At 45.4% G+C, this 57,158-nt stretch overlaps 1 protein-coding gene across 1 annotated transcript; it reads right to left on the bottom strand.

Moving 5' to 3' along the window:
- Positions 1-2,475: 2,475 nt before the first annotated feature.
- USP22 (ubiquitin specific peptidase 22) lies at positions 2,476-56,745 on the bottom strand. Its single transcript, XM_087825729.1, has 13 exons — positions 56,559-56,745; positions 39,024-39,156; positions 32,101-32,214; positions 26,749-26,850; positions 25,637-25,806; positions 24,220-24,367; positions 21,857-21,962; positions 19,970-20,128; positions 10,313-10,439; positions 9,514-9,605; positions 7,882-7,944; positions 7,074-7,223; positions 2,476-6,279 (listed from the first exon to the last, which is right to left on the bottom strand). Exons 1-13 carry the CDS (start codon positions 56,694-56,696, stop codon positions 6,237-6,239), a joined length of 1,545 nt encoding a protein of 514 aa, XP_087681855.1. The 5' UTR covers positions 56,697-56,745; the 3' UTR covers positions 2,476-6,236.
- Between the last annotated feature and the right edge of the window lie 413 nt (positions 56,746-57,158).

Raw genomic sequence — 57,158 nt, 5'->3', positions numbered from 1 at the left:
TTACCGTCATGGCGTAGCCTTTAGCCTTAGAGCTAAATTCATTAACTCTGCTGTAATAAAATCTAGAGAAATATCGACCATCTTGATATTTCATAAAATATTACTCTGGCTCACAATAATGACATTTTGCTGACTGGAGCTGATAAGCAAGAAGTAGCATATTCTATAGATGCTTTAATAAGTGAACTAAAGCGTGAGAAATAAACTCCCCAAAACTCAGGGGTTCCCAAACTGAATGAAGTTTCTGGGGGGTTCAGTGGTTCGAAGCATATCAAGATATCCTCTCAAAGTGGAAGCAGCTACACCTGCACCACCTGCTACGGCGCAGAGACAACGCTGCGCAGGACCTGCTGGGGTTCGGGGCAGCCCACGCAGTGTGTTCATTCGACCCACCTGCCCAGGCAGAGCGCGGCTCCGTGTCAGCGAGACCCAAGACACCCAGTTCAGGCTGTCCATGCTGCACCACCACTCGAACCTCACGGTTCCGAGAGACCCACTGGTCCTCAGGACCCAGGGCAAACAAGGAGGCCTTACGGAGACTCTAGCAAGGACTGGAGGGAACAGCAGACCTCCAGGGCTTCAGGGCAGAGCAAACCTGCACCCTCTTCTGCGACATTTATTCCTTTTAGAAACAGCTTCTTTGCTGCTCTTGGACTTAGCAGAGACTGAACACCTAACCACAGGGCAGCAGTTGGCCACGCAGCCTGAGCAGCCCATAAGAGTCTGGGTGTTGTCCAACTTGCTGAGCCTTGAGGCTGGGTGGAAATAGCATGTAAGAGACCGAGTCTGGGCATGTCCAGAAGTTAGTTTAACTGCACGAGCAGGTGGCTCACTCTGTCAACAGCCCCACGCTGCATGGCCTCCTTAGTATTCCTCTGACCAGATGACTGAGGAGAACCCCGCAGGACAGTGAAGGAAACCCCGTAAGCAGAACCTGGGGCTGGACACCTGGTTACCAGCTTTGTCTCGAAAGATAGGACCGAAAGTACTGATCTACACGGATTTATGGGATATTGCTAATAGCTTGGATGGATGGTCAAGGACTTGGGATAGGATTTAAAGATGAGTGACAAGACCTGGATGGGGACAGATCACCCAAAAGGGGCAGACTGTGAGGGTATCCAGCCAATCGCACCCATGAGAATTCAGAGGATGCTCTTCATGCCCCGGGGCACAAAGCAGCATGCCTGTGCACGCAGGAGCTTCCTTCCCCAGACACCACGCTTGCCTGGCATGAAGTGAGTGGCCATCCAGAGGTGGAGGCTGGAACAGGGTCAATGGAGGAGGCAGCAATTTCTCTTCACTAGAATATTCTAGATATGAATTTGCCTACCCTGCTTGTCAGCACCTCCATCTCTCGTTTCAACATTCCATGCAGCACTGCTTCTGATCAGGGAAACCAATTCACAGCAAAGGAAACGCAGCCCTGGGCTCAGTCTATGAGCTGCTGTGAGTACACTGCCCACCACAGAGAAGCAGCCGAGCTCACGGAAGCCCGTTGTGGTGAGCATTATGGCTCTGAGGCTTTTCTCTTCTGGGATGACTTGTATGCTTTTAACCAGAGACCATTATATGGTGCTGACTCCCCCACAGCCAAAACATACTGGTCCAAGGGGTGGGAGCAGGACTGGCACTTTTCAGCATTATGTTAATAATCTAATCACACATTTTTCTTATTCCTGTCCTGGAAGACTTGGGCTCTGCTGGTTTGAAGGTCTTGGCCCCCGAAAGTGGAGCTCCCCTGGGAGAGACAACCCTGGTTCTATTTAACTTGAAGAGACTGCTGCACAATGGGGACAGGAGGCCTAAGGCTGAACCCCAAGAGATTCTCTAGCACCTCTTGGTATTTCTGTGTAAGGGAACTAAAAGAACTTGCAAGAAAGGCATTCGAAAAAGGAGACTTTGGAAACAAAGGTTCGGGTCTCTCAGGCAGGGACAGTGTGGGCAGTGGGCGAGGCGAAGGACTCACAGGTCCACGACAGCCCGGGGAGCAGCTGCAGAACCAAGGGCGGCACCAACTGCGCCGGTCTCCTCTGCTTCTCCACTTACACATGCTCCTTTCTGACCACTTGGGGAGCTGCCTGTAAATGTATATTCCTACACCACATCCTGGTGTAGTCATCACACTCTGGCAAGGAGTCCATATTTTAAGGCCTCAGGTGACTTATGCAGATCAGTCGGAAGGCTGGCGGTGGTCCTGAATCCAGGATACGTCACCCTCCTGCCCACAAGAGGAGAGGGTTGAAGCAACAGCGGGCGACACATAGACAACGGGGAAACGGAGGCTGCGCAGACTTTCCGACATCCAGAGCAGTCTTGCGGTCGGCGCAAACCAAGGCTGCAGCTCTGGCCACTGACCTCAGCAGGTCCTACACTGGCAGGCCTGCCTGCCCTGGTGGTTGTCCACACCCTGGGCACTCCCCTCCTCTGCCCCTCTCTTTGGCTGCTGGTGTGAGGAAGGGGAGAGCCAGCCAATTTTCAGAATAAAATGTAGCTTTATTATGACATAGGAAAGACTACAAGCCATCGGGGAGGGAAGAGCCACAGCTCCTCAGAACAATAGGTAAAAGCATGTCATCATCCTGGCAGTTACATCACAACACGATCATAGGAATCTTTTTCTTACAATTTCTGTTTTGATTATAACAGTCACTTCAATGATCAAAAACAACCAACCCCCCCCCCCAAAAAAAATACCCAACCCCAGCAATTTTACACAATGAAAGCATACACTCTAAGCCAAACCACAGAAGCTTGGGTATGCTGGGTGCAGGGGCTGCTGCAAGGAGAGTCCTAGGACATTCTAGCACCTGACAGGAGAGGGTGACAAGGGCTGGAGGAAGGTCTGGCCACCCAATCCCCAGGCTGCCCACTCGGCTCTGGCCCTGCGAGCACTATCCCGCACTCTACACAGCTCGGAACTCACTCCACACATCTGAAGAGGGAAAGGCCCTGTTTCAATGTGGAGCAAGGGAGTGGCAGCCAATATTTCCGAAATTCAGGTTATTTTAAACACACTGATGGGAGTGAGGGGGTCACCTAATGATTCCTTAGTGGTCAAATACACTCAGTAACAACAGGAACAGCTACACAAGGGTAGTTGTTAGGAAACGACCATTTTCCTGAATTTAATAGCTAGATTGGGCCCGGCCGGGCGTGGCTCAGCGGTTGAGTGTCAACGTAGGATCCAGGCGATCAGGGTTCGATTCCCGGTCAGGGCACATGCCCGGGTTGTGGGCTTGATCAATGACTCATTGATGTTTCTATCTCTCTCTCCCTCCCTCTCCTTTCCTCTGTCTGAAATCAATAAAGATATATTAAAAAAAAAAAAAAAAAAAAAAAAGCTAGATTGGGAGCTTTTAAAAAAGAAAATTTCCAGAACCATCATGTAATATTTTGTTCCTAACAAGGTAAATTCAAATAAGCAGGTCGACCACAGGATCTCGGCGGGGGGCAAGCACCAGGGCAGCAGCCCCTTCCCCCAGTTGTCCTCCCAGTGGCAGCAGATTTCTCAGCAGCAGAGAGGCAAGCGCTTAGAACACCAATGCCAAAGTGAAGAAAGAGAACTCTCTTAATGCGAATATGAAAGTTTAAAATGATGTCCTCACTGTCTTTCCCAAGTCCTTGAGTTCTCAGAGCAGCTGAGCCTCTGAATACCAACAAAGACAGGAAGAGGTGCAGGGGAGCAGCAGAGGCGCCCAAACCACAGGTAATCTTCCAGAAACTCCAAGGTCAACACAGCTGCTTCGTCCCCACTCTGCATTTATAACACTCCAATGAAGCGATGACACAGACTGTAAACGCAGGAAGCCTTCACAGCTCAGAAGCCCTCACGCCAACCTCAGCCAGCTCTCCTTTCCATTAGATTTGCGCATTATTAAACCACCACACCGCTCCCCAAAAGAAACTTCCTAGCAGCCTCTCTCTCTCTCTCTCACACACACACACACACACCTTGAACACGTGGCCATTTCTAAAAATCTGCACCCATCTATACTTCTCTGAAAACACTTGCTATTTTTAAAACATGCTTTAAAAACCGTGTTCCATAAACGCAGAAACATAACTGAGAACTGGCTGAGCAAATGGCTCAAAAACCAGGCCCCTACGCTCACTGCAGCATCGTTTCCAGTAGCCAAGATCTGGAAGCAGCCCAAGTGCCCTTTAGTTGGTGAGCAGGTAAAACAGCTGTGGCCATGCACACCACGGAATACAACGCAGTCATTAAAAGGAAGGAACTCTCATCCTTTGCGGCAGCAGGGAGGGACCTGGAGAACATCATGCGAAGTGAAATAAGCCAGTCAGAGAAAGACACGTACCACAGGATCTCACTCATATGTGGAATCTAATCAACAAACAAGCACAGAGACAGACTCATGGACAGAAAGCAGGCTGGCTGCTGTGGGGGGGCTGGAGGGATTGAGAAACAGAGAGAACAAAACTCATGGACATGGACAACAGTGTGGGGACTGCCGGGGGAGGGGGAGTGAGTAGAGCTGGAGGAGGGCACAGGGGGATGAAAGGTAATGGAAAAGATAAAATAAAGAAAAAGAAAACCTCTCACTAGGAATTTTGCCATATATGATGATTCTGCAGGATTGCTGCTTTGCATATTCTAGCACTTTACTCAACTGAAGTGACCAGTCCCCTAACTTAACCAGCTAATGAGCTAGATCTGGTCCACTGCCTGCTTCTGTATGACTGTCAGCTAAGAATAGTTAACACATTTTAAACAGTGAAAAAATTTTTATGATGTAAAAATTACATGAAATTCAAACTTGTGTCCATAAAGTTTTACTGGAACAAAGCTAGGCTCATTTGTTTACATATTACCTGTGGCAAGAGACTCACAAAGCCTAAGATGTTTACCAGCCGGCTCTTTATGAAAGGTTTGCTGCCCTGAAATAAGAGGACTGTCCTCTTCTCGGAGAGTGAGCACACCTCGGCCCAGATGCAGACGGCTCGCACGACGAGACAGCTTGCTTCACAAATGACACTGCGGGAACTCTTCCTGTCCTACATCTCTGGGTCCAGTATCTCAGAAATGGACCAAAATATCTAAGTTGGGATTTGGACAGATAGATGCATGCAACATACCTCACAAGGACAAGGCATTCCTCTACCAGCTCTTTCCACAGGTCAATCACAAAGTCACTTCTTCCACAATTTAAACTACACTGAAGGGAAAGCAGAGGCCCTCAGCGATGCAACGCCGTCCGTCTCCACTGGTCTCGAGACCACTCCAGCTTCCTCTCAACACACCAGCCACCAGACACATCAGTGACAGGGACAGCCAACAGGACAGGCAGCCGAGAAAACGTGAAGGAAAACAATGACTCCACTGAAAAACGCTTCATTTACTCCAGAGTCCCCGGAGGGGGCAGCTGTACCTGCACCTGACTCGCACCCGCAGCTTCACCCAGGACACAGGTGCTTCCGAAGGATGGGGGTGGGCGCAGCAACGAACAGCACCCAAAGCAAGCTTCCCTCTCAGGAACGAAAAAACTATCTAAATTTCAGGATAAACTTGACTCATTCACATTACTAAGATTACACTTACGAAATTCACCACCCTGGAAGGCGGCGGGGGGGTGGCAGGGGTGGGGGAGGAGATAAGAAAATGTTGTTCCTGGAACACGGAGGGAGGGGCGAGCCCAGGCTGGCGCCTCCACATGCGTCTGCCATGTCACCGCACAGGTGTACTGACAATCCCAGGCAGCGTCTTCCACTCCGCAGGCTCTGCTGGCAGAATCTGAGTTTGCCACTACACAGACTTCACACTAAAACTCACACTGACACTTGCAGAGTCCTGACCTGCACGATACCTTTGTCTTTTCTACTGCTTCACTGAGCCATGATTTTAAAATAGGCTGGCGCCTTTTAACACTCTGTGCCGTCACGTGGTAGAACTGAAGCACCAGGGTGAGACTGCTTGGTGCTGCGGGGACACCACCCCAGTCACCCACACAGTTTGAGGAGCAGGACATACACTAGTGACACACCCACTCTGCCCCTCCCTTTAGTTTGCTTGTGCTGTGCAGTTCCTGGAGCCTCTCCCACAGTGCTGTCCACTCGATCCCCACAGCCCTGAGCCCAGGCTGTGGAGGCAGAGGGTTCGATGCTTGTGTCACAGGGGATTTGGGGTGGATGGTGGTGTCGTGATGCTGGGTGGCTGGAGTCATTTTGTGGGGCTTGCAATTCATGGCCTTCTCTTTTCTGACCAGCGGATGATAAGGCTACTCATACTCCAGGAACTGTTTGTGGTAGAACAGCAGGTATCTGAAGAGCAAAGACAGAAGTAGCTTAGTTCTAGTTCACAAGAGGTCTAGGCAAGACCGACCCTCCCCAACCGGACCTGCCCTGGGGCCTCAGCACAATCAGCAGTCTGATTTCTTGGTTGGATGGTTTTTTGGTTCTTAGTCCGCAAGGAGGTAGGTCCTTGGCTAGGTAGTGACAGTGCCCCCACCTAATGCGCAAGCCCCCTAAGTCCATCCGCCCGCCCGCCCGCCCGCCCATCCAGCAGGCAGCCATGTGCCCTGTCGGTCCTGCCCCCACAGCCCCAAACCTGGCCTCTCCTGTCCCTGACGCCAGGGCCTGTGTCAGTGCTACCTGTGGTGAAACTCCTGCAGTGGGTGCAGCCTACACCCCTCGCTCTGGCCTCCTCACTGCAACAAGGCTGCCTCTCCAACACAAATTCTTCCATGCAGACTCTCCCAGGGGGCTTCCCCACAGCTTGGAAAAATACGGACGCACCTCGCAGTCACAGGAGCTCACCCCTGGGGCTAGGGGTCTAATGATGGTCTCGAGGCCAAGGCCTGAGCGAAGCTGAAGGTGGACAAGGATGTGCCAGGAGGAACGAAACGGGGGGAGAGCTGTGAAAAACGTGCCCGAGCTCCTGCCGCAACTGATCAGAGCATTAATGCTCAGGGATATCGCCCCCTACCCAGTGGCCAGCAATCCAGCGAGGCTGGCATTCGTCCAGAACAAGCACCAAAAGTGAGCATCCTTGAATGGCACTAAAAACAGCCGTGCTTGGGTTCAGGTGTACACGCAGAGACATGCCCCCGACGTACCCCTCGCTGTCCAGCACGTCCTCGATGCTGGCCTTCGTGATGATGGCGTCGTCACACTTGAACCACTGGTCCTTGTGCTGCCGGATGAAGCTGGTGTAGTGACCGCTCTCCAGGGTCCCCTGGTGGTTGACGACTGCAAATAAGGAGTACCTGGATTGTGAGGAAAGGAGAGGAGAGGCACAGCAGTTACCTCGACTTCACCATCATTAGACGTCCTTCAGTACCGACAACTGGAAGCCTGCACAGGGAGGGGTAGCTCACCAACCCCAAGGAGCAACGGCCAAGGAATCAGAGCTGGCGGGTGCGCAGAGGTGCCTGCGTGGCCCCCCTCGGCTCAAGCGTCTTCAGTGGAGCTATGCCCAGTGCAAGTGGTGAGAGTAACTGGTGCTAGGTGATACTGTAACCACTCTCCTCTCATTCTCCTGCCACACTGTGGTGAAAGGACGGCAGGGAAAAGAGCAGAGGCCTCGCTGCAATGCCGGTGAAGGAGGAGAACACGGGGCTCAGAGTTCAGACACTGAGCTTGCCCTCTGGGCCCGCAATGGCCAGGAGAAAAGGGGTCAGGCTCTATGGCAGGAGGGAGCTGTATGATCAAGGTGTGAAGAGCCCTCTTCTGATAGAGGCTGAAGTATTTTCATAACAGATCAACGGGCAACACGGCAGGAAGAAGGCTAGTGCCCCAGGAAACGAGCTTGGCCGTCACTGCTCATAAATGCAGCGTCTCCCTGGGAAACGCCACAAGCTCTGCCCAAGGACCAGGCTCCCGCCCCGCCTGAGACATCCAAGGCCCACCCAGGGCACCACTTACTTGTTGTCATTACTGAGACTATCTGATGGCTGCTGGTACTGTCCATTCATCCTGCTCTCTTTGCTGCAACAAACAACAGCAAAACTCAGCACCATTTAAACTGATTAACTAAAACAGTACTTTTCAGCCTTTATTATCTCATGGCACATAAGCCTGCATGTGCACACGCACGCACACACATTCTGCCGATCTAACAAAAAAATAGGTATAATTTTGATTCACTCACACTGCAGGGCTACTGCTGTTGTCACTTTTTTATTCGACAATCTAAGGGAAACGAGGTTAGTGCTCTGACTAGTCAGATACTGCGTGTTTTAAAAATGCTTGAGGCACACGGGTTGAAAATAACTGAACTAAAGAGACTTTAGTTGATAATACTAGACACTGTGCTGGATCCTTTATAAAAATGTTTTTACTGATTTCAGAGAGAGGAAGGGAGAAGGAGAGAGAGAGAAACATCAATGATGAAAGAGTCATTGATTGGCTGCCTCCTGCACGCCCCCTATTGGGGGTTGAGCCCAAATCCGGGCATGTGCCCTGACCAGGAATCAAACCCTGACCTCTTGGTTCATAGGTCAATGCTCAACCACTGAGCCACACCAGGCTGGGTCAGTTTTATATACACTTTCTAATTCTTCTACAGAGACCCAGGCTGGCGAAATGAATGCGGAGAGCACACCTGCCCTGAGGTGTGGACCTGCCTGGGTCTACCTGGTTGGAACACCTCCTGGCAAGGAATGAAATCTTCCCTGGGCCCTTCCAGGGAACCACAGAACTGCCAACCTCCTTTCAGCCACCAAGTTTGTAATTTTTTACAGTGGCCCCAGGAAACCAACATGTAGCTGATATATTAGTAAGTGCTGCATTTTCTGGAGGGTAAATTTTAAGTAGTCTATAATATCAAGATTTGAAAACAAGAAAAATGGAATCTACAACTGCAAAATCAACTGTTTATCTGTATTCCAAAATCCATTCCTTCAGCTAAGATGCTGCCTTCTAACTGTGATCCCACCTTGACAAAGGATTACTTGGGAAAACTCAAATCAACAACACATCTTAGAAAAAATAACTCATTAAACTAAAATGTGTCTTGGGGCCTTGGCTGGGTAGCTCGTTTGGGTAGAATGTCGTCCCAATTCGCCAAGGTTATGGGTTTGGTCCCTGGTCAGGGCACGTTGAAGAATCAACCAAAGACATAAGTAAGTGCACCAACCAACCAATGTTCCTGCCTCTCCCCCTTCCTCCCTCTAAAATCAGTAAAGCCCCAGCCGGCTTGCTCAGTGGTTAGCACTGGGCCATGGACTGGAGGGTCGGGGTTCAATTCCAGCTGCACAGACCTCGGCCGGGGGGGTGGGAGGCAACCAATCGATGTCTGTCTCTCCCTCTCTGTCTCCCCCCGTCCAGGAAGCAATGGAAAAAATACCCTTGGGTGAGGAATGAAAACAAACAATAATAAAATCAGTAAGTAAACATTTAAAAAGTAAAATGTGTCTTGGGTTAAGATCAGAACAACGATTCGATTGAGCACTTATGGTTACATCAGCGCCTGTAACTGTCTCGTTGTGGAGCCCGTGCCCACCACCAGCCTAACAGAGCCGCCCGCTGGCAACAGAGCAGGAGAAGCCGTCCTACCTGGACGCCATGAACGGGGTCATGTCCAGCTCCAGGGGGAAGGACACATATGTGGTGATCTTCCGCCTCAGTTTGGCCGAGTGTTCAAATCGCTGAAGGAATGGGGAGAGGGGAAGAGGAATGGTGTGGTAACGGAGTTATGCCAATGGTGCTTCTCTGTGTACTCAGTGTACAAAAAAAGGAATCTTACAATAAACCCAACCAAGTGCAAGGAAAGTAACCTCTGGGAGCCAAACAGACACACTGTTCTTTTCACAAGACAAGAGACAGTCCCATGGCTACATCAGGGGCCACCAAACCCAGCAAGGAAGCTACAAATAGTTTCTTGTTTTGTTTTTTAACGTTTTTAAAGGGTCATAAAATAAAACAAAGAACATAAAGCAGAGATCACATGGCTGCAAACCCTAGAATATTTACTATTTGACCTTTATAGAAGGCGCTCGCCAAATCCTGGACTAGATCATAATGCTAAGGGAGTTTGCTTTTAAGTAAAATAAAAACAGAAAGCTTGAGGCGAGGAAGGAAGAATTTAGGTAGTAGTGGTAAAACCTTAACAACCCCCAACCCCAGTGGAGCAACTCACGCCCCATTTTCATTACGCATTAATTACTTCTTGTTCACACACAGGCTTCTCCTGGCAACAGAAGGTAGGGAAAGAGTACAACTTACTGCCCCTCCATAGCTCTCCTAAGGAGCCACTGCAAACACCAAAAGCGCTCTGCACACCAGACCAGCAGGCTCCACGTTGTACTAGGGTCTAAAAGTGGAGTCTGCTATCAAGTTTTTTTGGAAAACTTACTTTGAGATGAAAGCAGGCTACAATAGGCAGTTTCTTCATGGTGAGCTGTTTCGTGGACTCCTGGTAGCTATGGCAACCACTACATTTGATCTTGGCACTGCTTCCTAAGTGCTCTGGTCTGGTAAATCTACAAGGGATTTTAAAAATGTATTTTTAAGGAAGAAAATATGGAAGGGGTAAAATAGAGAAAAGTTATTTTATCACTTTCAATGGATTCATTCCCTACTAAAAATACATACATTCATACATCCATCCCCTTCTCTCTTTATCACTTCAAAAAACACCCTATAGCTGAATGGGTAAGAAAACAAGACCCATATTTATACTGTCTACGAGAGACCCGCCTCAGTACACAAGACACGCAGACTAACAGGAAAGAGACGGAGAACAGTAATTCATGGAAAAGGAAATGAAAAAAAAAGCTGGTGCAATACTTCTGAGACAAAATACACTTTAAAACAAGGGCAACAGCCCTGGCCGGCCCACAGACTGAAGGGTCCTGTGTTTGATTCTGGCCAACGGCATGTACCTCGGTTGCAGGCTTAAGCCCTGGTTGGGAGTGTGTGGGAGGCAACCCATTGATGTGTCTCTCTCACATCAATGTTTCTCTCTCTCTCTCTTCCTTCCACTCTCTCTGAAAAGCAATGGAAAAAATATCCTCAGGTGAAGATTAAAAAACAACAACAAGAAGCCCAGCCAGGCATGGCTCAGCAGTTGAGCATCGACCCAGGATCCAGGCGATCAGGGTTCGATTCCCGGTCAGGGCACATGCACGGCTTGCAGGCCCGATCCCCAGTCGAGGGCGTGCAGGAGGCAGCCAATCAATGATTCTCTCATCATTGATGTTTCTCTCTCTCTCTCCTTTTCCTTTCCTCTCTATGAAATCAATAAAGATATATTAAAAAAAAAAAAAAGGGGCGATAATAAGACACAAAGAAGGACACTACATAGTGATAAAGGGATCGATCTGACAAGAGGACATAACCCTTGTAAACATATGTGTGTCCAACAAAGGAGCACCCAACTATGTAAAGCCAATCTAGGACATAATGGAAAACTGACAGTAATACAGTCATAGAAGGGGATTTTAACAACCCATTCACATCAATGGATACATTTTCCAGACAAAAAAATCACCAAGGAAACGGTGGCCTTAAATGACACACTAGACCAGATGAATTTAATTGTTATCTTCAGAGCATTTCGCCCCAAAGCAGCAGAATATGCATTCTTTTCAAGTGGACATGGAACACTTTCTAGGATAGACCACATGTTAAGACTCAAAACAGCCCGGCTGGGCGTGGCTCAGCGGCTGAGCATTGACCTAGGATCCAGGAGATCGGGGTTTGATTCCCAGTCAGGGCACATGCCCGGGTTACGGGCTAGGCAGCCAATCAGTGACTCTCTCATCATTGATGTTTCTCTCTCTCTCTCTCCCTCTCCTTTCCTCTCTCTGAAATCAATAAAGATATGTTAAAAAAAATTAAAAAAAAACAAAAACTCAAAACAATCTCAATAAATTTAAGAAAACTGAAATCATATGAAGCATTTTCTCTGACTATAATGGTATGAAACCAGAAATCAATCACAAGAGAAATCTGAAAAACACACAGAGACATGGCAACTAAATAACATGTTAGTAAACAATAAATGGGTTAATACAGAGATCAAGGAAGAAATCAAAAGATACCTTGAAACAAATGAAAATGAGAACACAACAACCTCAAATCTGTGGGACACAGCAAAAGCAGTCCTAAGAGGAAAATTCAGAGCATTGCAGGCCTACCTCAATAAAACAAGAAAAGTCTCAAATACACAATCTAACTTTACACTTAAAAGAACTAGAAAAAGAACAAAAAACAAAGCCCAAAGTGAGTATAAGAAAGGAAATAATAAAGATCAGAGCAAAAATAAATGAGTTCTAACCCCCCCCCCCCCCCGCCAAAAATTCAATAAAACCAAGAGCTGGTTCTTTGAAAAGATAGATTGACAAACCTTTAAATAGACTCATCAATAAAAAAAGACAAGAGGGCCCAGAAATGAAAGTGAAGTTACAACTGACACCAAGGAAATACAAAGGATTATAAGAAAATATTATAAAACAACTATATGCCAACAAATTGGACAACCTTGAGGACATGGATAAATTCCTAGAAACATGCAAATCTTCCAGAACTAAATCAAAGAGCCCGGCTGAGCGTGCCTCAGTGGTTAAGCATCGACCTAGGATCCAAGCAATCAGGGTTCGATTCCCGGTCAGGGCACATGCCCGGGTTGTGGGCTGCAGCTGATCAATGACTCTCTCATCACTGATGTTTCTATCTCTCTCTCTCCCTCTCCCTTCCTCTCTCTGAAATCAATAAAGATATATTTTAAAAAAAAAAAAATTAAAATCAAAGAATGAAAAACTCTAAACAGATTACAAGAAGAAGAAACAGCCCTGGCCAGTGTGGCTCAGTTGGTTGAGCATCATCCCATGCACCGAGAGGTCACTGGTTCGATTCCCCAGTCAGGGCACTTGCCTGGGCTGTAGGCTCAATCCCAGTAAGAGGCGTGCAGGAGGCAGCAAACTGGTATTTCTCCCTTCCTCTCTCTCCCTCTAAAATCAGTAAAAACATATTGGGGAGGGGGAATAAAAGGCATCCAAATTGGAAAGGAAGAAGTAAAACTGTCATTATTTGCAGGTGACATGATACTAGAGAAACCTAAAGATTACACAAAAAACTGTTAGAACTGATAAATGAGTTCAGTAAAGTTGCAGGACACAAAATATCCAGAAATCAGTTGCAGTTTTATACACCACTAATGAACTATCTAAGAAAACAATCTCATTTACAATTGCTTCAAATACACACACACACCTACCTACCTAGGAATAAATTTAACCAAATATGTGCAAGACCTGTACTCAGAAACTTGTAAGACACTGAAGAAAACAACTGAAGAAGATACAAGTAAGTGGGAGCATATACCATGTTCATGGATTGGAAAAATTAATGTTAAAATGTTCATACGACCCAAAGCAATGTACAGAGTCAAGGAAATTTCTATGAAGACACTAATAGTCTATTTCATAGAACTATTACAAATATTCCAAAACTTTGTATGGAACCAAAGAGCCTCAGAAATCTTAAGAACAACAAAATTGGAGGACTCACACTACCTGTATCAGACTATAATACAAAGCCACTGTAATCAAAACAGCATGGTACTGGCATAAGAATAGACATACAGATCAATGGAGCAGAACAGAGATCCCAAGAATAAATCCATGGCTTTATGGTCAATTAATATTTGACAAAGGAGGCCACAATATACAATAGGGTAAAGACCATCTATTTAATAAATGTTGGAAAAATTTGATACATGCAAAAAAATAAAACTAGACCACCTTCTTACATCATACACAAGAATAAACTCAAAATGGATTAAAGATTTAAATGTAGCCCGGCTGGGCGTGGCTCAGTGGTTAAGCGTCGACCTTGGATCCAGGCAATCAGGGTTCGATTCCCGGTCAGGGCGCATGCCCGGGTTGCGGGCTGCAGCCGATCAATGACTCTCTCATCATTGATGTTTCTATCTCTCTCTCTCCCTCTCCTTTCCTCTCTCTGAAATCAATAAAAGATATATTTAAAAAAAAAAGAAAAGAAAAAAAAGATTTAAATGTAAGGCTTGAAACCATCAAAACCCTAGAAGAAACCATAGGCAGTAAAATCTCGGACCTTTCTCATGGTAATATTCTTTCTGATATATCTCCTCAAGCAAGGAAACATAAGAAAATAGAAACAAATGAGACTACAACAAAATAAAAAGTCTTTGCACAGCCAAGAAAAGTATCGACAAAATTAAAAGACAACCCACTGAATGGGAGAACATAATCACCAATGATACATCTGATAAGAGGTTAATATCCAAAATTTATAAAAAACTTATAAAACTCAACACCATAAAAACAATTTTAAAATGGGCAGAAGACCTGAATAGACACATCTCTAAAAAGAATATACAGATGGCCAATAGATATATGAAAAGATGCTCAATATCACTAATCTTCAGAGAAATACAAATTAAAATTACAACGAGGTTATCACCTCACACCTGTCAGATCATTACATCAACAAACAACCGTCAATCATTACATCAACAAACAACAAGTGCTGGCGAGGATGCAGAGAAAAGGGCACCCTGTTGGAGGGAATGCAGACGGGTGAAGCCACTATGGAAAACAGTATGAAGTGATCCCACTTCTGGGAATATATCCTAAGAATCCCAAAACACTAATTTGAAAGAACATATGCACCCCTATGTTCATTGCAGTCTTATTTACAGTGGTTAAGATTTGGAAGCAGCCCATCAGTAGATCAGTGGATAAAAAAGCTATGGGACATTTACACCGTGGAATATTATGCAGCTATAAAAAAAGAGGAACACTTACCCTTTGAGGCAGCGTAGAGGGAACTGGAGAGTATTATTATGCTAAGTGAAGTAAGCCAAGCAGAAAAAGACAAATATCACATGATTTCACTCATATGTGGAATCGAATGAACAAAATAAACAAACAAAATAGAAAAAGACTCATAGATACAGAGAAAAGACTGACAGCTGTCTGAAGGGAGGGGTGTTGGAGGTTGGGTGAAAAGGTAAAAGGATTCATCTAAAAAAAAACCACAAAACACACCTCATAGACAAAAATAAGAGCATAGTGATGAGCAGAGGGAAGGGGGTAGGGGAGGCAGAGGAGGGTAAAGGGGTAAATGGTGATGGAAGGAGACTTGACTCTGGGTGGTGAGCACACAATACAATATAATACAGATGGTTTGTTATGTTGAAACCTATATAATTTTATTAACCAACGTTGCCCCAATAAATTCAATAAAGAAATAAATTAAATCCCAAAGGTTACATGTTGTATGATTCCAGTTATATAACTTTCTTGAAATGTGGAATTTATAGAAACAGAGAACAGATTCATAGTTGCCAGGGGTCCGGGAGACAGTGGTGGTCAGAGGGCAGGAGGATGGCTACGAGGGTTCCTGGGTGGTGGGAGTGCCCTCCCTACATCCGGTCTGCAGGGTGTCAGTATCCTGGCTGTGACACTGTTCTGGGAGGAGTGGGGTGAAGGATACATGCAATCACTAGGGAGTATTTCTTACAACTATATGGGAAGCTACAATTATCTCAAAAGAAAAGGTTTAATTTTTTCAAATGAGACATTTGGGAAATTTGATCTTCGTAGTGAAGATAGATCATGAGATAGACAGGTTGGACTGGATAAGTTAGCAAGCATTTGTGGTATCTACTAAAGATAAAAACCATAAAATAGATGTTTCAATATAGTTTATGCCAAAATTTTAAAATTTAAAGCTGAAAAACAAACAGAAAATTCCACCTTTTGACAACTGGAGCTGGACATCCTTATTTATCTTTTGGGAATGCTGCCACTTCAGCAAAGGCTGGACAATGCCCGGCAAAGCCGAAATGCCATCTGCGAGGTGCCCAGGGAGCAGGAGAGGGCGAGGGGATAGTGAGGTCTTGTGGAGGACAGGGATGGGGCCAGGCACCCCCCATGCTCACCACAACCTGCAGGACTCGTCTGCACACCCAGTCAGGAAGGTCCAGAGTTGGGAAATTCTATTAACAAATGATCTTGTCTTTTCAACAAAGAAAAGGCAGGGAAAGAAAACTTGCAAGTGACTCAGAAGACCAATAAACCAAATGCAGTATGTGGACCTAGTCTGAATCCTGACTGAACAAACTTTAAAACAGTTTTAAAAACCACAGTGATAGGCAGTTAGACAGACAAGAGCAGAGCAAGAACAATAGAGGGCAAGGTACAGAAGGTCACCCGGATGGAAAGCCCCAGGTGCAAAGCCCTGGGTGCCTAATAAGGACAACTGTAGGGTGGGACCTCACCCCCAGGGTGGCCTTTCCTCCCCTAGCATATGCTGGTCATGGGTTTGGACACCCTGACCTTTCCTCCCTAGAGATAACATCTAGGCCTCAGTTTGTGTTTAAGCTCCAGGCCCAGAAAAGTAGCAAAACCAGCCACAGCTGATCTCAGGACCAGCTGCATTGAATGATGGCCCCCAACCCGGCAACAACAAATCAATCACTGGAGACCACAACCCTGAAAGGACATACATGAAAAGCTGCTGAGTATTATAATAAGATCTTTCCCGGGGACCGGCCCCCCTAAGATCTTCACACTTAAAACCATTAGGACTGAGGACTCAGCGCTCTCCTACCTGGGAGAAGCTCAAGCCTGTGTCTCTGCCATTCCCTTCTTTCCACTGCAGCCACTCCCCCCCAGGCACATTAGCATTAGCTTTCTCACTCCCAAGCACCAAGGGCCCTTCCTTTGCCTCTAAAACTTTGTTTCCTCAGTCCATTTCTTCTGGGAATTACTTCTTCCACCTCTGTAATTTTACCAAATAAATGTTCTCTTGTAGTTTGGGTCTTGGCTCTGAATTCTTTCCTAGCCAGAACCCAAGTTCCAAGGTTGCTGAACCCAGATCTGGTGTGACCCCACAGGCCGAACACCCAGTGCTGTTCCTGTCACCTACAACAAACCAATCAGTGAAGACTGAACGATGACTGGCAGGTCGATGGCAGGAGAGAAGAAAGTGTGCATGTGAACAGTGAGGACTTTGGAGATACACCAGAGTTGCCACAACATTATTCCATCATCCAATTTTCCAACTCAAAACACAGTTCTGCCCTATCCAAATCACACTCCTCAGGACCAGCCAGGGACCTGGACCACCTCTCTGCCAGCTTCCATGGTCAGCTGCAGCGACAAGAGGACAAGAACTCCGATGGCAGAGTCAAACATGACTTTAGAAAGCGGAAGTCCAATACCAACCGCAGCCAAAATTAGGCAGAGGACTACTGTCCCGCAAGCATTCAAAGCTCCAAGACAGGAGTGGGGAACCCTTTTTCTGCCAAGGGCTATTTGGATATTTATATCATTAGAGGGCTGTACAAAATTATCAACTTAAATTAGCTATGAAAAAAGCTAGATTTATTGAATTTGGGGTCCCGCCTGCAGTTGCCTTGGCAACGCCAGGCCAAATGATTTCACAGGTGTAGCCCACCCCTGCTCTAAGAGAAGACAAAGGGTAGAAAGCAAGTGCCTGAGGCAACAAGCTTCCCAAGCCCTGCACCTGGCTGCAAGGAACACTGCACTGCCCTCCGGGAATCCCAAGGGCCTTCCCCCTACAGGGAACCAATGAAACAACCCGGAGGCCTGCTTCAGGAACTCCTTTTAGGACAGGACAGGCTTCCTGACTGTTCCGGGGCTGGCAAAGTCACACTGGGGGGTTATTATCCCAACTACCCTCGAATGTTGATTCACATACTTCATGCCAATTATATTTGCTTTGCTAACTATTATCAATTAAGCAACCGATCAAGCAGCACACGACTTGTTGTGATAATATACATTTAAAAAAATTTACACCACCCACTGCAAAATGCTCAGTAGTCAAGTCATCCTTTGATGTTTTTTAACTTCATTTTTCTAGAAGTTTCTGATAATCTGTTAGTTTTGTTTCCATGTGCAGTGCCCACAAATACATTTGCCCCCAGATTCTTGTCATCTCAGCCAAACTATGCTCACTTCCTCCCACCAAACCTGCTTCAGAACCAAAAGAACACACCGAACAAGCCTCACAACGTCAGAATGAAGAGAATTTGGCTTCAACCTAACGTAGTTACAAATTAAGAAATTATGGATGGAAAAGAGCCCAATTTACATACCTCCTTAAGTATCTATCCACACCTCCCCTCCCCCATTCAGAGAATCTGCAAACCTGGGTGGAAGCAGGGCCTGCCCTCTACTACTGAAGCTGACCACAAAAGCCAGTATTTGCTCTTCCCACCCCAGCAATGAGGGCATCAGATGAGTGATTCTCTTGGGGACTCTGAACCTGGGCTACTGTTCTAATGAAGCACTGTGGGAAGACCTGTGTCCATGAGTGGCACCTTCCCTGCACCAGGGCAGGCAGGCAGCAGTGGGCTATTTATAGATGCTGGTCCCAAGCCTCCCAAGGTGACACTTGTTTGCTGAGCTGGGTTCTCTTAGCCTTCCATGGATTCTGTGAACAACCCCATGTCCTTACCTGCTTAAGTTCACCAGAGTCACTGCCTGCCACTTGCAACCTTGCAAGAACTATGACTGAGTAAAAGCAAGTAAACTCTCATTCACCGCATGTACCAGATGTCCACCAGCACCTTAGTGCTCTGGGAGACACTAAGAGAGCCCGAGGCAGTCCCCTCCCCTGAGGGGGCTGCACTTCTGTCCCAGCTGAGAAAACACACAAATGTAAGAGCTGAGACAGCTATAAGGCAACAAAGAGCAAATGGTGCACCACCAAGCCCACGGAAACCCTAGGAAGGGCTTTGAGGAGCCCTGGTCGGTTACTACACAAACACTGCAGTCCAGATGCGCCCTCCTCCATGAAGGAGAGGTTCAAGGAGCACATCTGAGCATTCGTGCAGGTGCTGCCAATGGTCACAGCCACTCAGCCACCCTCCAGTTCTCTAAGTCATGAAATGCCCAAAAACCTGAATGTCTAGAGCTAAAAACCACAGGTACTTCAAGTTCTTCCACCAGCTCTGTGATTTACTCTCAATACAATTTGAAAAGGGACCCTTCACTGTTAATAAAAACTAGAGACAAAGAAAGCCGACCTTTCCTCAGACGTGGGGCTGACCGGCAGCTTCCACATGCTTCCGTCTGCTAAGTGCAGTTGCCCTCCTTGCCTGCTTTGTGGGCAGTGTCCATATTACTGAAATTTACCATAAAATTTAATTTCATTATAAATACTCTCTTGAAAAATCAAAAGATTTATATGTTTGTTTCCCAAATTTAAATTCTGATACTTCACTTATATCTGAATCTATCAGTGTAACAAAGTTAACTTTAAAACTCTGAACATGTACCTCTGCGTATGCTGACTATGGTGGTAAGGTCAAAACCAAGCCCCACCCCTCAACTCAAGGGGCACTTCCACCCAGCGAGGACCTGTCCGCAGGGACCTTGAGTTAATGGAAGTAGAGGAAAATAAAGGCTTTAAAACACTAAGCCCTATTAAAATAAAGTTTAGGAAGGATTTCTGGCCTTAACACATTTGTACGTAACAGCTACTAAAATACATTTTATAGCAACTGCACCCTAAATCTCATCACTTGTCTAAATTGATGATGCAGCAAATGGACATAAATACAGTGCAGATGCAGACGGAACATCACAGCTCTCCCATCACCCGCGGGAGGGCCGGCCCTCATGAAGACTCTGGTAGTTATCAGCCACAGAAGGTGAGGGAGCTGTAACTTCTGCTCTCTGTTCATTTACACTGGGGGTGGGGTGGACCAGTAGTTGTAATACAGACATCCCACAATGCAAAGCTAGGTGGATAGAACATCTAGTCACCTTGCAAAAATGTGACAACCTAGTAGGAGTCATTGGGACCAACGGTGGGCACGCTGGATTCTTTTCCCATGTTCCACACGGGAAGTGTAAAACACACACTACTGGGACCTTGGGCAGCCCTAGGTTTATTTGGGTTTTACTACTGAAGAGCCTCATGGCAAGAGAGATAGCTTCCTGCAAGGAAAGAACTTTCTTTTTCTGCAAAAGTGCTGGAGGTTTCTTACCTTCTCAAGCAATCCGTAAGTGTTGTGGTTCCAGACATGTGGCTTTCCCCGTTCACCACACTGCCCTCACTCCCTGGGCTCAGGGGCCAGAATGGGGTGGAAGAGCCAGGCAGATCTAAACTGATGTCCCAGAAGGGGTCTATTGTGGTGGAGACTCCACTAGAAGCAAGAGGAGACAGAAACCCATGTGAGAACTGATATCCACACATATCTTCAGAGGTACCACCTCATAGAGTGCACCCCAACATTCTCACAGCTCCACCCTTTTATCCATCTCAGGTCAAAAACATGTGCTCACACCCAGTGTGTCTTGGGCTCCCAAAGCCCTAGGGAGAAACACCATGCAAACCACTTAAGACAAAGTCTGCTCCTAAAGCCATAGCTTCTACACCCAGAAGATCAGCACTATCATGTCAGGGTTTTTCTGGGCCCCATGTGCAGAGGTTCTGAATCAATGGACCTATCATCTCAGCAGCCTCTGGGAACAGAACTGCTGAGCCTGGGGAGACCTCCAAGCACACTTCACAGAGAGAGTGCACAGCCACCCAGGCTGAATGGCAGCATTTCAATTCCCTCCCAGAGATTTACTTTAAAATACACAAACTGAAAATTCAGATTGGGAAACGGACTACAGAAATTTAAACAGGATGGAAATCTGAGACAATCTCCTGCTGGTAGAGTTCAACAGCACAGGCCAACGAGGCAGTTATTTAAAGCCTGAGTCCAAGCTGCTCAGAGCGTGGCCTGTGACGACGCATGCTACGTAAGAGAACTGCATGTGTACCTCCTACAGGCCAAACGGACTCTTTTCCAGCATCTGGTCTATCCTACACAACTGCAAGTGCTAATCCATTATAGGTTTTTAAATTTTACTGGATCTGTGACCAGGCTTTTAAAAACAAGTTGAAGTGAGCCCTGATTGGTGTGCTAATGGTGGAACATCAGCCCACGAACTGAAGGGCACACACTGCCGCTGCAGACTCGACCCGGCTCTGCTACGGGCACAAGCGGGAGGCAGCCCATCAACGTGTCCTTCTCACGTCGATGTCCCCCTCACGCTCTCCAAAAATCAACCGGAAAAGTATTCTGGGTGAGGATCAACAATAAATGAATGAATAAATGAATAAAGCTGAAGTGAAATAAAAACCATAGGAGTGTACTGAGGGTGGAGGAAAGAGTGGGTTCTTCTAACCTCACCCCCAATGCACTCTTCTCCTGAAAATAAAAGCCCTGAGCTCTAAGCACAGAACCAAAACCTATGAAGAATTTAGGGACACTACTTTGGAGAAAATGGGAAAGGAAACCATGAAATACTTCAGTGACTCACTTTGGAGCACGTACATCAAGTATCTGCCGTTGCAGCCCAGCCTCTGAAGTGGGCTCTTTAGCTGGCACCTAGCATCAGGGGCCCGAAGGAAAGCAGCGATGGGGAGGACAGCTTCACAGCGTAGCCTGCCGGGTGTCGACAGCGACAGACAACCCAACACGAAGCCTCGCAGCCCCAGGGCGGACACGGCCCTGCTGACCGTCACACTCAGGAGACCTGCGAATTTCTCCTGCCTTTCCTACTGGGGTTATTTTGTCCCCACACATCAAGGGCTGTCTAAATAAAACGTGTCCTGTTTCTTGCCTGGTTGTTCCAGAACCTCCTGGAACATTGCCAGGAAGGCCTGACGGGGCACTGCCTGAACATCACGCTCAAGAGTCTGAAACTTTAAAAACTTCTTGGAACACAACAGTGTGCAGACTGAAAAAGTGCCATGTTGATGAGCAACATCCAGTGAAGTCTTTCTCCCTGGAAGGACCTGGGGCCCCACAGTGTGGCCTGGCGAGTAGGGCCTAGGAGGCACCCAGGGCACACAGTCCCCTGCACAAAGCCTCACTTACTGGCAGACTTGGCAGGTGACGTCCGACTGCAGCCCCCCCGTGAAGATCTGATCTATGATGCAGTTGCAGTGGTTGGGGTTGCTGGCCTTCTTCCCGTTCTCATCACCTAAGGGAAGACCAGAGCTCTGTGATCCACATCTGTGCCCCCTCGGCCCCCCAAAGTCAGCAAGTTTCCAAGGGCGAGGCCCTTCAAGCACAGGGGCCCTATGAAGCTAGAGGTGCTGACACTCTCCAAGGGCATGTGAAGACACTCAACATGCAAGACAGGTTTTCCATTTCCTTCTCCTCTGCTCCCAAGAAGATACCCTTAGCTTCTATCTTGGCACCAAAATATATCAAATGCCCAGTACTCGAGGAAAGTTATTGATTTCCTTTTCCATTTACAGAATGACTAAATGTTTCCTAGTGAGGTGGCCTGACCCACTGCAGGGCAAATACTCCCAGGGAAGCCGCTACTCCCTGGACTAGACATGTCCTCTCTCCACAGCATGTCCCTGCAGGACTCCGCTTAGTCTGTTTTCTCACCAGCCGCCCGGCTGTGGAACTTCAGGCGGAGCTGGCTGGCTTCTAGTCAGTTCCATCTAGGTAAGTACAACCCCCATCCTCTCCAGTTCAATACAAGTCATGTTTGCAGGTGACCCCGGAACAGCATGGTTTGAACTGTGCAGGTCCACTTACATGCAGGTCTTTTCAATTAACCCGCACAATTCAAACCCACGCTGTCCAAGGTCAGCTGAGGTTGGAAATCTGAGGACACTGAGGGCTGACGTAAGTTACACTGAGAATTCCAACTGTGCAGATGACTGGTGCCTCCGGTTGCCCAAGGGTCAACTGCACAGAGTGGGGCAACAGGAGGTTACAGCTGTGTGTATGCAACACTTTATTCTTTTTTTTAAATAGTGCTTTTTAAAAAAAATTTTAATGGATTTTTCTTTAGAGAGGGGAAGGCAGAGGGAGAGACAGAAATATCAATGAGAGAGAAACATCAATGGGCTGCCTCCTGCACGCCCCCTACTGGGGATCGAACCTGAAACCTGGGCATGAGCCCTGACTGGGCATCAAACCAGTGACCTCTCGGTGCACGAGACGACACCAGCTGGGCAACAGTATCTTTCTGTACTATTTATTATTGTATTATTTTCCATACAAACTGTAAACCTACTTTTGCCCGCCCTGTATATAATTTATGTGTAGATGTATAAATATAAAACTTACATGGTAAAATAGAGTATACATTAACATACGCCCTATACACATTCTATGTAACTTTCATTCAGCTAGACAATGGGGATAGAACATGTGTGTCCATCTGTATGTATATATTACGTATCAGAAAAGTTAGTTACCACAGAGGCATAAAGAGTGGCTACAGCCTTCTGACAGCAGCTGCCTAGAGAGATTAGGGAGAAAACGCCACCCAGAAGGATCTCAAATTCATGGAACAAAATGTTAGGATACAGAAAAATATGTAAAGATGCAAAGAAAAATAAGCTGAAATATACCTGAAGGTCCCAACCAAGTAAAAAAAGAACACTTAACCAAGTGCGTGGTGGGCCTGCTGCCCTGCCCTGCCCTGCCCTGCCCTGCCCTGCCCTGGACTGTCCCAACCCCCAGAACACCCTCCCCACCCCCCGTGCTGTGAACTAGCAGCGTTGCTGAATTCTGAGTTCAGATGACCCTGTTTCTAAGTGACATTTCAAAAGGAATTATGCCAGAAATAGAGCACATGGTTTCACCCTTTTTGTCACGTGTACATTTTAATAGCAATGCATTTTCAAACAGAGGTCTCTTAGTTCTTCTCAAGCGCTTGAAATAGTAACTAATGATGGCTCCTCACATGGCCCTTTTCTGTTGGTACAGCATGTTACACTTTATACTAGGAAGCCAAGCCTCACCTAAGCTATTCAGCAGCTTTTGATTCCTACAGCAAGCATTAAAATGATACTATGCATGTTTTTAGGAGGAAAAAATTTAAGTAAAAAAAGTTAGATCACAAAGCCTTGATGATCACAATAAGCCGTCTAATCTCAAGTCTGGCTTGTCTCTGAGTGAAAACCTCAGACTCCACGGTGTGTCTGAGAGCAGCCCAGTGACCCAAGAGATGGGCAGCAGTAACATAAAGGCTGTTTAACTAAGTGACCTGGAAACAGGGCTCTGCTCTTAAAGGACACGAATGTGAGAGAAAAGGCGCCAGGAGGGTGCACCTGCCACTGTGAGACTAACTGTAGAAACCTCTTCAGGATAGCTGCAGATTTTCTTATTGGGAGAAAAACAGAATTAGACACAAATCAAATGTGAACAGGTCAGCTGCACCGTATTTGCAGGGGCCCTCCCCTCCCCTCCGAAGAAGGCACCAGCCCCACCTTTGCAGTGCCGGTGCAGCACGTCCAGGGCCGCAATGAGGAACTCATGAGCATCCTGCTGCTCATATCCTGCCAGGTGCCGGGCGTGCGTCCACACCAGGTGCAGCAACTTGTACGGGATGTGAGGGGATCGGTGCCCAGAGTAAAACTGCTCGGAGAGAGAAGGGAAACAAAACCACTTGTCAGGAACAAACGCTACACTCTGAACACAATAGAAACACTGCACAGCTGCCTCAACTGCGGACTTGGGGCTTTCTGAGTCTGGATAGTGTTTTCTACAATAAGCCTGGACGGTGAATTACGATGCATGTTTGTCAAAATAAATAGATCTACACACTAAAAGGTGAATTCTGCTGCTTGTAAAATATATCTTAATAAACCCAAGCCTATTTGGATTTATTACCCAAAGTGCCCAGTAAAAATGGCTGAAATCCACACAGGAAAGTGACACACCCACCGGCTGGTTTCTCAACTGCACCTGTCTTTGTCCTATTTGAGCCCAACGATTTCATTCCGTTTGCTCACTGCTGTGATCCCAGTAATTATAGGCATGCTGTGAGTATAAAGGAAATGGGTCAGACTAGACCAGAGGCTGGGAAATGTCTTCTGAAAAGGGCCAGCTAGTAACTGACTCTGGCTATGCAGGCCAGGTGGTATCTGCAGCAATAGCTCCACTGGTGCTCACGTGCTCTAATGCAATGCAAAAGCAGCCAGCATCCAAGATGTAGGTGGATGGGCATGGCTACACTGCCATCAAAGGCTATCCACAAACAGACCCGCTGCCTGCTGGCTCCTGTGCGGCACACCTAGGGATTCCCAGAAACCTGCGAAGCAGCAGCAGCCCACTTTGTAGCTGGCGTGGCTGAGCTGCTTCAGCTCTGAGAGACTTTCCTGAGGTCGCTGAACTGAGGCAACCGAAGGATGCCTGAGCTCTGTCATGCCGTCCATGCTGGTTAGGGACAGACATGAATGTGGCCCACAATCCAACCTGGGAGCAGAGCCAGGTGTTGAGGACAAGCCAGGTGCAGCCCACTCAGAAGGCCCAATGACAGGAGAGAAGATCCCACCCTGAGAACAGAGCAGGGAAGTGGGGTGCACATGTCCACATGCCTTGCTAAGAGTCCGGATGGCAGACAACAGAGAACGGTGAGCTCTGACAGTCCCCACAGATAATGCCAGCCCTTCTCCTAGGCCCCTCTAAGGGCTCAAGAGGCTAATAATCTCCTATCTAATGATTCCCTTTGGGAAACTGTGAGCCTTCCACATTCAACACCCAGTCAATATTCTCTCACTACAGAAGGTTTTGGAAATGTGCCTTCATTATACTGTAAGTCGATCTGACTTTATTTTTTTTAGAGAGAAAGAAACAACAACATAGTTACCAAAATGTTACACTGCACAAGTCAACAGTGCTCACCTCCTGAAAAAGGGAGGACATCTCACACACCAGACAGGAGCTGGGGCTCTGCATTTCACAGCGGTGCCTGTCGGAGAGGAAGAAGTCGCGCAGCAGCGGGGTGTGGGTGAGGGCCTGGACGATGCAGTTCATGAAGCAGGTGTTCCCCAGGTTGATGAGGCCACGCAGACCTGGGAGGGGGCAGACAGGAGCGCAGTGACCTGAGCACTGGCCTGGAGGTACTGAGCCCAAGGCTACCACAGCGGCTCCTTCACATTTACGCCCACTTTCCTTTACTCATCCTTCAAGGAGGAATGTTAATATTTTTCTTTTACTTTTTTTTTTGGTTACTCCTCACCCAAGGATATTTTTCCATTGATTTTTAGAGAGGGAGGGAGGGGGACACAGAGAAAGAGAAACATCGATGTGAGACACACACACTGATTGGTTGCCTTCTGCATGCACCCTCGGACCAGGCATGGGGATGGAGCCTGCAACCCCGGTAATGTGCCCTTGACCAGGAATCGAAACCTGAGACCCTTCAGTGTGCAGGCTAATGCTCTAACCACTTACCACACCGGCCAGGGCAATATTTTTCTAATTTTTATATAAACTATACTGAGGAATGTTCATCACCATCACTCCCTAACCCTTAGCCCCCACTTCAGCCATTGTATGTCTTGGTAAAATTACCCAAAGATATTCTTTAACAACAGGCAACAGTACTGATCAGAATGGAGCCTCTCCAACAACAAACAAAAATAGTTTTTAAAAAACTTTCTAAAGTGTATTTCTTCAGCTGTTAGGAAACCCAGAGGATACTCCTACGACACACTCCGTGAAGACTGCTGTGCACAGCTTCATCCTGGTGAGACTAAACGTGAGCCTTTTTATACAAGTGGATTCTAAGGGGTAGGGACCATCTCCACCCAGCACCGCACCCCAAGCCTACCATAGGTGCTAGCAGAGAACAGTGCTCAAGAAGTGGCTGCTGAGAAGATGGGTGAATGAATGTCAGGGCTTGGAGTACTGTGTGATGAGACCACATTTTTACACCTATTCACTTTAAACCCTCAGGAGTAAGCCTAAGTAGGAGTGAGTGACCACCGCTCCAAGCACTGCCACCCACCTACCTATGGTGCAGTTAGAGGTGATCTTTCGCCTTTTCGGGTTGTGTTTTAGCAGTTCCAGCTCCCGTTTGCTTGGTTCCCAAGTTGAAAACTTCTCTCCAACACCTAAGCAGAGGAAAACAGTTCCCAGTGCTTTTAGTTAAATTTGAATCAAATGTGTTTATAAATACAAACAGTGGTGACGTGTGATGTAGTTTATCAGGCTGTATTCAAAGAGGGGACATCCACACTACAAGATCTTTCTAAAACCCTATTATGCTGCAGCAGGCTAGACAGAACACTACGGGTATATATATATATATATATATTTTTTTAAAATATATCTTTATTGATTTCAGAGAGAGGAAAGGAGAGAGAGAGAGAGAAACATCAATGATGAGAGAGTCATTGATCGGCTGCCTCCTGCACGCCCCCGACTGGAGACTGAGCCCACAACCTGGGCATGTGCCCTGACCGGGAATCGAACCCTGATCGCCTGGATCCCAGGTCGATGCTCAACCGCTGCGCCACGCCTGGCCGGGGTACGGGTATATTTAGAGGCTGCTGTGATTTAGCAATTCCCTGGAGGAAGGAAAGCAAGGCCTCCAATTAAAGCAAACCAGCCACTGACACCAAATGGCTGTTCTTTCAGAGCCTATCCCTTGAGTAGACTGTAGAGTCAGCACCAAGGGGAAGTACTCAGCCATGGAGATGAAGGATTCTCTGGTGAGTGAGCAAAAGTGACAGAAAAATGCAGTTATTAAAATACATTTTGGATGGCACTGTACTGAGCGGAAGCTACACTTACACTCTCCCAGGATCATACTGGAATTACAACTAAAATACAGAAAGACCATCCTGAATAATCGACTGCAACTGAAGACAAGCTGGAGAGCACCCTTGTAACCAAAGAGGAAAAGGGGAGACCACATAGAGACTGGCAGGAAGTGCGGAGGCGCGAGAGGGCTGGCTGGGCTCCCAAAGGCAGCAGCTAAAGGTCTGGAGGGAGAGCTCAACCGTGGGGGGTTCCCACTGAGAACTTTGGGGCCTAAACACCAAGCTGGGCTTCCCAGCCCAGAGCACCAGAACTGAGACAGGTGCCCATATAACATCTGGCTGTGAAAAGCAGCTGGGCTTCTGTCTGCCAGGGAAAGACGGCTGGAAATGCAGGCACCCTCTTAAAGAACCAATGCACAAAGTTTCATGTGTAGCCACTCACCTTGGGCTCCAGCAAAGGGAGAGCAGAATGGACTGAAGCTGTGTGAGGATAATCTAGGGTTGTGGGCTCTGGAGATAGAGCTCAGAGGGCACCCCTCTAGATTCCTGAGCCGAGTCATTCCCCCATACTGCAGAGGATATCTTTCTCAGGCAGACATTTACCTTCCAAGCTGCTTTTGCCTGAGGGGGAAGCAACTGCCTCACCCTGCTGGAACACCCTTGCACTGCCCAGAGAGGTTTCTACGGCCTGAGGTTCATTAAGAGACTGATAACAATCAGCCGACGCACCCTGTGGAGTTTCTGTAGCCTGGGGCTCATTACAAGAATCTAATTAATCACCTTACAGGCAGAGGAAGACCTCAAAGTTATTTGAGTCTTTGCCTGATCTGCTTCTGGACCTGGGCCTTGGAAAAGCAGACTCTGTGTGCATCTTGGTCCTGTCCAAATGCACCCAGCCCCAAGAGAGGGGACCTCAAGCCATGGATTGTTCATAGCTCAAAACAGGGTGCTCAAGGCCACTCACAAACAGCGTCTGACATTGGCCTGCACCATAGACCATCCAAAAAGACTAAGAGTCCTAGCAGGCCTACCTAATACATAGAAACAAACCCAAATAGGCAGCCAAAAGGAGGAGATAAAAAAACAAGCCCTAGATTAAAGAAAAAAAGACGTCTCCAGAAAAAGAGCTAAATGAAATGGAGATAAGCAATCTATCAGATGTAGAGTTCAGAATACTGATTGTAAGGATGCTCAACAGCATGAGAAAAGATATGGAAACTAAGAAGGAAATTAAGAATGACACAGAAATAAAGAATACATTGGAAGGAATAAACAGCATATTACAGGAAGCTGAGGATCAGATCAATGAATTCGAAGATAGGGTAGGAAAAAAAATCAATCAGAGAATCAAAAAGAAAAAGCAATTAAAAAACAGGAGGACAGTCTAAGGGAGCTGTGGGACAATATAAATGTAACAATATTAGCATCATATGAGTGCCAGAAGAGGTCAAAAGTGAGCAAGGGGTAGAGAACCTGTTTGAAGAAACAATGGCAGAAATCTTCCCTAACCTGATGAAGAAAAAAGTCACACAAGTTCAGGAGGCACAGAGAGTCCCAAGCAAGAAGAATCCAAAGAAGCCCACACCCAGACACATCATAATTAAAATGCCAAAAATTCAAGACAAAGAGGATCTTAAAGGCAGCAAGAGAAAAGCAGTCTGTTACCTACTAAGGAGCTCTCATAGGCTGTCAGCTGACTTCTCATCAGAAACTCTACAGGCCAGAAGGGAATGGCATGAAGTATTCAAGGTAATGCAAAACAAAGATCTGAAACCAAGACTACTCTCTCCAGCAAGGCTATCATTCAAGATAGATGGTGAAATAAAGGGTTTCCCAAACAAAAAAGGCTAAAGGAGTTTATCAACACCAAACCAGCATTGCAGGGACTGCTGTAATAATAAGAAGAAATATAGAGACAACATAGGCATAAAGAATTAAAATGGTAATAAATAAGGACCTATCAATAATAATCTTAAGGGCTTTAAGGGAGAGATCAACAGCAATACGGTCATAGTTGTGGACTTTAACACCCCACTGACTTCACTGGATAAATCTTCCATACAAAAACTAATTGATATTTACAGAACATTTCACCCCAAAGCTGCAGAATACACATTCCTCTCAAGTGCACATGGGTCATTCTCAAAGATACACCGCATGTTAGAACACAAAACAGGTCTCTAGAAGTTCGAGAAGATTGAAATTATCTCAAGCATCTCAGATCACAATGGCACGAGATTAAAAATCAACTACAGTAAAAACACTCAAAAACATTCAAACACATGGAGGTTATATAGTATGTTATTAAACAATGAATGAATTACCAATAAGATCAAGAAAGAAATAAAAAACTTCCTGGAAAGAAATGAAAATGAACACACAACCCAAAATCTATGGGACTTAGCGAAAGCAGTTCTAAGGGGGAAGTTCATAGCATTACAGCCCTACCTCAAAAAACAAGAACAATTTTTAGTAAACTATCTAACCCTACGACTTAAAGAATTAGAAAGCTCCCCTGTGAAGCTGTCCAGACCACGGCTTTTGTTTGGTGGGTTTTTTTTAATTGCTGCTTTGATTTCATCAGGTGTTATTGGCCTATTCAGGTTTCCTGATTCTTCCTGATTCAGTTGTACATGATCTCACTCATATGTGGAATTTAATAAACAAAACAGATCCAGAGACATAGAAGCATAGAACAGACTGAGGGGGTCTCAGAGGGAAGGCGGGCGTGGGTGGTGGGTGGGGAGAGATAAACAAAGAACTTACATGCATATGTGCATAACCCATGGACAAGACAACAGTGTGGGGAAGGCCTGGGGGGTGGATACAGGGTGGAGGGGATCAATGGGGGGAAAAGAGGGATATTTGTAATACTTTCAACAATAAAGACAAGTTTAAAAATATACATATATGCCCGGCCGGGCGTGGCTCAGCGGTTCAGCGTCAACCTAGGATCCAAGCAATCAGGGTTCAATTCCCGGTCAGGGCACATGCCCGGGTTGTGGGCCGTGGCCGATCAATGACTCTCTCATCATTGACGTTTCTATCTATCTCTCTCCCTCTGCGTTCCTCTCTCTGAAATCAACAAAGACATATTTAAAATATACACATATATATATTTTTTGAGGAATACATCGTTGAGATGTACCCATAAAAGATTTAAACCAAAGACAATGCAATAAATGCTAATAAGTGTTGCATTTCACCCTACTGCACACCTAAGTCCTCACTGGAAGCACCTGCTCTATGCTACCTAAAACTCCTGCACAAGCCAATCCATGTCACAAGGACAGCCTCTCGCGGACCGATGGGGCTGCAGGAAGGTATTAGAAGAGCTCTCTTACTCCATCCGGAACCTGCATTTCTGGGCCCTGCGGTCAAGTGTTCAGCACAAAGAAACAATATGCTCGTTCTCAGAGCAATGCTACTACGGTTCTGAGGAGAAAAGAATAGGAAGTCGTCCTCCAGAAAAGATCTGTGAAACAAGTAATTCTGATCACTCCTGTTTCTATTCTTCCTTTCTCAAAAAAATGGGGTTCCTAAAGCAGAACAAGTGAGGCCACATCTGTGAAACATGCTGGGTCGTGTGTGCTCTCTGTGAACACTGCTGGGGCCACTGGGCTCAGCAACCACACAGGACACCATACCCCGCCTGCCATCGCAGCAGAAGCACATGCTGGAAACGAAAACTAATAAAGGGGGAACATCAGGGAAGCCAAAAGTAAACAAAAGAGCAACACAGAAAATGGCTGCATGCATCTGTTGCACCCCTGGCCACACCCCGACAGAGGCAGCACGCTGGAGGAAGCACTGGCAGACAAGAAGCCACCATGCTCTGACTGTGAGGCACTGCCCAGAGGAAAACCCTAAACCAGGTGGGTGGTGTGTAAGTGGTAGATTATTACATTTTCCATCTGGCAATTTTAATTCTGTTAACACAGATTAAACATAACCCAAATAGTTAAAGAGTGTTAAGAGAGATCCTATAATAATTTAATCAGAAACAGTCTTCCCTCCTGGGAGAAACCAGGGACATACATCTTTTAATAGTCCTGAGGCGAGGCTGCTTCCCGGAACACTGGAGAGCTGAGGTAAACTGCTCACCAGGGACCTGATGGCAACGTGGCCTTACTACAGCTGTCCCTATGAATATGCCTAAGACGGAGAACGTAGGTGTTGGTGCACGTTTCTTCTCAACCCCAGCAGAGCCCCTCACAGCAGCCACATGCCGCTGGGGGACCTGGGGCAAAGGACAGCTTTGGGAAGCTGTGGGAAGTGATGGGCACCTGCAGCTGACAGCCAGCCTCTCACTGCTTGTCCTGCAGCCTAGCCTGGCTCCACTCTGTGCCTGTGCCTGGGAGGAAGCGAGCAGGTGCAGGTGCAGGTGCGAGTGCGTGCGTGCGTGTGGCGGGGGGCAGGCAGGCTGGGGGCTGTCTTTCCACTAAACAGTAAAAATCCAACTGCCAGCTTACTTTCCCGTTTCCCTACACTGACTCTCCCTAGATAACTGATCTTTCTTTGGTGAGTTTCGCCCTTGACGGAGGAGAGGGTACGCTGGGCTAGGACACGCGAGGAACATGAATCTAGGCAAGACCAAACCTTGCATCTTCCAAGCTCTCCGCTGTTCCTCTTTGGCAATGATTTCCATGTCTTTGTCATATATGTAGTCCTGACACAAAAAGCAGTAGATACCTCCATACATAAGATCTATGGCTGAAAAAACAAAGGAAGAAAGAGAGACAAAGGTAATTAAAAATGAAAAGGCAATGCTTAAGAACACAAATTAGACAAACAAGTTTTATAGACACAGGGCTGTCTATAGCATTTCCCACCTCTCAAGTCACAGAGCCCTGCTATTACGAAAGGGTTTCCTCCCCCTTCGGACAGTTTATCCCAAGCAGATGAGGTATGCCACTTTTCTATGGAAGCTCCTGTCAAAGGGTGAGGCACCCAAGTGAGAACGAGGTGCCACACTCATATTTCATAAAGAACCCAATAGTTAAGTATCTGAAAGAGTAATATTTAAAACAAAGGAAACTCTCATTGCGTTTTCCCTTGTTTTAAATCAGAATTCTGGGCCTGACATACAGTAACCATGTTTTACTGCATCTAGAATTCCTAGTACTGTTACAAAAAGAATGCAGTAATTATCTGCCTACTCTTTAAGGATAGCAGTAAATCATCCTCTGACCAGACAACCTTGACTTCTTGGCCAGAGCTGCCTGTTGCCCACTTATGAGTGGGTCCTGCGTACCTTCTCAGTACCTATAAAATAGGGTGCCGCCTGACTTCAAATTACTTCATTATAAAGATAAATAAGATAAAGTCCTTTGAGCAATAGAAGGTACTGTCTCATTCAACAATTTAAAAGAATTTTCTTGGCTTGGAGTCAACAAGCATATCAGAGGTTTGAGAGGCAACGTAGCATGGAGGAAACAGCAGATTTAGAATAACTGGTATTATCCCAACTCTGCCACTTGGTAGTTATGTATTCACTTCCCCTGAGCCTCAGTTTCCCCTTTGGCACTATGTTGACATTAAAAGCACTAACACCTCATAGTTCTGTACGATGATTAAAGTAATCCCTAGAACTACAGTACCCATCCTGGTCGACAGCAACATCGTAATAAATCACAGCTTTGATCACATTTCATGTCTTCAGCTACCATGACTCAGATCAGAGATACTGTGGTAGATCTGCAAAGTCCTCTAAAACAGGTCTCTTAAAGCACAAACTAGCCACCGAAGAACCCCATGCCTGCCCTTCAACCCACCCAAAACACTGACAAGACTCTAACACACTCTGCAAGTCCACATCACAGCTGTTCTGAGAGCTCCGCCGGTGCCTTTTGTCAGTGCACAGTCTTAGCATGGGGATGTCCAAGAGAAATCTAGTCTGAGACAAGCTTAGCAATGAGGACAAAAATTTCAGAAAAGCAAAGGCATTTGATGAAAAATATGCCAAGCATACAGCCAACAGCAAGCCCACCTGCCTGGGAAAGGTGCGTGTTAAAGTCCTCCCAGGTGAGTCCTTCCTCAAGGAACTTTTCCACAGCAATTGTTCATCAGTGTGTGAAGCCAATGATTTCCAACAAATGGTGCTGGGACAACTAGAACTACATCTCCACATGCTAAATATGACGCTCGACCCTTACCTGACACCAGAGACAAGCATTCACTCAAAATGGACCAGCGGCCTAAACGTAAGAGCTAAAAGCATAGAGGCCTAAGAACACACAGGAGTCAATCTTCACAGATTGTATGTTTAATACCATGAGCACCAAAAGAGAGGAACTGGACTTCATTCAAAGTAAAACTCTGTGCATCAAAGACACTACTAAGAAAGGGACAAGACAACCTACAGAACGGGATAAAGTGCCTGCAGGTCATGTATCTGATAAGGGCTTATTATCCAGAATATGCCATTTCACTCCCAGGTATATATCCAAGAGGAAAACATAGGTTCACACAGAAACTTATACGTGAATGTTTACAATGGCATTATTTATAAGAACCAAAAAGTAGAGACAACCCAAACGCCTACCGATGGATGACTAAGAAAACGTCCTGTCGTCTCCACCACAGCCCACGAGGGGAGGAAACACTGACACAGCCTACAGCATGGAGCGCCCTGAAGACACGCTCAGAGAAAGAAGTTACAAAAAAGGTCACATACTAGATGATTCCTTTTATATAAAATATTCCATATTTTTATAGAGACAAAAAACAGATTAATGGCTGCCAGGCCTGGGGTAGGGAAGAATTGGAAACTGATGGTGGGGGCTGAAGTGACAGTTCTAAAAGCAGATGTGGTGGCTGCCTGGCATTGTCAGTGACTAAACGCCACTGAACTGTGCACTTTAAAATGTTTAATTATAGTTTATGCAAATGTCACTTCAACATAAAATTTAAAAACCCAAAGCAACACATATAATCAAGGTAGTTAATTTGGAAAACTGTTTCGTAGTCAAAATGAAGATTCCGAGGACACAGCCTTGACTGCCCCAAGGCAAGGAGCTGAGGGTGCCAGCCAGTCCCCAGCCTGGGTGAGAGCGAGCGGGTCAGTGTGGAGCTGGCCCTGGGTCGCAGGCACTCTCCTATGGTTTTGTCTTTATACATCAGCTTCCTCAGCAATTCCACACCATCAGCTGACACAGGCACCATGCATGGCTGGTCTTTTCCCCTCTGGTCACAGAATGACCTTGAGAATGGAGGGAAAACATCAACTCAAGTGAGCTGACACCCTGCACCCCGCTTCACACGTGGGTACTCACTCGTACTCTTCTGGGCAACTAAAATCACTCTTCTAAGGTGGACAGGACAGGTTCAAGGCATCACTCTTACACCATTTGTGGCTCACGCAGGCAAAATCCAAGTACCCCTGTGACTCAACCTAAAACTAAGAAATGTGAAATCAAACAGCTCTGAGTTTGCCTCAGTGACCTGGCTCTAGCACAGTTTAGCACACCTACCAGTACAGATGGGTGCAGGGTGGGCAAAGGTAGGTTTACAGCTCTTCTTATGGAAATAATACAGTAATTAATAAGTAATGCAAGAATAAACTCTTGTGTTTCATGCTCTCATAGCTGTAAACCAACCTTTGTCCCGCCCTGTAGAAAATTTGACTGATATAAAGTTCTTTTTCCTGATGTGTGTATTTTATGACATCAAGACAGTTTTACAGGGCAAGATGCACTAAGGAAGTAGAACTTTTCATCCCAGGCCACACTTGCCTGTCCTTCCACAGGCCTTCAACAACCCTGCTGCTACTTACACTTGATTCAACTGCTTCACCCCCAATATTCAGGCAAGACTCACCTCAGGCCTCTCATCTACTCCCATTAAAAACTGGATGCCCAGCGAGAAATTTCTCTAGTAATGCACTTCAGGTCCCACTGTACTGTACTGCCGGGTGTGCCCTGGAGGCAGAACTCCGCCCAAGGAAGTCAAGGTTCTTTGCTCCTCCGACATTCAGTTGCTCCATTAAATTACCCTTGGGCATTCTGCAAACACCCTCCAAAAAATGACAACCAGAGTGTAACAGCCTAAGAAGTTGCTCTGAGTGTAAAGGGTGGGGACAGGGGGAAGGACAAAGTTTGTTCTTAGTAAGTCAGGAAAGGCCAAGACACACCGAAAGGTAGGGCAGGGCCGCCATCCCCACATCCCTTCTCTAGCTCCCTTCCCTCTTCACCACCTGGACACACAAAACTAATTTCTAGCTTTGTTAACACATACACATGAACCCTTCAATATCATGGGCTCAGCAAAGAGTAGATCTTTCTCATGATTTGTTTCTTAAAGCAAACTTTATCAAACTTTTTTCTTGCAAAAGTACAGGCAGAGTTTATCAATCAGGTTGACTGAATTAACACCAAAGTGAGGTTTTTAAATTTTATTTTTCAATTACAGTTTGTATTCAACATTATTTTATCTTAGCTTCAGGTGTACAGCATGGTGGTTAAACAATCACATATTTTCAAAGCGTCCCCCTCTTTATTTAATGTTTTTACTGATTTTAGAGAAGAAGGGAGAGGGAGAGAGACAAACATCAGCTGCCTCTGGTACGCATCCCACCGGGATCAAACCAGCTATCTTGGTATGTGCAGCCATGACCGGGAACCAAACCAGTGACTTTTTGGTACAACTAAGCCACACCGACAAGGGCCAAAGTGTTCCCCGTGACATTTCAAGTACCCACCTGGCACCATACATAGTTATTAAAATACCAATGACTATAATCCCTGTCCTGTACATTACATCCCTGTGACTATTTTATAACTACCAATTAGTACTTAACCCTTCATCTTTTCACCCAGCCCCCAACTCCTTCCACCTCTTCAACCAACAGTCTGTTATTATCTATGAGTCCCTTTCTATTTTGTTTATTTTGTTCTTAGATTCCACATATAAGTGAAATCATATGGTATTTGTCTTTTCTGTCTGATTATTTCGCTTAGCATAATACCCTCTAGGTCCATCCATGTTGTCAAAAATAGTAAGATTTCATTCTTTTTTATGGCCAAGTAATGTTGCATCTTATATATGTACCACAACATTTTTATCTGATGGACACTTGGGTTACTTCCGTATCCTGGCTGTTGTAAATAATCCTGCAATGAGCATAGGGGTGCATATATTCTTTTGCTTTGAGGAAATTCCACACTGCTTTCCACAGCAGTGCATGAGGGTTCCCCTTTCTCCACACCCTCGCCAGCACTTGTCCTTTGTTGACTTGTAGATGGTAGACATTCTGGTAGGTGTGAGGTGATACCTCATTGTGGTTTTAATTTGCATCTCTGATGACTGGTGACCTTGAGCATTTTTTCATCTCTTGGCCATCTGTATGTCCTCTTTGGAGAAGTGTCTATTCAGATCCTTCGCCCACTTTTTAACTGGACTGTTCCTGGTGTTGAGTTGTATGAGTTCTTTGTATATTTTGGAAATTAACCCCGTACCAGATGTATCAATGGTGAGTATGTTCTCCCACACAGAGGGCTCTCTTTTCATTTAGTTGGTTTCCTTTGCTGTGCAGAAGCTTTTTAGTTTGATATTGTCCCATTTGTTTAGTTTTTCTTCCTCAGGAAATAGATCAGAAAAAATACTGCTAAAAAAAATGTCTGAGATTTTACTGCTGATATTTTCTTCTAGGAGTTTTATAATTTCAAGTCTGACGTTTAAGTCATTAATGGATTTTGAGTTTATTCTCGTATATGGTGTAAGTTGGTGATCTAATTTTATTTTTTTGCATATATCTGTCCAATTTTCCCAACACTGTTTACTGAATAGACTGTCTTTACCCCACTGTATGTTCCTGCCTCCTTTGTCATAGATTGACTATTTACTTATTTTTTAACCCTCACCAGAGAATGTTTTTATTAATTTGAGAGAGAGGAAGGGAGAGAAAGAGAAAAAAACACCGATGTGAAAGAGAAACATCGACTGGTTGCCTCCCATATGCACCTTGACCAGGGATCAAACCCACAACCTTTTGGTGTATGGAAGGATGCTCCAACGGAGCCACCTGGCCAGGGCTTAACTGACCATTTAGACATGGATTTACTTCTCTGTTCTCTACTGTTTCCATTATAATTGTAGCTACTGCACATAGCGTGATATTGAGGTGACAGCTTCCCTGTGTCTGTAATGAAACAGCTGACTCATGAACACATCACGTAAGATAGAGATCTCTTTTGCCTTACATTATCTTGCTTCTCGGAAAAAAAAAAAAAAAAGAAGAAAAACCAGGCATATGCCTGTGTTGGTCTCAGCCCTGCCTCTGCTGTGAGCACTGCTTGCAGGAGCCCTGTGGACACAAGCAGTGCACGGCTTTGTGATCGAGGAACCATTTCCAGCCAGGAATACACAACCAATTTCTAGAACAGGTTCTCTGGCTTGTACCTTTTGAAAGTGTCTTTCTTATTAAGGATACCCTGACAATCACACAAATTTAACAGAAAACACTATTCTGAAGGAGGCAAACATTTAATGACCATGCTAAGAAAAGAAAACCATGAGCAGAACCTTGCTTTATGTCATAGGTGGGGAACGTCCTGACATTGGTCTGGCCCTGCCAGGGCAACCACAAGTGGGACCAAAATTCAATCAATCTAGGAGCTTTTTTTCATAGCTCATTTTTAAGTTGATAATTTTGTATGGCCCACAAATGATGTTATAAATATCCAAATGGTCCCTGGCAGAGAAAAGGTTCTCCACCCTTGCAGTTTATGTGACCTTCCTGCTGTGCGCATTTCCATCTTTAAGTCCAAGAAAAGTAATCGCATCCTGATGCCAGTGCTGTTAGTATGTTCATGACCTTGTATGGCTCAAAACAACAAAATCTAGCCTGGCCAGCATGGCTCAGCAGTTGAGTGTTGACCTATGATCCAGGTGATCCTGGCTCGATTCCCGGTCAGGGCACATGCCCGGGTTGCGGGCTCAATCCCCAGTGGGGGGCGTGCAGGAGGCAGCTGATCAATGACTCTCATCATTGATGTTTCTATCTCTCTCCCTCCCTTCCTCTCTCTGAAATCAATAAAGATATATTTTTTAAAAACAACAAAATTCATTCCTGAAAGCAAAACTATCACCTATGTACACCCAACTCCATGCTGACATCAGTAACCTAATACTGCACTTAAGATCTTTCTTTGTAAATTTTTGTCCAATCGAATTCCTAACCATGTTTTTCATAGAGAAAGATGAGGCTCTAATACTCCATTAAAGAAAAAGCACTTTTCAAAGGAGGTTAGATAAATATAAGAAGTTAGCCACCATAATTTATCACTTGAGATCACATAAAATCTTAACACCAACTTAAATGCCACAGGCAAGCTGGGTACAATGATCCATTTGAGTTCAGTTTATCTCTCACTTCCTGAGGAATTTCACACGGAGGTCACAAATTATTTTAGACAGAAGTAGAGGACTTAAGGAGGGTGGGACCGCAAACCTAAATGCAAAACACAGAGAGCCAGGGCAGTGGCTGTCCCAATGCCAGTGCGACAGGTCAGAGGGCACCTTACCCAGGTTATGCCGTTTCGACTTCGCATGTTCGTGAATATGCTTCTTTGTGAAACAGCCAAAGAAGACACAGTGGAGGCAAGAGTGCAGCCTGCTCAGGTGGACACCACACACGTGACAGACGCAGGACTTCGCCTGAAAGGTAGAGAAGAGAATGAAAACCAGCACGTGGCAGGAGGAGTTCTCAGGAAAACGTGAGCAAAGTGGACCACCCACAGGGAATAGCTGAAGAGAAGCAGGGAGTTTCCCCGAAGTCTCATTTATACTAAAAGATCATTCTGTTAATCCTTTCAACTGCCCCCAGATACATGCATTTAGCTCAGGGGTGGGGAACCTTTTCTCTGCCAGGGGCCCTTTGGATATTTATAGCCTCATTCGTGGGCCCTACAAAACTATCAACTTAAAAATGAGCTATGAAAAAAGCTCCTAGATTTACTGCATTTCGAGTCCTGCCTGCGGTTGCCTTGGCAGGGCCAGGCCAAATGATTCTGCTGGTCGTGTAGGTCCGTGGGACAGAAGTTCTGCACCCCTGATTTAGCTCAACACTAGCTCCATGTAAGAAAACGGCCCACAATCTCAATCACCAAAACTGGTGAGGTCCTTGGATGTTTGCCACAAGTGATTTTAGAAGCAAAGTCTGCCTTCTGTCCTCACCACCCCAACAGGTGCCCCAGCCCCAGCTCCCAGCCGTTCCAGGCTAGCAACTCACAGCCTATCTGCCCTGAACCTAGGGAGCATTTTAAACTTGATAATCCAGGTTCCCCAACCACAGCAAACTTAGAAGCAATAAACAGAGGCACACGAATCAAAGCAGTATAAGGCAACAAGAAAAAGGAACCGCTTTTTGCTAAGAACTAGACCACAGAAATCTAAAACTTTAATCACAGCAACCATGAGCACAGCGCTCAACAATTCTCACACCCGCACCATCCAAGGTCGATTTTCTATCACAGTATGACAACCACATTTATTTTAACTATAAATAACCCAAGATGGTCAGACTACATATCCAACCGATGAGATGATACAACATACAGTATATAATTTACTTCTGTCTTAACTGGGGGTCAGGAAGCGATGAAGGCAGGCATAAAATGGTGCATGGGGAAGGGAAGGTTAAAACTGAAAGGGCCTCTGAAAATAACAGCTGGCAATGCAAACATCACCTGCTGCCTACTGAGCGCTCGCTGGGCAAGAGACAGCTAATCCCCATCCAATCTGCACAACACACATGAGAAAGGTTTTAAGCCCCTCTAACATGTGAAGAAACTTAGTGTACATGCTTGTGACAATACAGCAAGAAGGACACAGCAGAACTCGGACCAGGACCTGCCGGCCCCAGGAGCCCACCTTCCCACGCAGCCAGAAGGTGCCCCTTCTCAGCTTCGCTCTGCGCGTAGGAGACCAAGGCAAGTGCCCAGCCCCGAGGTGACAGCTGAGCACTTGCCTACGTGGAGGGCAGCACCTGGGGACCGTCTGCAACCTTTACTCACATAAAACTTCAACTGTAAGAAACTGTCCCGAGAAGCTGCTCTGTGGCCTCTGAAGCGGTAGGATTAGTGGAAGGAGCTGGGTGGGGAGGGTGTGTGGAGGTCCACTCCACAAAGATGAGACAGTCCTGAGCTACGACACTGGTCACATGACAAGCCAGACAAACCGAGAGCTGTGCACACCAGGGACCATGTCACAGCCGCTCCATGTCAGCTTCTCAGAGTGCACTCCCAGCTGGAGCTGGTGAGAGGCACACATCCTCCCCAGCGCCTAAGGGCTTAATAAACCACAGGTCATTCTGATGCTGTCTTTCTAGAACCATCTGAAGAGGTTATCTCTGCAAACACCATGGGTCTAGCCCTCTGCAGGACTTCTCAACAGTAGCACAATGGACACTGTAGGCCTGAAAATTCTGTCTGCATTAGGGGGGGGTCGCTGTGCACTTCCATTTAGCAGCATCCATGGTCTCCACCCACTAGAGCACGGAGCACCCTCCTCCCAGGTGAGAGCCACTGCAGGGCCACAGAGGCTGAAGCTTGAAGAACTTCTAAGATGCTATGGTGGTAGAAATAGTAGTTGTATTATTATTATTATTTTTTAAATATGTCTTTATTGATTTCAGAGAGAGAAAGGAAGAGGGAGAGAGAGAAACATCAGCGATGGGAGAGTCACTGATCAGCTGCCTCCTGCACACCCCCGACTGGGGATCGAGCCCGCAACCAGGGCATGTGCCCTGACCGGGAATTGAACCCCAATCGCCTGGATCCTAGGTCGATGCTCAACCGCTGAGCCACGCCCGGCCGGGCTGTATTATCTCTTTACTCTTCCAATGACCGATATTATTGCTTTCAGTAACACAGGGAATTTAAAAATTACAGATACTGTTATATTTGTTGTATAACAAATGACATTTATAAGTACCATGGAAAATTTCATTCCTTTAGTTATAAAAATGTTAGGAACAAAATCCTGGAGATTTTTAGTTAGAATATATTTACTGTTCACAAAACTATAGATTTTAGTAGAGAGAGGAAAGAATTAAGAGGTGCCCTTTAGCCCAACCAGTGTGGCTCAGCAGTTGAGCATCGACCTGGAATCCAGGTCACGGTTTGACTCCCGCTCAGGGCACACGCCTGGGTGGCAGCTTAGATCCCCAGCAGAGGGCGCGCAGGAGGCAGCTGATCAACTCTCATCATTGATGTTTCTCTCTCCCTCCTCTCTCTGAAATCAATAAAGACAAATTTTTTTTAAAAATTTTAAAAAAGAGGTGCCCTTTCTTTTCATCACTTTATTGTTAAAACTTTTTCCTGTTCTTTTTTATTTCCATCACTATTTTAAAGGCAGGACCATGATTTTTTTAAGTCCTCTATGAGCTTAATAAATAAAACCATTCCCCTCCCCGAAATATATAAAACAAAAAAATTCCAGGCTAGCATTACCTTGAAAATACAAACTCATCATGATTCTTTAGCAGGATAAGTACACAATTTTAACACTTAACATCATTGTTTTCTCTTAAACACGAAAAATGTTTTTGGGGGTTTTTTGGTTAATCCTCACCAGAAGATGTTTTCCATTGATTTTCAGAGACAGTGGGGGGGGGGCGGCATCGATATGAGAGAGAGTAGTGACGACTAGAAACACAGAAATTGGTCATGTTCTGATACTATCAGGTCAGGGAAAGAAAGCCTTACATATAAATACCTACCCACAGAGTCATCGTACAACTCAGTCTCTTTCATTAAGTAAAGCCTATGCTCAACACTCATTTTAAGGCAGTGAATCAGATTTCATGACCGGGGCTCCCCTGACATGTAGACCCAAGCATACCAGTGATGTATGTCAGAAATCTGTTGTCCATATACACCAATGACCTGCCACACTCCAGCCATACACAAGTCCTGAAGTATTTGGTGCTTCCTAAGAATGAATGTTAAGTGGGGACCTCATAGAAGCCACTGACTCTGACGCTGTCTGTGGAGTCTGCATGGGCCTCCTCTGGAAATTCTGGTTTCCTTCCACATCCCAAAGCTGTACATGTGGGTGAACTGGGTGTCTCCGTTTTCCCAGGAAGAGCGACTGTGGGTGTGGGTGTGAGTACCCCTGCAACAGAAGGGCCTCCTGTCTCCCCGTGCATCCTAAACTGCTGACATAGGCTCTGGCTACACGTCAGAACCCATGGTTGGAAAATAATTATCTTACTTATTATTAACCTTTCTAAATATATATATAGCTCACATTTATTACAACGTTTAATAGTAGAACTGTTTTGGGGTCTTTATTTAGAAGTCTGGTGATGTTTTTGTGACCATATGCCATAGAAATTCACCTTTTATTTATAATTCACCTATGGTAAAATTGGTTTCAATAAATGCTATTTCACTTCATGTTGCAGTTCCTGAGGACCTATTGGCATTAAGTGAAGACGTACTGTACAGACATGTGTATACATGAGTTAGTATACACATATCTCTTTCACAGCTGTCTCTGAAGGCCAAGAAGCCAAAAAACTCCAGTATTAACCAGCCAGTGCCCAGACAGCATTTTCTAACTCCATCTTCAATAGAAAGAACCAGAGCTCCTTGGAGCAGATTCTAAGGTCTGAGCAGAAAAATATACAAGAGAAGCCTTGAACACCTCGCAATACCAGAAAGGAAGAAAGTACTCAACAACAAAAAAACAAACGACAAGGTATGTCAAAGGGACACAGAAGCCAACTGGAAGAGCTCCCAGTAGTTAAAGGCAGAACAATTTAGCAAAAAAATAAGTAACACAGTATTAGATTATAACCTTTAGTATAAAATACCCACAAGGGCATACCAATATAAAAGACTGAATACATGCATGGATGAGAAAGGACAAACCTTCCATATAGAAACATTCCAAATAATTTCTGTAGACATACTCTGCCCTCAGGGAGGGAGCACAGCCACTAATGTTCTATGTGCCCTGCAGTCACTTCCCTCCAGACAGGATGGGAAGGAGCAAAGAGCCACTGTACCTCAGTGCAGCAGCCTGGCAGCCTGCGGCAAGCTTACCATCAGCATCGGCAAGTCCTGTCAACCACACCACCCTTCACAGACCCAAGAGGGCACCTCACCTCTGTGGTCTTCCTCCCAAACCTATAACCGTAAGAAAAACATCAGACAAATCCAAATCGAGGAACATTCTACAATACAGTTGGGCAATACTCCTCGAAAGTGCTGAAGTCATCAGAAATAAGGAAGGTCTGAGAAACTGCCCCCCTCTGGAGAAGCCTGAGACATGATGACTAAATGTAATGTGGGTCCTGCATGGGGTCTGGGGAAAAACAATTAGGAGAAAACTAGTAAGATTTGAATAAAGTGTGAAGTTTAGTTAATAATGATGTTATCAAGCTCAGTCATTAGTTGTGACGAATGTACCATAGTCAAGTAAGATGTGAATCACAGAAACTGTGTGTGAGACATATGGGAATGTTGTTATTTTTGTAACTTTTCTGTAAGTCTAAGACTTATTAATTTGCATACAACTAAATGCACACACACAAAAAATGCAAATAAAACAGGAAATGTGAGTAAGGGCAGATGGTATTAAGATGGGCTCCATCAGTGTGGAGATCCTGGTTGTGACATTATACCAGACTCACAGAATGTTGCCATCAGGGAAAACTGGGTAATGGGTACAGGGCTCTGTGTACTGTTTTTTACAACAGCATGTTCATCTACAATTAACCCAAAATAAAAACTTTAATTTAAAAAAAGGAAAAAGCCTTTTTCTATTTTAGATCTTTTACTTGGAATGGCCTGTACCCCACTTAGTATGAATGATATAATATATTGTTGTAATGATTTGAAAGATCCAGTAAATAAATAAATAAATAAATAAAGTGAAAAGCTCATGCCTCAAAGCAAAAAAGTTTGAAAACGAAAAAAGTTTACTTTAAAAAAGGGATACATTCAAGGAAATAAACTGAAAAAACAGCAAGAGGAGGAGAAGCAAGAGAGAGGTCTCAGCCACTCTCTCACAACCATCGAAGTACCCAACTGGTTGCCAATAAAGACTCATTCGGTCACTTGTGGAGCCAAGAAATGTGTACATTTCATGCTTCTCGGCTTAGCACTTGCCAGATCCTGTGTCCTGCAAGTCAATCCAGGTACTGTTATTGCCCTAGGATGATTTCTACTCAAAAGATGAAGCATAAGAGATTCATTCATATTTCGAGAGATGAATCTAAGACTCCAGAACTGAAACAGCATTGGCAAAGAAATGATCAGCACAGTACCCTAGAGTAAATTATTATTATTATTATTAGATTTTATTTTTGTTTAAAATATCACAAATGTCCCTTTTTCTCCCCAATGACCCGTTCCACCCCGTCCCACTCCCCTCCCCAGTTCCTCTTCCCACCATTGTCCGTGTCCTTGAGTTGTGCATATACACATATAAATTCTTTGGTTACTCTCTCCCCCTCCACCCACCCGCCCTCCTCCATCCCTCTGACATTCGTCAGTCTCATCCATGCTTCCATGTCACTGACATTATTCTGTTCATGAGTTTATTAAGTTCTTTAGATTCCACATATAAGGGAGATCATATGATGTTTGTCTTTCTCTGCCTGGCTTATTTCACTCAGCATAATATTCCCCAGGTCCATCCATATGAGATTCTTCTTCTTTACAGCTGCATAGTATTCCATGGTGTGAATGTCCCACAGCTTTTTTATCCACTCATCTACTGATGGGCACTTGGGCTGTTTCCAGATCTTAGTTATTGTAAATTGTGCTTCTGTGAACATAGGGGTGCCTATATTCTTTCTGATTAATGGTTCAGGATTCTTAGGATACATTCCTAGGAGTGGAATCTAGAGTAAATTATTTTCTAAAACACATGGCAAACTACCACTGACTAAAGATAAATAATACAAGACCATTTTTCAACTGAAACAATCTCCCTTTCCAAAACCCAGCCCAAGGCCTGACACCACTCCTCTAAACACTGACCACAAAAGCTACTCTCTTCTTAAGCAAGTGTCCAAAACTGATAATCTATACTGACACTTTGAAAAGGTACAAAATGGAAGTTATGGCATTACACATACTCTATGAAACTATACTACCTTAAACTTTCATCTTTTACATTGAACTTTTTATTTCTCTCATTTTAGCTACCTTCCCTGCTGACCATTCTTTCCTATACATAAAACTGCACTTCTTAAATGCATCTCAGGTTTGATGTCAAGTAGACAATCACATTTCAACCCCATGGCAAACCAAAACACACACAGTTAATTGCCTAAGACGACTATTCCTTCTCTATATGATTCTACGATTAAGTTTTACAAATTCTTAAAATTCTTCAATTCTCCACGTTGAAAGCATATATATCTTTGTGTGTGTGTGTGTATACATAAACATGTATATATAACATATATACACCTATCCATAAAACAGAATGGAAGGAAAAGTACACAATGCTGTTACCATTCAATGGACTGTTAACGGCACAGTTGAAAAGAGTAAGTGAGCCCTGGTCAGATTCACTCAGTGCTTAGAGTGTCGGCCTGGGCACTGAAGGGTCACAGGACTGAGTCCCAGTCAAGGGTATGTACCTGGTTTTCGGGTTCGATCCTGACCCTGGCAGGGACATGTGCAGGAAGCAACCAATCGATGTGTCTCTCTCACATCAATGCTTTTCTCTCTCTCTCTCCCCCTCCCTCCCTCCATTCCATTCTCTCTAAAAATCCATAAAACATATGCTTGGGTGAGGGTTAACAAAAAGAAAATAATAAGTGAGATCTATAAGCACAGGCAACCACTGAGAAAAGGAAACAATATACACAGCACGTACACTTACAACAATAAAAACAAAAACATGTAACTTTGTTCTTTATGTACACACATACTTGCAATTCTAAAAAAATCTATAAGAGCCAGGCAGCAAATAGATCTTAATAGTGGTTTTTCTGGGGCCATGAAAGACTCACCTTCTATAAGTCTTTAAGGTACTTTATTATTACACACTGACAAGAATAATATTATCATTTCTGTAATTATTTTTTAAAAGAACATGGATTCACCAATTTTAAGCTTCCTTAGTAAAACTTACCAACATCTGAGCAACTAGAATTATCTATGTATTCCATCATGTGTGTTTAGGCTAAAATTATCCTATGTGTAGAGATTTTCATTGGACATCTATGTGACAAATACTGTTTAAATGGCCTTTTAACAATTATGATTTCAATTCCTCAAGATAAAAACCAGGGGCAAGAGCCTGTGGACTGAAGGGTCCTAGCTTTGATTCTAGCCAAGGACACAAACCTCGGTGGCAGGATCAATCCCTGGCCCTGGTCAGGGAGCATGCGAGAGGCAACCAGTCGATGTCTTTACCTCGTATTGATGTTTCCCTCTCTCTCTGGAAAGCAATGGAAAAATAGCCTTGGGTGAGGATGAAAAAAGGCTGTGTTTTGACAAGTTGCTGTAAAATTTTAGTCACAGAATGGTTCAAAAAAATGACAACTTAAAAAACACATTATCTGTATTCCAAATGCCTATACATTCAAAACATAATATAGACCATGTTAAGTCATACTAACAAACAGAACTGAAAATCCCTTACGTATTTACTCCTAGTGTCTATCTTCACACACAAACTTTACCTTAAGTGGCGAAACACTTGTTATATTTAACACACACCAAAAAATGCAGACAGGTCACTGTGATAGCACTGAGTCCTAAATCATGGAAACACTTTCACATCCCATAGTGCAACTCAAGCCTAAAGAAGGCAGAAAGTTATCAAATCTGACTATGTTCTTCTCACTCTCCGCCTACCAAAAGATGAATCAAAATGTGGATACAAAACCATAACCTGAGTGTGCATCTTGGTCTTGTCCAAATGCACTAGCCCAAACAGGGGATTTCAAGGCGTGAGTTGTTGATAGCTCCAAACATTGTACTCAAGGCCAGTCACAAACAGCATCTGACACTGGGCTGCACCACAGGCCCTCTAAAGAGACTAAGAATCCTAGCAGATCTATCTAATACGTAAAAACAAACCCAAACAGGAAGCCAAAATGGAGAGACAAAAAAACAAGCCCCAAATGAAGAACAAGAGAATGTTCCAGGTAAAGAGCTAAATAAAATGGAGATACACAATCTATCAGATATAGAGTTCAGAATACTGATTGTAAGGATGCTCAACAGCATGAGAAAAGATATGGAAACTATGAAAAATGACCAGTCAAAAATGAAGAATAACATAGCAGAAATAAGTAATACATTCGAAGGAATTTTCAGCAGATTAGAGGAAGCTGAGGTTCAGATCAGGGAATTCGAAGACAGGGTAGAAAAAAATCAATCAGTGATCAAAAAAAAAAAGAAAAACCAATAAAAAACAGGACAGACTGAGGGAGCTGTGAGACCTGGAACGTAACAATATTCAAATCATAGGAGTGCCAGAGGGGGAAGAGAATAAGCAAAGGCTAGAGAATTTGTTTGAAGAAATAATGGCAAAAAACTTCCCCAACCTAATAAAGGAAAAAGTCACACAAGTTCAGGAGGCACAAAGCAAAAAGAATCCACAGAGGAAACCAGGTGGTGGTGTAGGATAATAGCTGTACCCGCCACCTCCCACAACCACATCAAAATTACAACTAAAATACAAAACAACCATCACTCAGAACCTCCTGAAATCTAGCTGAACAGAAGCCCTGCAAAGAGGGAACTAAAGGAGCAACGACGGGCAGATCCGGGCTGAATTGCAAAGACAAGGTCGTGGGCAGACACCCGGTGCCACAGTTTAAACCCGGGAGGGATATCTTGGCTATGGAGGCTTCCCGGAGGAGTCAGGGGTGCCAGCCCCACATCAGGCCTGCCAACCCAGGACTCCAGGGCCGGGAAGAAAGGTCACAACAGCTCTGAGCTATAAAAACCAGTGGGGAGTGTTGCTGAGGGTCACAGAGGCTGCGGGAGTCCGGGCAGCTCCGCTTAAAGGGCCCATGCATGGACTCACTCAGACGCGCTCCCTAAGCTCCAGTGCCAGACAGCAGCTTAAAAGGAACCTGGGACATCTGGGGAGGAACTAACATGCCTGAAATTGGGGTGCGAGGTGGAGGGGCAGCTTTCTCCCAGACAGAAGATCTGTCAGAGACCATTGCTCTTTTGGCGAGCCCTCGCCCGCCCCCCCGGGTAAACAGGCAGGTGCCATATTGGAATCTTCAGCATCTGACTCACACCTTTCCCACACCCTGGTGATTCCCAAAGGCCCCACCCCTCCCTACCTGCAAGCTCATCCAAGCCATTTCCAGTGGCTTTTCTATGCAAGTGGCCTCTCAAGCCTCATGCTTAGGACTTTACTAAAATCTCCCAAACAAGCAGCAGCATGCCCCATACATCTTGATAAGTAGCTCCAGGCCTGGCACTAGCAGCAGCCTGCATTGGTTCAGAGCTTGGCCTCTCCTGGGCACCACCAACCCCAGCACAAGTAGCAGCCAACTATGGTTTGCTGTGTAGCTCATGCTGGGTGGCCCTGGGCAAGGTACTGGCAGAGGCTGACTTTGCACCTTCTGGGAGGCGCCAGAGACAGTGCACCTGGTGGTCAGACTCGACCACGCTGGATTATAACCCTACCACACTCAAGGGGTGCACCTGGTGAACATCAAAGCTCCACTGAAGTAAATCCTGCTCCATAGGGGTGTCTCCAGCACAGCAGCTCTCTGGCTGTAGTTGCAGCTGGTCCTCACAGCCGACTGGCCTGGGGGTCAATTCCTCCCAGTCACACCAACAGCAACCAAGGCCCAACTACAACAGGACAGTGCACACAGCCCACACAGAGGAGCACCTAGAAGGCCCAGCTCAGGTGACTGCGGAGGCTGAGCCATTGGACCCTACAGGACACCTTACTACACAAAGCCACTCTACAAGTCCCAGAAGACATAGCAACTCTACCTAATACATAGAAACAAACACCTGGAAGCAGCCAAAATGTGGAGGCAGAGAAACATGTCACAAAGGAAAGAACAGAAGAAATCTCTAGAGGAGGAACTAAATAAAATAGATCCAAACAAGCTAACAGATACAGAGTTCAGAATTTTGTTTATAAGGATGGTCAAACATATTATTACGAAAACAACTGAGAAAATCGATAACGTAATAAAGTACCAATTTGAAATGAAGGCTACATGAGCTGAAATGAAGAATTATTTACAGGGAATCAACAGTAGAGTAGAGGACGCTGAGAATCAAATCAGCAGTTTGGAACATGAGGAAACAAAAACACCCAACCAGAAGAGCAGAAAGAAAAAGGAATCCAGAAATATGAAGATAGTATAAGGAGCCTCCGGGACAACTTCAAGAGGCCCACGTTTGTATTATTGGGATGCCAGAAGGAGAAGAAAGAGAGCAAGAAATTGAAAACCCATTTGAAAAAAATGACAGAAAACTTCCCCTACCTGGGGAAAGAAATAGACTTACAAGTCCAGGAGGCACAGAAGGTCCCAAACAAGAGGAACCCAAAGAGGCCCTCACCAAGACACATCATAATTAAAATGCCAGAGGTTAAAGACAAAGAGAGGATCTTAAAGGCAGCAAGAGAAAAAGCAATCTGTCACCTACAAAGGAGCTCCCATAAGGCTGTCAGCTGACTTCTCATCAGAAACTCTACAGGCCAGAAGGGAATGGCATGAAGTATTCAAGGTAATGCAAAACAAGGATTTGAAAACAAGACTACTCTATCCAGTAAGGCTATCATTCAAGACAGATAGTGAAATAAAGAGCTTCCCAAACAAAAAAAAGGCTAAAGGAGTTTATCACCACCAAACCAGCATTGCATGAAATCTTAAAGGGACTGCTGTAATTAGAAGTAGAAAAGGAGAAAAAGAGAAACATAGGAGTAAAGATTTAAAATGGCAATAGATAAGTATGTATCAATAACTTCAAATGAAAATGGAGTAACCGCTCCAATAGAAAGACATAGGTTGCCTAAGTGGATAAGAAAACATGAACCAAATATATGCTGTCTACAGGAAACCCACATCAGAACAAAATACTCACACAGGACGAGAGTTAAGTGATGGGAAAATAAAATTCCATGCAAATAGAAATGAAAAAAAAAGCTGGGTTAGCAATCCCCATATCTGACAAAATAGACTTCAAAATGAAGACCATAATGAGAAACAAGAAAGGTCACCAGGTAATTCTAACAGAATCATCCAACAAAAGGATATAACCCTGATAAACATATATGAACCCAATATAGGAACACCTAAATTTACAAAAAAACTTCTGGAAGACTTTGAGACATCGACAGCAACACAGTCATAGTAGAGGACTTGAACACCTCAAAGACTTCACTGGCTGGGTCTTCCAGACAAAAATCAACAAGAACACAGTGACCCTACATGGCACACTAGATCAGATGCATTTAATTGACATTTACAGAACATTCTACCCCAAAGCTACAAAATATACATTCTTCTCAATTGTACATGGGACATTCTCAAAGACAGACCACATGTTAGGGCACAAAACAACTCTTTACAAGTTCAAAAAGACTGATATCATACCAAGCATCTTCTTAGACCACAATGGCATGAAATTAGAAATCAACTACAGTAAAAACACTAAAATCCATTCAAAGACATGGAGACTAAATAGCATGTTTTTAAACAATGAATGAGTTAGCAATGCCATCAAGGAAGTAATCAAAAACTTCCTGGAAACAAATGAAAATGAACACACAACCCCAAATCTATGGGGCACAATGAAAGTCGTGAGAGGGAAGTTCATTGCACTACAGGTCTACCTCAAAAAAAAGAAAAACTTCTAATAGACTCTCTAACCCTACAACTTAAAGACTTAGAAAGAGAAAAGAAAACCACAGATTAAGTAGAAGAAAGGAAATAATAACGATCAGAGCAAAAGTAAATGACATAGAGACTAAAAAAAAAAAAATACAAAAGATCAATGAAACCAAGAGCTGGTTCTCTGAAAAGATAAACAAGATTGATGAACCTTTAGCCAGACTCATCAAGAAACAGAGAGAGAGGACCTAAATAAACAGAATCAGAAGCAAAAGAGCTGAAGTAACAAGTGACCCAATAGAAAAACAAAGGGTTGTAAGAAAATACTACGAACAACTAGATACCACCAAGTTAGACAACCTGGATGAAATGGACAAATTCCTAGAAAAATACAACCTTCCAAACTCAATCAGGAAGAGTCAGAAAACCTGAATAGGCCAATAACTACTGATGAAGCTGATGCAGTAATAAAAAAACCTCCCAGCACAGAAAAGCCATGGTCCAGATGGCTTCACAGGGGAGTTTTACCAAACATTCAAAGAAGAATTAACACCTATCCTATTCAAACTATTCCCAGAAAAAACAAGAGAAAGGAACACTTCCAAGCTCTTTTTACAAGGCCAGCATTAGCCAATTCCAAAACCAGATAAAGACACTACAAAAAAAGAGAATTACAGGCCAATACTGCAGATGAACAAAGATGCTAAAATCCTCAACAAAATATTACCAAATCAGATCCAGCAATATATTAAAAAAGACCATACACTATGACCACGTGGGACTTATTCCAGGAATGCAAGGCTGGTAAAATATCCACAAGTTAATACATGTGATACACCATATAAACAAATTGTAAGACAAAAATCACATGATCATATCAATAGATGCAGAAAAAGCATTTGAGAAAATCCAGCATCCATTTTTGATAAAAACTCTCAACAAAGTGGGAATAGAGGTATCATACCTCAACGTAATAAAGGCCATATAGGACAAACCTACAGCCAACATCATACTCAATGGGCAAAAACTAAAAGCACTTCCCCTATGAACAGGAACAAGGCAGGGGTGTCCACTTCCACCAATCATATACACCACAGTACTGGAAGTCCTAGCCACAGCAATCAGACAAGAAGAAAATATAAAAGGCACACAAATTGGAAAGGAGGAAGTAAAACTCATTCCTTGCAGATGACATGATATTGTACATAGAAAATCCTAAAGACTCCACCAAAAAACTACTAGATTAAATAACTGAATTCAGAAAGATAGCTGGATACAAAATTAACACCCAGAAATCGATGGCGTGTTTATACACCAATAATATTCTCAGAAAGTGAAGTTAAAAAAACCACCCCATTTACACTGCAACAAAAAAATTAAGATACTTGTACTGGGAAAACTACAGAACATTGCAAAAAGAAATAAGAGGAAGATATAAACAAGTGGAAGAATATACCGTGTTCATGGATTGGAAGAATTAACATCATTAAAATGTCCATACTACCCAAAGTAATCTATAGATTCAATGCAATCCCTATTACAATACCAAAAGCATATTTCACAGATCTAGAACAAATACTTCAAACATTTATATGGAATCAAAAAAGCCCCCAAATAGCTGCAGCAATCTTGAGAAGGAAGAAAAATGTTGAAGGGATCACAATACCAGATATCAAGTGATACTACAAATGCACTGTAATCAAAACTGGCACAAGAATAGGCATATAGATCAGTGGAACAGGACAGAGAACCCAGAAACTGACCCAAGCCATTACTCTCAATATTTGACAAAGGAGGCAAGAACATACAATGGAGTAAAGACAGTCTCTTCAATAAATGGTGCTGGGAAAATTGGACAGGTACATGCAAAAAAATGAAACTAGACCACCAACTTACACCATACACAAAAATAAACTCAAAATGGATAAACGACTTAAATGTAAGATGTGAAACCATAAAAATCCTAGAAGAAAACATAAGCTGCAAAATCTCAGGTATCTCTCTTAGCAATATGTTTGCCAATATATCTCAAAGGGCAAGAGAAACAAATGAGAAAATAAACAAAACGGGACTGCATCAAAATAAAAAGCGTCTGCTCAGCAAAATAAACCATCAACAATACGAAAAAGGGAGCCCACTGTATGGGAGAACATATTTACCAATGACACATCTGATAAAGGGTTAATATCCAAAACATATAAGGAACTTATACAACTTAACAAAAGACAAACCATCCAATTAAAAAATGGGCAATGGACCTAAACAGACTTCTCCAAGGAGGATACACAGATGGGAAAGAGACATAGAAAACATGCTCAACTTCACTAATCATCAGAGTGATGCAAATTAAAACTACAATGAGGTATCACCTCACACCTGTCAGAATGTCTCCATCAACAAATCAACAAACAACAAGTGCTAGTGAGGGTGTGGAGAAAAGGGCACCCTAGTACACTGTTGGTGGGAATGCAGACTGGTGCAGCCACTATGGAAAGCAGTATGGAGTTTCCTCAAAAAATTAAAAACTGAACTGCCATTTGACCCAGTGATTCCACTTCTAGGAATATATCCTAAGGAACCCTAAACACCAATCAGAAAGAAGTTAAGCACCCCTGTTCATAGCAGCACAATTTAGAACAGCTAAGATCTGGAAACAGCCCAAGTGCCCATCAGTAGATGAGTGGATAAAAAAGCTGTGGGACATTTACACCAAGGAATATTATGCAGCTGTAAAAAAGGATCTCCTACCCTTTGGGACAGCATGGAGGGAACTGGAGAGTATTAAGCTAAGTTAAATAAGCCAGTCAGAGAAACACAAGTACCACATGATCTCATTCATATGTGGAATATAACGAGCAAAATAAACTGATGAACACAAAATAGATCCAGAGACATAGAAGCACAGTACAGACTGAGGGATCTCAATGGAGGGAAGGCACGGGTGGGGGAGTGGGTGGGAAGAGATTAATCAAAGAACTTATATGCTTATATGCATAACCTATCGGCACAGACATTGCTATGGGAAAGGCCTGGTGGTGGGGTTGATGCCAGGTGGAGGGGATCAATGGGGGGGGGGAAGGGGACATCTGTAATACTTTCAATAGAGATAAATTTAAAAAATAAAATGAGTCCAGCCGGGCGTGGCTTAGCTGTTGAGCGTCAACCTAGCTATAGGGTTCGATTCCGGGTGAGAGCACATGCCGGGGTTGCGGGCTCCATCCCCAGTCGGGAGCCTGCAGGAGACAGCCAATCAATGACTCTCTCATCATTGATGTTTCTCTCTCTCTCTCTCTCTCCCTCTCCTTTCCTCTCTCTGAAATCATTAAAGATATATTTTAAAAATAAAATGAAATCAATAAAAACATATTTTTAAAACACACACACACACACACACACACACACACACACGCAAAAACCATAATCCACCTCTACCTAGACACGTTTTAACTCCTGTTCATCCAGGGGTTCATTTCTGTAGTTACATTGTAGCCGAGTGTCAAATTCACAAGGAACCTTTATTTATTTACAAAGATTATAACATAAATTGTCATTTTTTTATAGGAAACCATATCATTTAAAAGAAAAATGGCCCGGTCAGGCGTGGCTCAGTGGTTGAGCACTGACCTAGGATCCAGGTGATCCAGGTTCGATTCCCGGTCAGGGCATGTGCCCGGGTTGCAAGTTGGGGTAGTGCAGGAGGCAGCCGACCAATGACTCAATTCATCATTGATGTTTCTATCTCTCTCTCTCCCTTTGCTTTCCTCTCTCTGAAATCAATAATGATATATATATATTTTAAATGTACTAAACTTATAGATCTGCTGAGAATTTTATGCAAACTGTCAAACTATAACACTGTTAATCATCAGGGTTTCTGAAACCAACTCTTTCTGACTGGACCACTAGAGTGCTAGAAACTTGGTCACACTGGACCCAAACAGATGCAAGGAAAAAATCCCCCTAAAATTCAGAAAACTGATGGACACTATGGTTCACAGCTGGTATACTACCATAAAGTACTGCAGCACTGACAAATCTTAATTTTTGAAATATTTATCACCACCAAGTTGTTTCTTCAAACTAAGCAACTAACACTTTTAAAAAAACAATTCCAGCCCTAGTTAGGTGGCTCAGCTGATTGGAGGCATCCTCCCATACACACCCAAAGGTTGCAGGTTCAGTTCTGGATCATGGCACATACTAGGTTGTGGATTCCATCCAGAAGGAAGGGTACTGATGTTTCTCTCTCTCTCCGCACACACATGTCCTCTCTCTCTAATAACCAATAAAAACATGTCCCGGCCCATGTGTCTCAGCGGTTAGAGCACTGGCCCAGCAATCGAAGGGTCTTGGTTTTCATTCGCAGTCAAGGGTGCGTACCTGGGTTACAGGTTTGATCCCAGCACCAGTCAGGGTGCGTGCAGGAGGCAACCAATTTCATTGTAAAAACGAAAACTTATTCGGATAAAAGAGTACCGTTATTTCCTGATTTCCTAATGATTAACACCCTAATCACTTAGAAGGGACGTGTATCTGAACATAACACACCACTAATTATTATTCCCTCAGTGTCTAGTGGAGGTGATCAGTTTCTTGCTACGTGCTCGCGGAAGGTCCGGTTTCCACCTTCCCGTCAGACTGACCTTTTCCGGGAAGCCCTCTCCTCCATCGCCCAAGCGCTCCTCCCAGCTCCGTGCTCGCGCCGACGGCGACGCGGCCTGAAGGCCGCAGGTCTCGCCGCATTTCCAAACGCCCACCCCGCTCCCCACCTCCAATCGCGCCCGAACCTGGAATAGTTAAAAAACAGGCCCCTTCCTCCGCCGGTAGCCGCAGACCCGGGCTCGCGGCCTGGGCCGCGCGCGGCAGGACCCCACCCTCGGGGGCGCCGCGCACCCAGACGGCGGCCGTCGCGCGGTCGTCTTTTGTCTCGTTTTCCCTCAGGGCGCCCGAGCCCGAGCCCGAACCCTCCCACGCCTGGAGGATTCCTCGCAGGGGCCCGCTCTGGAACGTCGGAGACCCGCCTCCCTGGGGCCAGGCGTCCGCGGCCGACGTGGGAGAGAAGACGCCCCTTCCCGGGCCTGCCCCGTCCGCCCCGCACCCAGGCGCCCTCCGAGGCCCTGCCGCGCCCCCCGCGCCCGGGCTCCACGCGAGGGAGACCCGCGGCGGGGCGGGGGGGACGAGCGAGGAGGGGCGCGGCCCGGGAGGAGCCCGGGAGGCCGGCCAGCCCCGCTCCCGCCCGCGCCGCTGGGCCCCGCGGCCTCACCTTGCGCCGGCGGGCCTCGGCCGTGCCGCTCCACACGAAGCACTGGTAAATGGCCCGCAGGTTCTGCTTCCAGTTGTCCACCTTGAAGCCGCCCAGGTGCGTGCAGCCCGGCGGCGTGACCACCAGCTCCGCGTCCATGGCCTCGCTCTCGGGCTCGGGCCGGGCCCCCGCGGGGGGCAAGGCCCGGCCGCGCGCGGGGGGCGGCGAAGGGGACGAGGACGACGCCAGCGCGGCGCAGGGGCGGCTGGGCGCGGCCCCGGCCGGCGGGGGGCGGGCGCGGGGTCGGCGGACAAAGACCGGGCTGCGCGGGGGCGGCGCGGCGGGCGCCCTGCTCGCGGAGGCGCCGGGCTCCCCAGCGCGCAGGCTCCAGCCGCCCAGGCCCCGCCCGCCGCGGCCCCTCCTCCCGCGCCCAGGCCCGCGCCTCCCGGCTGCCGGCTCCTCGGCGGGCGGCGCGGGGGGCGCCCGCAGGCCCCGCCCCCGCTCCCGCCATTGGCCGGCCGGCCGGCCCGCGGCCGCCCCCTGGCCGCTGGCGGTGGGAAGTGCGGGGCCTCCCGGGGCTGCGGGCGGCAGGCGGCGGGCGGGCGGTTCCCCGCGGCCCCG

Source organism: Miniopterus natalensis, chromosome 17 (genome assembly GCF_054644295.1).
Source record: "Miniopterus natalensis isolate mMinNat1 chromosome 17, mMinNat1.hap1, whole genome shotgun sequence".
NCBI lineage: Eukaryota > Metazoa > Chordata > Mammalia > Chiroptera > Miniopteridae > Miniopterus > Miniopterus natalensis.
Note: the sequence above shows the minus strand (reverse complement) of the source record. Positions and strands in the feature narration are given on the sequence as shown.

What these genes read in the sequence shown, in the direction of transcription:
- USP22 (XM_087825729.1), bottom strand. Translation starts at nt 56,696, where the DNA reads ATGGACGCGGAGCTGGTGGTCACGCCGCCGGGCTGCACGCACCTGGGC. An exon ending in GAGAGCTTGGAAGATGCAAG is followed by an intron (nt 26,851 to 32,100) that starts GTTTGGTCTTGC and finishes TCCTCTGCTTAG; the next exon opens with GTGTTGGAGAGAAGTTTTCA. An exon ending in GTCACCTGCCAAGTCTGCCA is followed by an intron (nt 20,129 to 21,856) that starts GTAAGTGAGGCT and finishes TCTTGCTTCTAG; the next exon opens with TGGAGTCTCCACCACAATAG.